Here is a 72,089-nt window from a genome sequence, read left to right as displayed (position 1 = left end):
AAGGAAAGAGAGGGAGGGTGGGAGGGATGAGGTGACCAAACAACCTGAACAGGTAAAGGAGGGGGAGGATGGGCTCATGCAGTCACACACTTATACAGGGTATATTTTAATAGTGGCTCCCTCTTCATCTCCTTTCATTTAGGCACTGATGTGTAAAAAGCTGGATGGGTGAAAGAAAATTCACAGGATCTATCCACAGTAATGCTTTGACCCACTCAAGTCACATTTTATTCGTCACATGCTTTGTAAACAACAGGTGTAGACTAACAGTGAAATGCTTATTTGGCCTTTTGCAACAATGCAGAGAGAAAGAAAATAGAGAAATAATAGAAAAGTAATAACACGTGATAATAAAAGTAATAAAAAAAAAAAAAAGAGTAACGAATAACTTGGCTATATACATGGGGTACCAGTACCGAGTCGATGTGCAGGGGTACGAAGTAATTGAGGTAGATATGTACATGTAACTAGGAATAAAGTGACTAAGCAACAGGATAGATACTGAACAGTAGCAGCGTATGTGATGAGTKAAAAAAAGTTTGTGCAAAAAGGGGAGCTATTGMTGTACTATTTAACTAACTATTTATCAGTCTTACGGCTTGGGGGTACAAACTGTTCAGAGTCCTGTTGGTTCCAGACTTGGTGCATCGGTACCGCTTGCCGTGTGGTAGCAGAGAGAACAGTCTATGACTTGGGTGGCTAGAGTCTTAGAATTTTTTGGGGCCCTTCCTCTGACACCGCTTGGTATAAAGGTCCTGGATGGCAGGGAGCTCGMCCCCAGTGATGTACTGGGCCGTACGCACTACCCTCTGTAGCGCTTTGCCAAGCAGTTGCAATACCAAGCGGTGATGCAGCCAGTCAAGATGATCTCAATGGTGCAGCTGTATAACTTTTTTAGGATCTGAGGACACATGTCAAATCTTTCAGCCTCTTGATGAGGAAGAGGCAATGTCGTGCACTCTTCACAACTGTGTTGGTGTGTATGGACCATGATAGATCCTTAYTGATGTGGACACTGAGGAACTTGAAGCTCTACCCGCTCCACGACAGCCCCGTCGATATGAATGGGAGCGTGCTTGGTCCTCAGTTTCGTGTAGTCGACGATCAGCTGTCTTGTGGGTCCAGGGTGACTCGGATGATGGTGTTGATGTAAGCCATGACTTTCAAAGCATTTCAACACTACAGAGTTCTACGGGGCGATAGACATTTAGACAGGTTACCTTGGCATTCTTGGGCACAGGGACAATGGTGGTCTGCTTGAAAAACGTAGGTATTGCAGACTGGATCAGGGAGAGATTGAAAATATCAGTGAAGACACTTGCCAGCTGGTTAGCGCGTGCTCTGAGTACGTGTCCTGGTAATCTGTCTGGACTTGCAGCCTTGCGAATGTTAACCTGTTTAAAGGTTTTAGTCACATTGGCTAAGAAGAGCATGATCACACAGTTGTCCGGAACAGTTGGTGCTCTCATACATGGTTAAGTGTTGCTTACCTCAAAGTGAGGGTAGAAGGCATTTAGCTCATCTGGTAGGCTCGCATCACTGGGAAGCTCACGGCTGGGTTTCCCTTTGTAATCAATGATAGTTTGCAAGCCCTGCCACATCCGACAAGCATTAGAGTTGGTGTAGTAGAATTCGATCTTAGTCCTGTATTGAGGCTTTGCCTGTTTGATGGCTTTTCGGAGGTTATAGCGGGATTTCTTATAAGCGTCCTAATCTGTCTCCTGCTCCTTGAAAGCTGCAGTGCTAGCCTTTAGCTCAGTGCAGATGCTTTCTGTAATCCATGGCTTCTGGTTGGGATATGTACGTATTTTTGTTAGTTGCATGTGTGACATAACTCTACCAGTCCTATTTAAAATATAATTTACGAAGATTATGCTTTTTATTTTTTTATCAAAATTAAAAAGAAAATGTTTTATCAATTTGTATATTTGAGTTTAACCATAATATTTGTTGTTATTGTAATGGCAGATTTCCTCCTCTTCGTCTGAAGAGGAGGTGTAGGGATCGGACCAAGACGCAGAGTGGAAAGTGTCCATAATTTATTATAAAATAAACCGAACACTACAATGAAACAAATTAACAAATAGAATCCAACCGAAAACAGTCCCGTGTGGCACGAATACGAACACGAAAGACAAACACCCACAAACACACACGTGAACCCCGGCTGCCTAAGTATGATTCTCAATCAGGGACAACGATTGACAGCTGCCTCTGATTGAGAATCATACCAGGCCGAACGCACAAAACCCCAACATAGAAAACAACACATAGACAACCCACCCAACTCACGCCCTGACCATACTAAATAAATACAAAACAAGAGAAAACAGGTCAGGAACGTGACAGTTATATTTGTTTAGTCTTTTCTGGTGCATTAAACTGATATTGCAACCAACTTTCTATGGCTTGTTTTAAAAATAGCAATATTTTGGAGATTATTTCATTTTCAAATAACCGAAAGTGAGAGTAAAAGGGAAAAAGGCCCTTCTTGAACATGGGGTGAMACATTCTTACTAATCTGCTAGTGAACCAGTTTGGATTTAAGTATAACTTTTGTATAACTGAAGCCTTTAGTGAGAGGTCTACTGCTTTAATATTTAATCATTTCTGCCCTCCGAATTCATATTCATTATATGAATAGGCCAGTTTCATTTTGTCTGGTTTACCTTTCCAAATAAAATTGAATATTTTTTGCCCATATAATATTTTCCCTTTACCATCATGCAAGGTCTTATTATTTCACAGGAATTTGCATTTTTTCACCAAATCCACGTAGAACTGGAATAATAACGAACGCCAATAAATACAATAGGGTTTCACCCAGCTTGCTGGCCATGGTTCAGCAGTGATGCTGAGGTGAGGGTTGGGGATCAGTCATTTAATTGCAGGGTTCTAGGGGTTTCTCTCACCCCTGCCTTCCCACCTATGTGCGTGGTGGCCATGAGTCCCCCACCTCATTCCTGCATACTTCACTCTCCATGAGCCCTTCCCGCTCTCCAACTGTTAGTGTGTGTGCATCTCAAAGTGGGATCCTCTCTTTGTTTCCTCTCAATCTTTTGTATAGATAGCCATGTATTGATACCCGCTGGGCAAAAACTGGTCATTTCAACCCAAAAAATCTATGCGATGATGTTGAATCAGCATGGAAAACTGATTGGATTTGCTAAAAGTCATCAACATGAGGGCACCTGYTATTTTTCTCACCCGACCTTTAACCTAAATCCAATGATGAAATGGTGAAATCTTTTTTTTCCAATGGTGAAATCTTTTTGTTGATTTCACGTTGAATTCACATTAGTTGAAAACTCAACCAAATGTAAATCAAAACTAGATGTTGAACTGACATCTGTGCCCAATCCCTAATATTAACGACATCTCGAGGTTCTGCTCGCCTGAGCTAGAACACCTCATTGATAAGCTGTGGACTTTTCATCTTTATTTTTCGTAGCTGTATAATTACCACCACAAACCAGCGCTAGGACCGCACTTAACGAGCTGTATAATGCCATAAGCAAACGAGAAAAAGCTCATCCAGAGGTGGCGCTCCTAGTGGCCAGTGATTTTAATGCAGGGAAACTGAAATCCACCTTACCTAATTTCTACCAGCATGACACCTGTGCAACTAGAGGCGAAAAAACTGTTGAGCACTTTTACTCCACACACAGAAATGCACACAAAGCTCTCCCACACCCTCCATATGGCAAATCTGACCATAACTCTATCCTCCTGATTCCTGCTAATAAGCAAAAACTCTTACAGGAAGTACCAGTGACGCGCTGGTTTTAGAATAAGAATTTTAGAATAAGACTTTAACGTAACAAAATGTGCGAAAAGTCAAGGGGTCTGAATACTTTCCGAAGGCACTTTGGTGAAACAGTARAGTTGGAAAATATATGGCAAGTAGAAATCAAAACTGAATAGCCTTCAGAGATAGATGGGAGGGGTTGAGGGTAGCTGAAGGATAAAAAAAAGAAAAAAGATAACTATTGTAAAATATACTGTGTCCGTAAAATMTATATTGTACGCCTGTGCTGGAAGTAGAAGCCTAAGTGTTGTTCTCCATTAGTTTACTCCAATTAGGGGAGGAGTGGTAGGGTTAGGGGAAAATGATAAAAGAAAATAGATATATATAAAAAAATATATATATTTATATATATTTACAAAAATATATATATGGGGGATTGGAAGTGARGCAGAAAATTACATTGATGGAAACCAAAATCTATCTGCAATATCAAAGCTGATCTACCCCTAATAAATACAAATACAATTTTTAAAAAGGCCAAGGCCCACACCCTCTAATGCAATGCCTTGCCAGTTGGCCACATGGTGACGCTATAACAAGCGATAAAAAAATGCTAAATTTGAAAGTGGAAAATGCATAAAAGACATGGAATTAATATTTTTAATTCGCTGCAATTCTGGATTATCCGCTAAGGGGCGCACTCTTCCATCAGAGTAGAAGACAAGCTGCATCACTGAGACAGACTGAAAACAGCAAGACGGTATCAAGCGCCATCTGCTGCTTGTTACGACGTGTTGTTAATACCTTGGTCTCTACCTCTCCGCTACACCTCATTAGCCAAAATTGTCGTTATCCAAACGGAGAAAAGTAGATAAGGAGTGTAAGATTTTCAAAGAAAAAATGGACCACGTCCTATTTATTTACAGAGATGCACGGAAAACCTTCGTGCTTGGTGTGTTTTGCAACAAGTTTCGTATTGAAGGAATATATATATATTGACGCCACTACGAGACTCATCACAGCGAAAAATATGACGCTTGCAAGGACAACTGAGAAGAGATAAGATTAACGAATTGCTGGCGGGTCTGAGGAAACAGCAGTCAACTTTCATCCAGAGCCGAGAAGTCAGTGAAGCAGCGGTAAAGCCAGCTACCTAATTGCTAGCGAATAGCATTAGCATCGAAGCCGTATTCCGACGGTGACTTTGTTAAACGATGCATGATGAAGGCGGCTGAACTTGTATGTGCCGAGAACGACAAGCTTTTGCCAATATTAGCCTGACGAGGAATACTATAGCAGAGAGGATTTCGGAACTATCGGCAGATTTAGACAGTCAATTGAAACAGAGAGTCAAGTCATTTATTGCATTTTCCGTGCAATTGACGAGAGCACTGACATCACAGACGTGGCCCAACTGGCCATATTTATTCGAGGAGTTGATAAAGTAAATTGCACATTTGTCTAAGGAAATATGAGGTGTTTCATGAAATGTTTTGTAAAAGGATAGTTCATTAAATTTCTTGTGCTTCTTTACACCAAAACAAAGGAAAGACATGATATTTTGGTTATTTATAGCAGAGTATGGTATAATTTTAATGGTCCGGCCCACTTGACATCTCCCTAGGCCGTATGTGGCCCACGATGCGAAATGAGTTTGACACCCTGCTCTAATGCAATGCCTTGCCAGTTGCCACATGGTGACGCTATAACAAGCGATAAAAAAATGCTACATATTGAAAGCTCACGCCCCTCACCCTGTGTAGACGGTCTCCTCACAAAATTCAGTTCATAGTTACCTCTCCTCACAAGGAACAAATGCGCCTCAAGGACCTATATGGTCCGCCATGACGGAATTTGTGAAAAATACTTAAAATACACAGAATGACCGATTGTCATGAAACTTGATATTTAGCATCTATGGGCCAAGGTCTCTCAACGCAATATTTTCCAGGCTAGTATCTCAAACAATATGGCCGCTATGGTCCAATAAGCATTCAAGTGGGCTTGAGCTTAGACATAAATGTATGTACAGTAAGTCAGACAGTTATTTGCATCATAACAAAACTTGATGTGCATGTTCAAAACATTGTCAAGAACAGTCATATCTACCACATGGAGGCGCTATAATGGGCACATATTTATATKTTTTGATCTGTTTGACCCAGATCAATGGTTCTGTGGCTGCATGGGGCTCTGTTGGACAGGAAAAAACATTAATGCGGCCAGCAGCTAGCCTAGCGGTTAAGAGCGTTGGGCCAGTAACTGAAAGGTCGCTAGTTCGAATCTCTGAGCCGACTAGGTGAGAAATCTGTCGATGTGCCCTTAAGCAAGGCATTAACCCTAATTGCTCCTGTATGTCGCTTTGGATGAGAGCGTCTGCTAAATTACTCAAATGTAAATGTAATATTGTTTCAGTTTGAAAACGTGCGTCTATACATGCTACATACCAAATTTGGTGCAGATTGGTCCAGCAGTTCTGGAGAAGAAGAAGGTTAAAGTAGACAACATCATTAACCCTAAAAGCGGCAACAGGTATCATTTTTTTGCCCAAATTGGAAATGATGGCAACAAAAAAAAAACTTTCTGTCAAACAATAATTGGTTTAGCATATTTGAAAAATTGATTTAGCAAGCAGTAGGCATTTAAATGATAATACCCGAGAAGCTGATGTTTGGGGGATATATTGGCATCGGTGTTGTTAGGTCAGAGACAAAGTTGAGGGCCGGCAAACCGTGCCAATATATCCTCCAAACACTAGCTTCGAGGGCAATATCACTTTTATACGAAGGGTTACCAACATATTCAAATAATTAAATTCATATTTTCATTAAAAACGATCTTTTGATGAATTTATTCATACTATTTCCTCKTTCCACAAGATATAGTCCCGACACAAATCTAGGGTTGCCACCCAAGCCGGCTGGTCGTTCATTCTATCGGTTCGGTTGCCAGAGATGAGACCCAGTCATTAAGTATTTTTGTTCTGTATCTATGGACGCGACCCAGTCGTTCGTTCTAAATGTTCTATTGCCAAACTGGCTGGCAATGTTCTTATCCCTTGCTTGCTAGCTAGCCAACTACGGCAAATGTACAGTCACGTCAAACAGTGCAGCCAGAATAACAACAAAATATCATCATATGCATTTGTTTAGGCTGTTTTCTAGTGARAATTATTTGGATACATCCATAACGATGAGCTAATGATGAGCGTTTTCACCTGGTACAGAAAATGTGCTCCCTTGTCAGGACACTGTTGTTCAGAACAGCTAGCCAACAACACAGCTAAAACAATAACTTCAAACTGAAGCTGGAAAGACTGCAAACTAGCTGCACTTCGATTTGTTTGACCTGTTTTCTATTGATATTTCTTTGTATATATCCATAAAAATGTATGCTGATTCATGATTTCGACTGGCTGAGAAAAGCTGCCTGCCTGTCTGTCTCATTCCGACTCCCTACACGTTCATCACTATGTGACAGCTGGAGATCGAATTTGAATATTGCAACAATGTTGCAAATGTCGGAAAAACAATGAGCAAGGTTTATACAAATATCCGCTGTTGAAAACTAAATGTTAGTCTAATAGAAATGTGAGATAATGTCTAGATGCTTTTTATAGTGGAGATCAAGTTTATAAATTGCTTGGCTGGGCTGATGAGACAGTGGATTGCGCAGTGGATTCCGCCTTTCCTTCCAGTTCTCTGCTGCCAATGACTGGAACGAACTGCAAAAATCGCCGAAGCTGGAGACTCATATCTTCCTCACTAGCTTTAAGCACCAGCTGTCAGAGCAGCTCACAGATCACTGCACCTATACATAGCCCATCTATAATTTAGCCCAAACAACTACCTCTCCCCCTACTGTATTTATTTATTTATTTTGCTCCTTTGCACCCCATTATTTCTATCTCTACTTTGCACATTCTTCCACTGCAAATTTACCATTCCAGTGCTTTACTTGCTATATTGTATTTACTTCGCCACCATGGCCTTTTTTTGCCTTTACCTCCCTTATCTCACCCCATTTGCTCACATTGTATATACTTATTTTTCTACTGTATTATTGACTGTATGTCTGTTTTACTCCATGTGTAACTCTGTGTTGTTGTATGTGTCGAACTGCTTTGCTTTATCTTGGCCAGGTTGCAATTGTAAATGAGAACTTGTTCTCAACTTGCCTACCTGGTTAAATAAAGGTGAAATAAATAAATAAAATTTGCACACACTGTATATAGACTTTTTACTGGATCTATCGGAGCTGTATGTTAGTATCTACTTCCGATGGTTAAATACTCTGTGTTGTGTTCTGCTGTCGCACTTCCAGCATTTCCTTATCGTCGCCAGTTGGCAGTTGTAATGAGAACTTGTTCTACAAACTCGCCTAAACTGGAGTTAAATAAGGTGAAATTAAAAATTAAAAAATAGCCTTCCACATACTTCCCACCAAGACATTGGAGTGGATTATGCCCATTCCTTCCTTGACAGAGCTGGTGAAGCTGGTCAGGTTTGTATGCCTCCCTGCTCGCACACGCCTTTTCAGTTTGCTCACCAAATGTTTCGATAGGATTGAGGTCAGGGCTTTGTGACACTGGTCAACTCCAATACCTTTGACTTTGTTTCCTTAAGCCATATTTCCAACTTTGGGCAGATGTTATGCTTGGGCTCATTGTCCATTTGGAAAACCCATTGCGCACCCAAGCTTTACTCCTGCACTGGCATCGTGTTGAGATGTGCCTCGCAATATCTCCACATAATTTCCTTCCTCAATGACGCCACTCTATTTTGTGATTTGCACAGGGCCCTCCTGCAGGCAATACAACCCCCACAACCATATAGGTTAAAACGAAAAAATAGGTAAAACTCCCGGTGCTTTAGGTTCGGGATGGTGCTTCTTCGGGCTTGCAAGCCTCCCCCTTTTTCCTGCAAAACATAACGATGGTCATTTATGGCCAACAACAGTCTATATTTGCTTTCATCAGACCAGAGGATATGTTTCCAAAACGTACAATCTTTGATCCCCAAGTGCAGTTGCAAAAACCATAGTCTGGCTTTTTGTATTGGCGGTTTTGGCAGCAGTGGCTTCTTCCCTTGCTGAGCGGCCTATTCAGTATAGTCGATATAGGACTCGTTTTGCCTTGATATAGACTACTCTTTTTTGCCCTTTTTTTCTCCCCAATTGGTTAATTAATTACCAGTTCTGTCTCACGCTGCAACTCCCGTACTGACTCGGGAGAGGCGAAGGTCGAGAGAGCCATGCGTCCTCCGAAACACACCCAACCAAGACGCACGTTGTTGACACAATGCACACGAACCCGGAAGCCAGCCGCACCAATGTGTCGGAGGAAACACCGACACCTGGCAACGCTGGTCAGCGTGTGCACTGCGCCCTGCCCGCCACAGGAGTCGCTAGGCGCGATGAGACAAGGATTCCCTGCCGGCCTAACACCGACGACAGGGGCCAATTGTGCTCCGCTACGCGGCCAGCCTGCAACAGAGCCTGGGCTCGAACCCAGAATCTCTGTGGCACAGCTAGCACTGCGATGCTGTGCCTTAGACCACTGCGCCACCCGGGAGACAGATATAGATACTTTTGTACCGTTTCCTCCAGTATCTTCACAAGTCCTTTGCTTTGTTCTGGGCATTGATTGCACCTTATCGCACAAAATACGTTAACTCAAGTAGACAGAACGCTCCCTTCCTGAGCGATATGACGGCTGCGTAGGCCCATTATGTTTATACTTGCGTACTATTGTTTGTACAAATGAACGTGAGTACCTTCAGGCGTTTGTGGAAATTGCTCCAAGGATGAACCAGACTTGTGGAGGTCTACAAACTTACTTTTCTGAGGTCTTTGGCTGATTTATTATATTTTTTTCCTATGATGTCAAGCAAAAAGAGCACTGAGTTTGAAGGTAGGCCTTGAAATACATCCACAGGTACACCTCCAATTGACTCAAATGATGTAAATTAGCCTATCAAGTTTCTAAACCTGAACATTTTCTTGGAATTTTCTAAGCTGTTTAAAGGCACTGTCAATTAGTGTATGTAAACTTCGACCACTGGAATTGTGATACAGTAAATTATAAGTGAAATAATCTGTCTATAAACAATTGTTGGAAAAATTATTGTGTCATGCACAAATAGATGTCTTAACCGACTTGCCAAAACTATAGTTTGTGGAGTGGTTGAAAAACGAGCTTTTAATGACTCCAACCTAGTGTATGTAAACTTCTGACTTCAACTGTATATACTGATTTTCATGATACATACAGTTTGTGGCCATTGCACTTTTCTTAAATAATTCCCTATTTCTTAAATATGTTCACAATTTTACTTTAGAAAATGAAGACAAGGCACCCGCAGCTAAACTTGTTGCACAGCATTTGGCCAGATAACTGCAGACAAACCCTTCTTGTATCCATCAATGAGCTCAGTGAACCTTTCTACTGGCAATTCGGCCCACTCTTTCAGCAAGCAACTGCTTATTCTTCATGTTTGAGGGGTGCATTCAAAGAAAATAACACCCTCTGTACAATCAAACATGGGGGAGGTTTGATAATGTTGTGGGTTGCTTTGCTGCCCTGGTACCAAGGGCCGACCATGTGCAGACATGAATCAGTGCAATGTTTTGGAGTGCAATGTTCAAATCAGTGTCCAAAACTGTCTCTGTTGAAGGTTGGGTCTTCAGAAGGACAACAACCCCAAACACACAGAAAGCACACTGGATAATTAAGAAACCCTGGGCGGTTTCCGGAGTGAAGAAATTAGTGCAGTTTGCTGCTGAAGAGAGCGCCAAATTGCCAGTAGAAAGGTGTTGGGGTAGTATCATGGCGAAAGGCTGTGCAACCAAGCAACTAGCTCTGGGAATAGAATCATTTTGTCCATGTCATGTCTTTATTTTATACATTTAAATTGTAAACAAGTTTATAAAAATACATTTGGTTCTGCAATGTTGTGAATTCTTTTTGTAAACGAATGAAAATAACCCCACTTTTTTTATAGCATTTATTAAATAAAGGTGAAATAAATAAATAAAATTTGCACACACTGTATATAGACTTTTTCTACTGTATTATCGACTGTAGTTTGTTTATTCCATGTGTAACTCTGTGTTGTGTTTGTGTCGCACTGCTTTCCTTTATCTTTCCAGGTTGCAGTTGTAAATGAGAACTTGTTCTCAACTGGCCTAACTGGTTAAATAAAGGTGAAATTAAAAATTAAAAAATAGCCTCCACATACTTCCCACTAAGTTGGGTGAATTTTGGCCCATTCCTCCTGACAGAGCTGGTGTAACTGAGTCAGGTTTGTAGGCCTCCTTGCTCGCACACGCTTTTCAGTTCTGCTCACAAATGTTCATAGGATTGAGGTCAGGGCTTTGTGATGGTCACTCCAATACCTTGACTTTGTTGTCCTTAAGCCATTTTCCCACAACTTTGGCGATGTATGCTTGGGCTCATTGTCCATTTGGAAGACCCATTTGCGACCAAGCTTTAACTCCTGACTGATGTCTTGAGATGTTGCTTCATATATCCACATAATTTTCCTTCCTCATGACGCCATCTATTTTGTGATTTGCACCAGTCCCTCCTGCAGCAAATCACCCCCACAACATATAGGTAAACGAAATAGGTAAAACTCCCGTGCTTTAAGGTTGGGATGGTGTTCTTCGGCTTGCAAGCCTCCCCCTTTTTCCTGCAAACATAACGATGGTCTTATGGCCAAACAGTTATATTTTGTTTCATCAGACCAGAGGATATTTTTCCAAAAAGTACAATCTTTGTCCCCAAGTGCAGTTGCAAACCATAGTCTGGCTTTTTTTATGGCGGTTTTGGAGCAGTGGCTTCTTCCTTGCTGAGCGGCCTTTCAAGTGTATGTCGATATAGGACTCGTTTTGCCTTGGATATAGATACTCTTTTTTGCCCTTTTTTCCCCAATTGGTATATTAGTTACAGTCCTGTCTCATCGCTGCAACTCCGTACTGACTCGCGGAGAGGCGAAGGTCGAGAGCCATGCGTCCTCCGAAACACAACCCAACCAAGACGCACTGCTTCTTGACACAATGCACACGAACCCGGAAGCCAGCGCACCAATGTGTCGGAGGAAAACACCGTACACCTGGCAACCTGGTCAGCGTGCACTGCGCCCTGCCCGCCACAGGAGTCGCTAGGGCGCGATGAGACAAGGATTTCCCGCCGGCCTAACCCGGACGACGCTGGGCCAATTGTGCTCCGCTACGCGGCCAGCTGCAACAGAGCCTGGGCTCGAACCCAGAATCTCTGGTGGCACACTAGCACTGCGATGCTGTGCCTTAGACCACTGCGCCACCCGGGAGACAGTATAGATACTTTTGTACCTGTTTCCTCCAGTATCTCACAAGGTCCTTTGCTTGTTCTGGGATTGATTTGCACTTTTCGCACCAAAATACGTAATCTCAAGTAGACAGAACGCGTCTCCTTCCTGAGCGGTATGACGGCTGCGTGGTCCCATGATGTTTTATACTTGCGTACTATTGTTTGTACAAATGAACGTGGTACCTTCAGGCGTTTGGAAATTGCTCCCAAGGATGAACCAGACTTGTGGAGGTCTACAAATTATTTTCTGAGTCTTGGCTGATTTTATTATATTTTTTTTTCTATGATGTCAAGCAAAAAGGCACTGAGTTTGAAGGTAGGCCTTGAAATACATCCACAGGTACACCTCCAATTGACTCAAATGATGTAAATTAGCCTATCAGAAGTTTCTAAACCATGACATTTTCTGGAATTTTCTAAGCTGTTTAAAGGCACTGTCAACTAGTGTATGTAAACTTCTGACCCACTGGAATTGTGATACAGTAAATTATAATGAATAATCTGTCTATAAACAATTGTTGGAAAAATTACTTGTGTCATGCACAAAGTAGATGTCTTAACCGACTTGCCAAAATATAGTTTGTGGAGTGGTTGAAAAACGAGTTTTAATGACTCCAACCTAAGTGTATGTAAACTTCTGACTTCAACTGTATATACTGTATTTTCATGATAGCATACAGTTGTGGCCATTGCACTTTTCTTAAATAATTCCCTATTTCTTTTAAAATATGTTCACAATTTTACTTTAGAAAATTGAAGACAAAATGCACCCCGCAGCTAATACTTGGTTGCACAGGCATTTGGCCAAGATAACTGCAGACAAACCCTTCTTGATCCATCAATGAGCTCAGTAACCTTTCTACTGGCAATTCGGCCCACTCTTCAGCAGCAAACTGCTTATTCTTCAATGTTTGAGGTGCATTCAAAAAAATAACACCCTCTGTACAACAAACATGGGGAGGTTGATAATGTTGTGGGGTTGCTTTGCTGCCTCTGGTACCAAGGCCTTGACCATGTGCAAGACATGAAATCAGTGCAATGTTTTGGAGTGCAATGTTCAACTCGGTTCCAAAAACTGTCTCTGTTGAAGTTGTGGGTCTTTCAGAAGGACAACAACCCCAAACACACATGAAAAGCACACTGGAATAATTTAAGAAACCCTGGGCTGTTCCGGAGTGAAGAATTAGTGCAGTTTGCTGCTGAAGAGAGCGCCAAATTGCCAGTAGAAAGGTGTTGTGGGTAGTTTTCATGGCGAAAGGCTGTGCAACCAAGCCAACTAGCTCTGGGAATAGAATCATTTTGTCCATGTCATGTCTTTATTTTATACATTTAAATTGTAAACTTAAGTTTATAAAAAATACATTTGGTTCGCAATGTTGAATTCTTTTGTAAACGAATGAAAAATAACCCCCACTTTTTTTATAGCATTTATTAAATAAAGGTGAAATAAATAAATAAATTTGCACACACTGTATATAGACTTTTTCTACTGTATTATCGACTGTATGTTGTTTATTCCATGTGTAACTCCTGTGTTGTGTTTGTGTCGCACTGCTTTCCTTTATCTTTGCCAGGTTGCAGTTGTAAATAGAAACTTGTTCTCAACTGTCCTAACTGGTTAAATAAAGGTGAAATTAAAAATTAAAAAATAGCCTTCCACATACTTCCCACAATAAGTTGGGTGAATTTTGGCCCATTCCTCCTGACAGAGCTGGTGTAACTGAGTCAGGTTTGAGGCCTCCTTGCTCGCACACGCTTTTCTTCTGCTCACAAAGTTCTATAAGATTGAGGTCTCGGCTTTGTGATGTCACTCCAATACCTTACTTTGTTGTCCTTAAGCCATTTTCCCACAAAACTTTGGCGATGTATGCTTGGGCTCATTGTCCATTTGGAAGACCCATTTGCGACCAAGCTTTAACTTCCTGCATGAGTCTTGAGATGTTGCTTCAATATATCCACATAATTTTCCTTCCTCATGACGCCATCTATTTGTGATTTGCACCAGTCCCTCGCAGCAAATCACCCCCACAACATATAGGTAAAACGAAATAGGTAAAACTCCCGTGCTTTAAGGTGGATGGTGTTCTTCGGCTTGCAAGCCTCCCCCTTTTCCTGCAAACATAACGATGGTCATTATGGCCAAACAGTTATATTTTGTTTCATCAGACCAGAGGATATTTTTTCCAAAAAGTACAATCTTTGTCCCCAAGTGCAGTTGCAAACCATAGTCTGGCTTTTTTTATGCGGTTTTGGAGCAGTGGCTTCTTCCTTGCTGAGCGGCCTTTCAGGTTATGTCGATATAGGACTCGTTTTGCCTTGGAATAGATACTCTTTTTTTGCCCTTTTTTCTCCCCAATTGGTATTAGTTACATCCGTCTCATCGCTGCAACTCCCGTACTGACTCGGAGAGGCGAAGTCGAGAGCCATGCGTCCTCCGAAACACAACCCAACCAAGACGCACTGCTTCTTGACACAATGCACATCGACCCGGAAGCCAGCCGCACCAATGTGTCGGAGGAAACACCGTACACCTGGCAACCTGGTCAGCGTGCACTGCGCCCTGCCCGCCACAGGAGTCGCTAGGGCGCGATGAGACAAGGATTTCCCTGCCGGCCTAACCCGGACGACGCTGGGCCAATTGTGCTCCGCTACGCGGCCAGCTGCAACAGAGCCTGGGCTCGAACCCAGAATCTCTGGTGGCACAGCTAGCACTGCGATGCTGTGCCTTAGACCACTGCGCCACCCGGGAGACAGATATAGATACTTTTGTACCTGTTTCCTCCAGTATCTACACAAGGTCCTTTGCTGTTGTTCTGGGATTGATTTGCACTTTCGCACCAAAATACGTTAATCTCAAGTAGACAGAACGCGTCTCCTTCCTGAGCGGTATGACGGCTGCGTGTCCCATGATGTTATACTTGTTATACTTCAACTCAGTGTCCAAAAACTGTCTCTGTTGAAGGTTGTGGTCTTTCAGAAGGACAACAACCCCAAACACACATGAAAAGCACACTGGAATAATTTAAGAAACCCTGTGCTGTCCGGAGTGAAGAATTAGTGCAGTTTGCTGCTGAAGAGAGCGCCAAATTGCCAGTAGAAAGGTGTTTGGGTAGTTATCATGGCGAAAGGCTGTGCAACCAAGCCAACTAGCTCTGGGAATAGAATCATTTTGTCCATGTCATGTCTTTATTTTATACATTTAAATTGTAAACTTAGTTTATAAAAAATACATTTGGTTCTGCAATGTTGAATCTTTTTAAACGAAGAAAATAACTCCCCCACTTTTATAGCATTTATTTCACTGAGCCTCTTTTGAACATTGAAATGCTCTCTGATTGTGTGGGAGTTAGGAAATAAATGTACATACACAACCTTGATTGGCTGATAGGATGGAGCCCACCCCCTTACCAAGATGAACAGTCATTGGTCTATTATAATCAAATCAGATGGTGACGTCATGATCTGGCACAGAAACTCCTGAACAGGCTGAAATTCCAGCTCTTTCACAAAAAGGGCATTATCARTTTCATAATTTCAGTGTTATTTCGATGTCGTAGTGTAGACATGTCATAAAAACAGCAGAAAAATCCCATTAACTACACTGCCCCTTTAAGAAAAGTGTAAGGGTGCCAAATTTAGTGCTTTTATCACAAAGTTTACTATTGTCTACATTTTCAGTTAAATATACAAGAGATCATTTTTTTATTTTTCCATATTAACACAGAAATCATGGTATATAGTTTTTTGTCCAGTAAGTAGTTGCTTGACAAACTCCTAAAATTACAGAAGGATCAAAAGAATATTTGGAAATTTACATTTTTGACCACTTGGGGTAAAAATGTATTCATTGACACTTAGGGTTAAAAGGGTCCATAATACATCAAAGCATATTGCTCAATCTGTTCGATTTTGAGTTTGACCTTTAGCAACATGTGAAGTATTGGTCCTATGTTTTATGAGCTGAAATAAAAGTTCCTGAGAAATTATCCATACACACAAAAAGCTTATTTCTCTCAAATTTTGTGAACAAATTTGTTTACATCCCTGTTAGTGAGCATTTCTCCTTCGCCAAGATAATCCATCCACCTGACAGGMGTAGCATGATCATTACACAGATGCACCTTGTGCTGGAGACAAAAGTCCACTCTAAAATGTGCAGTTTCGTCACACAACACCACAGCCGTTTCAAGTTTTGTGGGAGCGTTTAATTGGCATGCTGTCTGCAGGAATATCCAAGAGCTGTTGCCAGAGAATTTAATGTTAATTGTGTCTACCATAAGCCGCCTACAACGTCCTTTTAGAGAAATTGGCAGTACATCCATCCTGCCTCACAACCGCAGACCACGTGTAACCACGCCAGCCCAGGACCTCCACATTCGGCTTCTTCACCTGGGAGATAATTGGAGACCAGGCACTAAGGCACAGCTGAAGAAACTGCAGGTTTGTTCATCTGTAAAATGTCTGAACCGACAGAAACCGTCTCACCAAAGTTCATCTGTGTGCTCGTCATCCTCACCAGGGTCAACTTCAGTGGACAAATGCTCACCTTCGATGGCCACTAGAGAAGTGCGCTTTTCACAGATGAATCCCGGTTTTAACTGTACCGGGCAGATGGCGTCGTGTGGACATGTCAGCGTTGTGAACAGAGTCCCTCAGGCCCATTGTCGCACCATTCATCCGCCACCATCACGTCATGTTTCAACATAATGCACAGCCCCATGTCGCAAGGATCTGTACTCAAATTCCTGAAAGCTGAAACTGTCCTAGTTCTTCCATGGCCTGCAAACTCAGACATGTCACCCATTGAGCATGTTTAGGATGCTCTGGATTGACACGCACAACAGCATTTCAGTTCCCGCCAATATCCAGCAACTTCACCCAGCAATTGGAGTGGGTCAACATTCCAGGCTACAATCAACAATCTGATCAACTATGTGAAGATGTGTTGCGCTGTATGAGGCAGATGGTAACACCAGATACCGACTGGTTTTCTGATCCACAACCTACTTCTTTAAAGCATATGAATTATCACTCATGTGAAATCCATAGATTAGGTCCTAATGTGCCTCTTTCAATTGACCAGTTTCTTTATATTAACTAACACAGTATGATCTTTTAAATTGTTGCGTTTACTTTTGTTCAGTGTAGCTTGCCTTAGGGCAATGTGTCCAATTTTTCCTGATGGTGGCGCTGTTGGGCATTAGCTTGAACCCTACCATTGCTGCTTGCAGCCCTCTTTCTCCTTGGTCTTCTGCAAGGTGAAAACTGGAAGACGTCCCCCTAATGACCAGCAGCAATAACATACCATATGTCCAACATTACCCAAACCACACCTTCCAGTGCATGACAATGTTCATAGAAAATTGAGTGCCCATATACACAACCTGTGTACCGTATGTAAACAATGACCCGGAATACTGGTTTTAGTGAATGTGAATAGTGTTAAATGGCAATTATCACATGCTTAGCACATACTGTAATGTTAATTGAGATTATGATCATAAGCACTAGCCTGTGTAAATAACAGGCCTAATTMTAACAAAATACTCATCCACCTCTCACTAGTTGACAAGGTACCTACATAAACATTCCATCAAAATACATTTCCCTTTCAAATATTTTACAGCCCCAATAATTCACTAAACATCAACATGGAAAACAATAGTCAAGTCAGCGGTTGGATTTTGTTGTAAATAACATTGTTTTTATTTCAAAGCCAGGATGCCTAGACCTACATATAGGACTTAGCTGCTGCCGGCCTTGGCAGCGATTCTCTTGTCTCGCTCCTCAGCGATGGTGAGACGAATACCCTTTCCACGGGGCAGGGACACCCACGGCTTGTTGCCCTGGAGATGGGGGGAGAGTAAATGGAAGATATTACAAAAGAAAGCCGGTAAAGAGGAAATCTACAAACATGGCACAGGAAGTGGTCAAATGTATGTGGACAAAAGATAATGTAATTTAAAGTGAACGCTGGTTCTTAGGTGTAACAAATACTGATGTTAGTCTAAAAAGAAGGAAAAAAAACAGCCTCCTGAGTGGCCCAGCGGTTTAAGGCCTAGAGGCATTACTACAGACCCAGGTTAATTTCCCGGGCTGTGGGAGTCCCATAGCACCGCACACAATTGGCCCAGCGTCGTCCGGGTTATAGACCGGTAGGGCTATAAATGGCTCATGGCGCTTTAGRGACTCTTGTGGGAAGTGGGTGCCGGTGGGCTGACCCCGAACACCAGTTGAACCGTGTTTCCTCCAACACATTGGTGCGGCTGGCTTKCGGATTAAGGAGTATGGTTAGGCGGGTCATGTTTCGGAGGATGCATGACTTGACCTTCACCCCTCCCGAGCTTGTTGGGGAGTTGCAGCGATGAGACAAGATCGAAAATTGGCAAGGGGGGAATTAAAATGAAAAACAACCAAAACCTGCCTATAACACTTGGGACCAATAAATTTATCAGGCTGTAGTATTTACTTGTGTTAAAGGGATAGTTCACCCAAATTATGTTTTCTTACCCTGTCAGCAGTCTATGGAAAAGGTATGACTGCAATCCATGCTTTGGTTTAGTTGCCATGGCAATTTCCAAATGCTAGCATTTGCGGCACAAATCCCATTTTAGTCATGGGACCGATATTAGCATTTTTKRGCTTATGTCCAAATCTTCTGGCAATATCTAAAAGCAGGGGTCTCCAACAGGTCAATCGCGAGCTCACAGCCCACCTAGGAGTAGCTCACAGTATATTATGAACACAGGGAAGAGAAGAACATGGCTATTTGAAAGCTAGGGAGAAAAATGAGTAACACTCAACATGTTTCATTTTTTAAAGGAGCTCTCATGCCAGGAAAGGTTGGAGACCCTTGATCTAAAATGTATTGTGAAGCCCAGTCACTTACAGATGATTTGAAAAGGTGKAAAAATGCTAACATTGGTCCCATGACTTCAATGGGATTTGTGCCACAAATGCTGAAACATTAGCATGTAGAAACAGTGCCAGGGAAACTAAACCAAAGCATGGATTGCTGTCATAACTTGTCCATAGACTGCTTACATGGTAAGGACCAATTGTGTAATTTGGGTGAACTGTCCCTTGAACGAGTCTCTCTATAGAACATACTTCCTATCAAATCTGAAGTAGTGTTGCGCACCCCCCCCCCCACATTGGTTGTCTGCAGTCTAGTTGTTTTGGGATGGTTGGTAAAGCTACTGTTCATCATTGTCAAGTGTGCCAGCGATTGAGGATAGAACCAGCAGACAATAACGTGCTGGTACCGAAGACATAGCATTGGCTTTGTTCTACCTCCGTACAATCACACATGAGTACTGAGCAACTACATGAGTGTCAAGAAATGGAGGGGATGAGCAGTGTCGTCAGGGTGTTTGTAGTGTAGTTCATGTTTGTATGCGAAGGTGTGTGTGGATGTGCAGGTATGTGTTTGAGTGCGCGTGTACGGGTCTTCTCTACTTACCTTGCCAACGATGAAGATGTTTCCAAGCCTGGTGGCYAAGATGTTTCCAGCGCTATCCTTAACGTGCACAACGTCAAACGAGCCAGGATGCCTCTCCCTGTTGGTGATGATACCAATACGCCCCAAATTGGCACCGCCGGTCACCATGCACAGGTTACCTACAGGGAGAAGAGAGGGGAGACAAGAGGGGAGAGAGCGATGAGGGTAAAGACGGTGCTTCAAAAGTATGATTTGATTGGGTAGTATTGTTGCTTTGCATCAGTCAAGTCTGCAAAAAGTTTCAAGGATGGTYCTTAGTGGATCTAAAGGTCTGTATGAACAGACTACCATTTTCACAATTTATTTTTCCTACAGTGTCAAAATGAGTCAACCATCCTACATTCACAATTGAAGAAAATGTAACCCCTCTACCATGGGATAAGCAAGACAACACAAAATCTTAATTTAGTTACTATGCCCGTGTAACAGTGTCTGAGATCAAGCGTCCCTGCCAGCCATGAGATGCAAGACAGGGATAGTAGGAAACTAGTTGTGTGCAGGGGGAACGACATAACTGCACTGAACAAGCTGCACTGTAACTTATCCTGCTTTTCTAATAATTTTTCAATTCGACTTCAAGACAAGCCAGACATTACTCCCCCCCCCCCCCCCCTCCACACTTAATAGATTTGATAACACTTCAAAAATCTAACAGGCTAACCCGAAAGACCACTTTGCCCACAGGTATACATTTCCCTTTCAATCACTTTAAAAGTATATATTTTTAACCGTGATGTTACCTGTGTCGAACTTGATGTGTTCCGTGATTTTGCCGGTGGCGAGGTCGATGCGGACTGTGTCATTGACTTTGATGAGGGGGTCGGGGTAGCGGATGGTACGTGCGTCGTGGGTCACCAGGTGGGGGACTCCTTTGGTGCCGATGAGGTTCTTCTTCACCTTGCACAGTTTGTACTGGAGGGAAGGAGAGGGAGAGAAAGATGGAGAGGAGAAAGTGAGTGATTGTTATGGCAGGGCTTCCCAAACCTAGACTCGGAAGTGTAAATGCTTAATTAAAAGGGAAAATCCACTAGAATGTTTCATTAGTCAACTGTTGATAGCCCAAAAACATTTTACATGTCAGCAGCAAAATGTAAGATATGACTTAAAAAAATTGATTACCCACTTGGTTTTGAAGTCTAAATCCTAATATGATAAACAAGCATAAGTACTCCAACTGAAACCACGCTAGGCATTTACACAAAAGGATGAATATGTAACCGTTTCACATTAGGATTCATCCAATTATTTTTGTTGGAGCTCAGAACTTCTTAGAGGTATTGGTGAGGGTTTTTCAGCTCGTTAATCAAAACCAAACACTTTCTTCATTGCTCCCTCCATACAGAAGATCATATTGTACTTATACTGCTTGGTTTAAAAAGACAGGCTTGAGCTGTGAATAACTAGACTCGCAACCATGTGTGACAACGTGTCATACCTGGGCCTCCTCGGCGGTGATGCGGTGAACAGTGAAACGTCCCTTCACGTCGTAGATCAGACGGAAATGCTCTCCAGTTTTCTCAATGCTGATCACATCTACAGACAGACATCACACAATCATATCAATGATCAAATCCTGAACAGGCCAACACCAAAATAGGATGCATCAGACCAAATTCAATACAGTCAGTCAGGATCAAATTCTCATAACTGGGAAAACAACAACAATACGCATATCAGATACCAGTAGTCAGAATGACAGTCAAACCAACGAATGATCGTCAACCCAACCATATTTTGTCCCTTCATAATAGTAATAATTAGGTTGGTGCTTATATTCGTCCTATTTCACACATGTACAAGTGTGTATTATTACGGGTGAATTGGACATTTGTTTTTGCATTTCTCACACCTGAGACACCCTCAGAGAGTGGGGTCATGGCCAGGGTCTGCCATTGTCAACGGAGCAATTACGGTCAAGTTCCCTTTTCGGCTCGGGATTTGAACCAGCAACCTTTCGGTTACTGGCCCACCCAGGTCAGATACTATTAAAAAGCACAATACAACCCATTCCATTGTACATCAGCTAGCTAGGCAAAATATCAAGACTGGTAAATCTCAGACTGGTGGAGGGGCACTATACAAATCCTCTAGACTCAATTGTGTATCAGAGGAAACCATCTCACACTGTTTTGCCATCAAAGCATGTGATCTAGCCTTGTGGTGCACCAATGAGGGAGGGCATGGTCCAGTGACAAATCCACTCCATTGTACATTAGATGGCTCGGCTAACATCCCACTGTATTTTCTAACAGCAGTGTGTGAGCTAGCCTTAAAGAAGTGTTACATGGTCTACATTTACATAATGTGAGGTTTCACCTGACCTGGGAAATMAATCATAACACCATCATAGCTCTCTTGGCAGGAATAAAAGTCGTATGGAAGTGTGTGCGCGTTCAAGATGGTGTGTGCATGAAAGTCTAATGGGGTGCATGTGAAGATGTGTGCCTGAGAAAATGTGTGAATATGAGAGTGAATGTCTACTGATGTGTGTACAAGTTTGCGTGAGCCCCTAAGAGGATATGGGTGAAGATCCAAAAAGAGATTAAATTCCTTTAAGTGGGTCCACAGATGTTCCTACATCTGATGTGAGGTGTGTTGTGCACTTATCTAATCAGAAGCTATGAAGACGAAATGAGAAAACAAGTGAGGAATAATTTGACAAGCGTGATCAAGATACCACCAAAGCCCAGACTAACTACAACTAAATGAAACTCACTCCAAACACTAAGCATGCCATCTACCAAATCAGGCTAAGTGCAAAATTCTTTAGACAGTTCAGTGCCTTGCATACAACGTGATATGCTCATCACAACAACCCTTCCTTAGACTGGGACACACAACATGAAACATTTACATATGCAATTTCACAGCAACAAGGGGATACACGTCATATAACCTGCTCAAATACTACAAAATGCATCCATACTTTCAGTTAGAGCTCAGAACTTCTTAGAGGTATTGGTGAGATTTTTTTCAGCTCATTGATCAAAACCAAAATGTGTCTTCATTGCTCTTATTTCCAGCTCTAGTCACTGGCTAGGTGAAAGCATGAATGAGTGGAACAGTACCCTCCCCCTTCTTCCCTCCAGTCCCTCACTTCATTCTCATGAACCTTCACTCACACCTTGCATCCCCCTCTCCCTTAGTCAGACTCACCCATGAAGTCAATTGGGAAGGTCACATCACTGCAAACTATACACCTCTCCCTTCCTCACTCATCCCTCGTCAAACACAACTCACCCATGAAGCCAGCGGGGTAGGTGATGTCAGTGCGGACCTTGCCGTCGATCTTGATGAACCTCTGCATGCAAATCTTTTTGACCTCGTCTCCGGTCAGGGCGTACTTCAGACGGTTCCTGAGGAAGATGATGAGGGGCAGGCACTCCCTCAGCTTGTGGGGACCGGTGGAGGGACGAGGCGCCTACATAGATAAAATTGGGTGTGGTATTTTTACTACTATWTGAGCAGTAAACAATGACAGCTATAGACCATGTTGGTTCAGCAGACAAGTATACACAGAAAGAGATAACTACGCATTAAAACAGCAATGTGTGTCAAGTAATTTTCAACGAACATGTTCTTGCCTATACTTTGTGTGTCTTATAAATGTCTGTTTAATTGCAGGTGGTTCGCCATACACCAGAGAATATTCAGAAAGACTAAAATCAACGTTATGCACCAAGTGAAGAGTTAATAAGTTACCCCACCATTTTAGCTCCTTAACATCTTGCATTTCCCAACATCTTTGCAGGAACTAGTCGTTTCTATGCGACGCGGCCATAGATATGCCACTCAATTTACCTAATAATCTGCAACTAACTAGAAACATTGTGGTTTTATCATTTAGGTATGAAGTAGTATGTACTTACGAACACTCCGGTGAGCTTGTCAAGCATCCAATGCTTGGGCGCTGCAACGCGCTTCAGGTGCTTCTTCGGTCCTCGTGCCTAGTAACCAGAAAAATAACTTGTCAACCCAACTAATGTACTCAAAACTTCCAGCCTAACAACAGACAGCTCAGTTTCATTCGAAAATACCATGCGACCCGTCTGGCTAGCAAGAGWTCGGCGTACAATATATTAATTTCCTACACGGTCCTTGAATGACAATTCCGACTGTGGCCTACTCMATAAAAACACAACAGGGTTTATTTTTACACAATTCTCTCTGTAAAAAGTTTGTGCTCAATTGCCACGGGCAGGTAAACACTTTTGAAATAGACTTTGAACGTAAAAGTAGTGGTAGCAGAAACATTTGGTTCAAATGAGCAGCATTGGCACTAGCTAGCTAGCTGATGGTGAAATACCTCGGSTTTTCGAATTTAATTTCATAGACCAAAACGCAAGTCCTTATTTCAATACAGGGACTAGCCATCGCCAAATGTATGTCTTTTCAAATTATCACAGTTATATGTGGGATATTATATTCAGAAAAAGTGATGTTTGACGATGATTCTGGCGAGAATCGTTCGGAAACACAGCTCACCATGTTGGAGTCTGCGGGGGAAAGGACCTCCCACTTTCAGGCCTTAGAAAATAAGACAGAGTATTGTGCATGACGAGGGACAAACAGAGCGGAGTTTCTATGGTCCGCTCTCTAGTGTCGAGGAGAACAACTGCAACTGGATGTTCCTTGAACTTGTTAGAAATACGGAAGATGGTTATTTTAGCAGGCCAGCTACGCATATGTCAGTATTTGTATTGTATTGAATGGTACAACTACTGATATGGCTCTCACTGATTCTTATATAATTGTAAATATTTTATATATTTCAAATGAATGACAGTGTAGCGATCCTCGCTYTATGAGCCATGTTACAATTCTCACCAAGTGTATTAACACTATTGGCGTGATGTGTAGGATGTTTGCCTATCACGCCAGAGATCTGGGTTTGCTTCCCGCTCCCTACATTCATTACTATATTCTCAAATTGTAATATGCCTAAGCAACGCACATACAGGTTCACTTATTTTCATAAAATGAATATACTGATTCGCAAGTCTAGCCTACATGTCTTCATCCTTATAAACAAAATAAATATTGGTATGTACTGTAGCCTATGTGTTTTTGTCTTCTCCGTGCCTCTCAAATGTAAATTGTCCATATCTCTCAGGAAATGCCAGCGCGCGGGACAGAGCCCTTCAATTTATGCGGCGCGAGATTATAAAGGTGTTCTGAGACGCATGTGTTCCCAATTCCCATGACAAATGTCACTAGTGACGTCCTTCTTTCTGGCAGCTTGCTTTCATATGCTTTAAGTGTATGTATGCTCTATTTATCTTCTCATAGTTACACAAGTTAAGGATTTACACAAAGGCACCGCATTATGCTTGACCCCTGGCCCTCAATAAACATTGTCTGTTGTTACCATTATCAATGGTGTCTTTTTATAAGTTCGACAAATCTTTCTAAAATCATGCCTACGAGTATTCTGMGTTTTGTTGCTGTATAGGCCAACAACCCATTTTCCTTTCATTATAGGACTTGCGTGACCTGTTGATTTGAAAAGTCACCACTAGATGGCGACATATTATAAAATGTTAACAGTTCTCAGCAATCAAGGGTTTATGAATGAATTAACTAAAAAAAATATGTACAAATGTTGCATCTGGTCGGCGTAATGACACAAAGACGATTCAGGTTGGTATTCTTTATTTTCCCCCAAACGCCGAGAAGTAACAAAAATACAAGCATTTAAATATGATCTAGTACATATTTTCATAAAGATACAAATGAGATGCAAACAGAGAAAGTGCTAAAACAAAAATCAACATCAGTTATGATTCCATCTGTCATTTCAAAAACAAAAAGAAAATAGATAAAAATAAAGAAATAGGTCCCTCTCCCTTTCTAAAATAAGGCCTCAATTTAAAAAAGGTGTGATTTAAAGAGAGAAACTTAAGACCATAAAATCAGTGCAGTATCTAGACAAGTGATTCATTTTTTTCCCCCATTTTTTTTTTTCCTTTACAAAATCAATAGCAAGAAGTGTTTCTCGAGCTAAAACAAAAAGAAAGTGATCACAAAAAGATCTGAAKTGTCATAAGGAAAGCAAAACAAACATTTCATGAAAAGTAAATGTTCTTGCTAGTCTGGAAGCTCAAAGGGTTTCTGATTAGGAAATAAGTTGGTGTGTTACCATAGTTATCTTGCATTTCCTTGGAGTCAAAACTTAAAGGGAAACTTACAGGAATACTTTCCCATGCAAGCAGTCACACACACTCGTGCTCTCTTACGATCAAGTGATCCAGCAACTAAAACTACAAAACAATAAGGACCCTGTTTAGATATGTAGCCTACTCCTGCTTTGGTCTACTGTAGGCCTACTGACTGACTAACTCGCATGGTAAAAACACCAACGTATCACATGGTGAAAAAAGCATGATGATGCCATGTGACTCACACTTGGAACATGGGAACTTAGTCAATTGGAACGTTTCCTCTTTATAAAGAGGGAATCTTGTTTCTGTAGTCTTCTGAACATGTACTGTAAAAAAAAATCTATTACGCAATCATTAGTTTATCATTAATTAGCCTTCAGCTCTCACAATTCAACACCCCTCCAAAAAAACAATATTTTTATTTTATTTTTAAAGTCACCCTTCTTTAACCACCTCATTACCTGTAACCCTCATTAACTATTGGAGATGTCCTATATGGCACCCTATTCTCTCTCATATATATATAACAACACACACAGAGCCCTATGGGTCCTGTTCAAAAGTAGTGCCCTATATAGGAAATTGGGTGCCATTTGGGACATACACATTGACGGTACAACAGCAGAGTAGGTAGTAATGGAGCGTCTTGGCTCTAGGACCACAGGGGACAGAGATGGAGGGTGTGGAGAGAGAGAAGGATGAAGAGACGTACAATAGACAGAGAMAATGATGGGGCAGGGGGGGACTATGATTAATTTCACCTACAGAGTTACCAGGTACACGAAGACCACGGACGCTAAGACTCATTCATTTATTTAGATACAGACACTGACAGCACCATACAGGTCAGGTTACACCGGTCCACCGAGACTACACAGGCTTCTGATGCCTCCTGTCATGTCTGTCTTATGTCACAGGGACCTGAACAATCACACACATGCACACACACACCCTGATGTCCCATCAAACCCACTGAACTCTCCTGAATGTTGGGGTAACTGAATAAGTGACAAGTGCCTGTTTCACGGCTGCTACTTCCATTACCGGATCGTAATACCATCCATCCCTCCTTCTGCCGGTGTGTGTGTAGGGGGCCCTTGGGACGTACAGTGAAATTGACAGACAGGCCTGAGGCTCAAGTTCCCTCAGTAACATAGTATTTTCTGTGAGACACACAAAAACATTAGACCCTGTGTCTATCCTTTCTCCTTTAAAATTTAGAAGGGGATACAGAGGAAAAACAAGAGAACAGCATGCTCTTTTTGGGTCAGTTTGTGTCCATAACTTGTCCTTCAGAGAAAAACAGAGGGTGACCCCAAAAGTCTAATTTCGTGTGTTTGGGTGAGCACCCAGCCGGGACATTAGAGTTTATGTCAATCCAACCTAGAGAGTAATGAAAAGGAAAGAATGAGAGAGCACAGATCCCCTCCTTTCATCCCTCCATTTGTGTGGGTCAGCATCCGGCAGGTACATCCGCTATGAAGTCAAACTCGTTCTGTCCTAGCCAGAGTTCAGGCAGCTCGTTAGCCTGGTCCAACCCCAGCTCTACGACCAACGACATCAGAACCTCTTCGTCCACCGGGTCAGAGTCAATAATCCCCCCACAGCCCTGATTCCTCCCTCCAACACCTCCAGGGGTACCCCCCACCAGCTGCCCCGCCGAGCCCAGCATTGAGGCCCCAAACACCCTCTGAGGTCCTGAGGTGGGCACAGAGGCTACGCCGCCACCTATACCTCCAGCCAGACTCTGGTAGTGGGAGTTGAGTTTCTGGAGCTGCATGCTGGCGAGGAGGTGAGGGCCGGTCTGGAGGGTCTGCAGGCAGAATGGCTGGGGTTTGGAGAGGGATGGAGAGGTGGAGGTGTGGAGGGTGGTGGAGGAGGGGGGTAAGGGGCCACCCCCGGGTGTCTTGACAGGTACTGCCGTCCCGGTGTAGTGGAGGAGGGTGAGGGAGGATGACGGCAGCTCGCGGTCCTTCATGACAACGTGGGTGGGGCTGGAGAACAGCAGTGAGGTCATCACCTGGGGATGCCTGGGAATGAGGAAGAGGAAAATATGTTACGATGACATCATCAAACAGGGACACTACACAAGGCGGAAGAGATAACAGAGAGTACTAAAAACATACAAGGTTCTGATAAGAGATATGACATCATAGCGGCTGGATCACAGAGTGATGATAAGACTCATTTTCTTTGCTTTAACAGCCTGAAGTCAATTGTTTAACTAGGCTACCCACTAAGTATCCTAATCCAAATAGTGGATTGAGACTGGAGACTGTCCCGGCTAAATATCATTGTCTAATTTAATTGGTGGGTCACACAAACAATTTTTTGTTGTTTTTGTTTTGCTTTTTACATTGCAGAAAGGMCTGTATCCCAAATGGCACCCCATTCCCTTTAAGAGTGCACTACTTTTGACCAGAACCAACCAAGGTTTGGGAACTTGGGATACAGACTAAGTAAATTAAGTAAATTAACCATGAAAATACCATAGAGGCTCAGAGAGAGGGGACTGACTGACTGTCTGGTTGGATGTCTGGGGTTCATAATAGGGTTAAAAGACAACAGACCCATTGAGGTCTGAGTCACATGATAACATACATACATATCACCCTGAGAAAAGGAGTGTGTATGTGGGTGCGTGCATGTTTGCGTGAAAGGGACACACACACACGTCAAGTCATGAGGCTGTCATTTTAGGCAGTTAATCGCTTAATTATATGTGCTGATCCACTGGAACCCCCTTCCCGAGACACACACTCATCCAACCCCCTTCCTGCCCCAGACCATATTTAGGGAGAGGATAATTGCTACAGGCATGCATGCAGCTGCACTGGGCCTATAGAACACACACACCCGTCATCTTCTGTGGCCTGCCATTGACAGCTGTTTGGTATTCACCACTTTGTGTGTGTTCTCTGGTCCTTTGTGTTCATTATTCATTGGATGATTACTGTCAGAGGCAGACTGACTGCACATGGTTCCTCAACACAACAGCTTTCTATTACACTGATGATGCTGACGGGAAGACAGACAGACCGATAGGAGGAAGGAGAGACACTGGGCCATGTTCAAATATCCGTGGTGGAACAAGTACCCAATTGTCATACTTGAGTAAAAGTAAAAAGATACCGTAATAGAAAATGACTCAAGTAAAAGTGAAAGTTAGTAAAATACTACTGGTGTAAAAGTCAAAGTATTTTGTTTTAAATATCCTTAAGTATCAAAAGTAAATGGTATTGCTAAAATGTACAAGTATAAACCATTTCAAATTCCTTATATTAAGCAAACCAGACGGCACAATGTAGTCTATTTGTTATTGGCGGATAGCCAGGGAAATACTTCAACAAAGCATTTGGGTTTAGTGAGTCCGCCAGATCAGAGGCAGTAGGGATGACCAGGGATGTTCTCTTGATAAGTGTGTGAATTTGACAATTTCTGTCAAAATGTAACAAGTACTTCTGGGTGACAGGGAAATGTATGGAGTAAAAAGTACAATATTTTCTTGAGGAATGTAGTGCAGTAAAAGTTGTAAAAATTTGAAATAGTAAAGACACCCCAAAAAACGACTTAAGTAGTACTTTAAAGTATTTTGACTTAAGTACTTTAAACCACTGTCAAATATCCTTCCATCGATATCAGTGATTAGGCCTTCCTCAAGGAAGGAGAATGCGTTTTGAAACTATTCCAACAGAGCCTATTGAAGTAGTATGTCTCTCACTAAACTGCTTCTTAACCTATTGCCAAGAAGACGAACTGTTGACTGAATAGCCTACCATTGTCAATTAGCAAGGCTAGTATATTTAGCCTATATTAACGAATCACATTATGTCAGACAATCACTATAGAAGTTACTTGGAACAGGTTTTCAGTAATTTGATTAATCATATCGGTCTCCCGGTGGACTTGTGGGTCAGACCTGAAAGAGCATAAAATGCGTCTCATCTCTCCAACAACGGCGGTGTCAATTACCATGCGTGACGAACAAATTGAAACGTCAATCTGCACACACACCTTCACCATATGCTGAGGCTCAGCATGGCCACTTGTTTTAATTGAATCAACACATTTAACTATGGGGTGGAGGAAACAATGCAGAAAGGATATTTAATCACCGTACAAAATGCCATTAACGTATAGTCTACTTTGCATAACACATATAGGCTAACTCATGTTTGTGACATATTTTTTGACCCCATTTGCAAATTTGGTCAAATTGACTAAATAGCTTAGTCAAAACCAGGCTTTTAGTAGATGAATGTTATTAAGTAGTGTCATAAATCGTTCAAATAGCGCGTAAAATGTATTTAATTCAGGGTGTAGGCAAACTTCAGAATGCAGATCAGAAAACTGTAAAAAAAAAAAAAAACTTTAAAAAACAAGTGCTTGGCAAATACATGTGCACACTCTACCTTATTGCTCTGCGAAAGAAAACAAACAGTAAAGCAAACCATGGGCAATGTCAAATAAACATTAGCCTAACGCGTAACTTACAAATAGCATTAACAGAAAATATATACAGGCAAGAACAAACCTTTTAGAAAACCACGTTCAGGGCAGCAGAGAAAGTCCGTGTGTGGAGAGGATTGGTGAGATGTCTAACGTTAATGAACCCAAATCAACTCGCAAAACCACACCAGTAAGTAAATGTTTTGTCGTCAACTAAAACCTTTGTCAAGTTGTCTATATTTAGTAAGTCATCCGTTAGGTCCTGTTAAACTGAAGCCATAAAGTAAACGGTTGTGGATCAGGACATTGTCCCCGTGCAGCGTCTCGCCTTCACTCTCAATTTCTCTCTAGACTGGACGACTCGGGCAGAGTTCCCTCAATGGTGTTGTTACTGAATCGAAAGAATTATTCATTCGCTCGCGTCTCTCTCTCTCTCTCTCTCTCTCTCTCTCTCTCTCTCTCTCTCTCTCTCTCTCTCTCTCTCTCTTCTCTCTCTCTCTCTCTCTCTCTCTCTCTCTCTCTCTCTCTCTCTCTCTCTCTCTCTCTCTCTCTCTCTCTCTCTCCTCTCTCTCTCTCTCTCTCTCTCTCTCTCTCTCTCCTCTCTTCTCCTCTTCTCTCTCTCTCTCTCCTCTCTCTCTCTCTCTCTCTCTCTCTCCTCTCTCTCTCTCTCTCTCTTCTCTCTCTCTCTCTCTCTCTCTCTCTCTCTCTCTCTCTCTCTCTCTCTTCTCTCTCTCTCTCTCTCTCTCTCTCTCTCTCTCTCTCTCCTCTCTCTCTCTCTCTCTCTCTCTCTCTCACCAACACCACTCGACCCTCAAGAAGCGGCGGGCGAAGTGCGTTTGTGGCTGGACAGCATCAAAATCCCGGCCAAGAGTATGAAGAGAATCGGACAGACGCACAAGGGCTATCGCCCAACAAACGGTTCGGTTAATGGTTAATTCCAGTACCTTAGTGATCCAGTTTCCACAGTTTCCGTGTGCCCGTCATGAAAGCGCTCTACTGAGGCAGATGTTCTTTATTCTCAAGAGCGAGCGCCTTTCTCTACAATCACAGATCAAATAGTGTTCTATTCTATTCTCAACAGCCATCTCACTGATTATCATTCATGAGGGAACGCATAGCCCCAACACCCCTCAATGCACTTGAAACAATAACTGATGATTTGCACAACATAAAATGTGACACCAAAATGGAAAAGTGTGGGCCAACACACTCGCACTAGCCTACCTAGACAGACACCGCGGATGCTGTCATCAATTAGGTAGGCCTATTTAATATTTAAAAGTCCTCTGTTACAACTATATGTCAAATAACTCATGTCATCCTGAAATAAAATGACACACCTAAACATTTCCCCAAATTCGAGGTTGTCATATCAACCCAGACCCATTGATAACACAACTTTTTTTCAGATCCTCTGTTCATTCATGCATTGATTTTTAACAATTCATCTCAATATTGTCAGAGAGAGAAAAGAAAACATGCCAAGGCACCTTCTTTTAAAACACCACGCGCCTTAATTCCTTTTCAGTTAACCACATAAAGGCTTGCGAGCATCTGTCTTTATTGTGGTCAAGTCCCGTCAGTGCGCGGGGACAGTTCTCATGTAGATGAGGCTCGAGCATGATGTATGGGAGTACGGGGAGTCCTCTTTCTCCCCGGTGAGAAAACGTTATGCAAATGAGACGAACGGTTTTCAATTTCCCTCTTGAATGTAAAACTAGAAAAAACGGGCAAAAACAGACCGACCCACATAAACGCAAATTAACGTCAGCTTGTAATGTTCAACAACTCTCCTTTGATATAATTTTTTGCAAGCCTAGTTATATTATAGACTGAGCCCTAAAACAAACATTTATCTTATGATAAAACAATTCATAATCTAAAAGGTAAACTGATGTATTCAAATCAAATGATGACATCCTATGTCGGGTAACATGATGCTTTGCATAAAATGTCGTTGGGAAGGCCTGATGCAGTCAGTCTAGTCGCCATACAGGACATGGCAGGCAGGTGTGCTATTCAACAGCATGAATAGAGATGGGAGTTTGATTTCAGGCTGGGGAGGAGAGTAAACGTTCTTATCTATACACTAGGCTCTGAGTTTCTTTAGTGAAGCTGTCAGGCAGATAGGGTGTGTATGGTTAATGTATGGAAGCCATGCCTTTTCTCAATTGGATTTGCGCAACTCCTGCGTCCTCTTTACTCCGCCCTCTCTCGCCTCCTTTTGAAAAAGGTCAAAGGTAATCGAGGTGATGTGGCGAGGAGACTGTACGTGGAGGAAAATGCGCTTGTATGAAAGACTCCCCCACTCGCGTGTCATGGTTTTGACGAGATGGGATGCCCCATTGTCAAAAGTGACTTTTCGTAAGTCAGGAAAACTTAAGCAGCAGGTTAGGATAGGTAAGGTTTGGAAAAGTGTTAGGGTTAGCTAAAATGATTTCCGACTTGACTTGAATATGTAAACTGACATCACTTTCAGATTAGCGGCATCCCTTCTAGACATGACCGCGCTTCATCTGTTTAATTACGTTTACAGTGGTGGAGCCCAAAATAAGTGAAAAGTGATTAAAAACAAATGAAATTAGTTGTGCAGGACATTTTAAAGACACAATAAGTTCCATATTGTTTTCAAACGTGTGTATGCTTTTCTCCAACAAAACAAAAGCTGAATCAAAACTCTTCCACAAATGGCAACTTGATGAAAGGTGGCTATCAAGGAGGGAAGCACACTCATCCGTTCGCCTACTAACGAATTGACATCACCACCTGACCACTTATCGGTTTCTGGGTCATGGAAGAGAGAGGTGTGGAGGACTGAGTTTTCTTAAAATGATTAAAGGCCCATTAAATAAGGTGGATTGAGAAACATATTTTTGGTTGGCAAAGGACTGATAATTTGGCCATATTGCCAATCCAAAAATAAAGTGATATGCCATGCAACAGCTCTATGCCAAATGTTAAAAATTGTCTTAAAGAAATCTGAGGAATTATTTAAATAGAGAAACAGTTAAGACATACTAAAATATTTTTGGGAATCCAGCTCCCTAGGCCCTGAAGTTGTCTTGTTCTGGTCTCCATGCAATGTCATAATAAGGGGGGTTTTGGGGGAGGAGGTGGAAGACAGAACTACCCTACTCTCATGTCTAAATTCACCCGTTTTTACTGAGTCTTTGTGCAATAGGCTGTCACGGAGCTGTTTACAAGATAGGAGTTTCAATCAGTTTCGTCTTTCCTCCTAACCCATAAACAGACTAATGAGTTTCACATGCACTCTGAGGAAAACCACAACTCTGACCACAGAATCCATAAAGTGTGTGTGTGTTTGTCGGTGTGAGTGTGCGTACTCTGTGTGTGTGTTCTGGTTGTGGTCATAATGTTTAAATGAAATCCATAAAGATCACACAGAACTTCTGTTCCACACATGGAACCCACTTTGATTCCCCACCTCTAGGCTGCATCCAAAATGGCACTCTTCCCATAGGGCTCCAGTCAAAAGTAAAAGTAGTGCACTATAGCGAACAGTGTCATTTGGGACACAGACCTACATTTGGTGAGTTTCCTATACTGGATGTAATTGAAACTCATGTTTTAATCAGTTAGTATTTAAAAAAAAAAGTTATTTACACCATATAGAAGGCAAAAGTGAACCATAAAAAAAGTTGTACTTTTGTGAAACCAAAAGCAAAATTATACAAAACTGTTCTACACTCCTAATGTACTTATAGTTTAAAGTAAAACATGCGGTTTGAACAGGACTGAAATCAAATTTGCCCGATGCTTTCGCGTAAAAGATTTCATTAGACAAGAGATCAGATCATTGACATGCCACTTAAAAACACACAGACTGTAGAATATATACTGAACAAAAATAAACATGTGTTGGTCCCATGTTTCATGAGCTGATATAAAAACGTCCCAGAAATTATCCATACGCACAAAAAGCTTTTCTCTCAGATTTTGTGTACAAATTTGTTTACATCCCTGTTAGTGAGCATTTCTACTTAGCCAAAATAATCCATCCACCTGACAGGTGTGGCATATCAAGAAGCTGATTAAACCGCATGAACATTACACAGGTTCACCTTGTGCTGGGGAAAATAAAAGGCCACTAAAATATGCAGTTTTGTCACTCAACACAATGCCACAGATGTCTCAAGTTGAGGGAGCATGCAATTGGCATGCTGACTGCAGGAATGTCCACCAGAGCTGTTGTCAGAGAATTAAATGTTAATTTCTCTACCATAAGCCGCCTCCGTCAATTTAGAGAATTTGGCAGTACAGCCAACCTGCCTTGTAACCATGCCAGCCCAGGACCTCCACATCCGACTTCTTCAGCGTCTGACACCAGCCACCCGGACAGCTGATGAAACTGAGGAGTATTTCTGTCTGTAATAAAGGCCTTTTGTGGGGAAAAACTCATTCTGATTGGCAGGGCCTGGCTCCCCAGTAGGTGGGCCAGGCTCCCAAGAGGGTGGGCCAATGCCCTCCCAGGCCCACCCATGGCTACGCCCCTGCTCAGTCATGTGAAATCCATAGATTAGGGTCTAATTTATTTCAATTGACTGATTTCCTTATATGAACTGTATCTCAGTAAAATCTTTGAAATAGTTGCGCTTATATTTTTGTTCAGTTAAGAAAAATGCCCATATAAAGCTCCCGAAAAGTACTGCACTCATGTAGTGAAGATCATCTGTAGCACTAAGATCATAAAACATCAAAGTTCTTGTCAGGATACTCTTATATGGGGTGTAAGATTATCTTAATGCTGAAGATTATCTTTGTTTTTGGGAAACTCACCCCAGGGAGGCATGAACATACAGCACCAGGGAAGCAGCTAAAGAGGTAACACTAGCCCGCGACATGTCTGCTTTACTTGTTTAGCACAAATCTTAACATAGCCCACCCTAAATGTTTCCCACACCTAAATATGTACACATTTAAGTCTAATATTAAAACCCACCCATAGCCTAGGTTCTAAACTGAACATTTAGAAGCAAAATAGAACAAGGTAGGAATTCTGGGCCATGCAATCTTATTCATTATGATCTAAAAGACAAAAAATAATCTTCAAATTCTGATCCTAGATCAGCATTCATACTCAGACCCTGTGGGAATACGGGCCCTGGAAGCCATTTTTAGAGCAGAAATTCTCAGTCTGGTCCATGGCTAGTCGAACCCGAATCTCCTCCCCACAGTAAAAAAAAAAAGATATATACAAAGACAAAACGGAAACAGACCAACAGCAAACCGGCAACATCAGCACCCTACCCTCCTCCTCGTCCCCTACAATAAAACATCCTCCTGGAAACATTCAAGTCATGTTTTTCCACATTGCTCCTGCTCCACCCCAACATCTCCCTCTCCTCCCCGTTGGCAAAGGATGGAGCTCCAACATACGGTCTTCATCAGCCTGGCGTGTGTGTGTTCATTACCCCAGGAGGCCCTGATTGGAAACATGAGACTCCGCTCTTAAACCACATTCTTCAAATTCCCTGTAAACAACAGAGGGGAGGGATGGAGGGAGGGAAAAACAGGGTTAAATTAATCATAGATACTTAGAAATAAGCATAATGAAAACACTCACGACACAAAGTCAAAACACACAGACAAAAAGCATTAATTCATCTCATATTGTGTCCAAACAGAGCATGTACGCGCACACACGAACACACCTCAGCCCTGTCATCAGTGACAGCGTTAGCATGACGCTAAGTGTGGACAGAAGTGCTGTCAGTGATACATCAGATTTATCTGTAGATGAAAGGAGAGTTAACCTCCTGTTAAGGAGAGTTAACCTCCTGTTAGCCTGGTTTAGATAAGAGGGAGGTGTGTATGTGTGTGTGGGAGGAGTAGCCTAGCGGTGACTAAGAGTTCACTTGTATAAATGTCATGTAAACTCAGCAAAAAAAGAAACATCCTCTCACTGTCAACTGCGTTTATTTTCAGCAAACTTAACATGTGTAAAATATTTGTAGGAACATAAGATTCAACAACTGAGACATAAACTGAACAACTTCCACAGACATGTGACTAACAGAAATGGAATAATGTGTCAAAGTAAATGTGTCAAAGTAACAGTCAGTATCTGGTGTGTTGCATTAAGTACTGCAGTGCATCTCCTCCTCATGGACTGCAGCAGATTTGCCAGTTCTTGCTGTGAGATGTTACCCCACTCTTCCACCAAAGCACCTGCAGGTTCCCGGACATTTCTGGGGGGGGAATGGCCCTAGCCCTCACCCTCCGATCCAACAGGTCCCAGACGTTGAGATCCGGGCTCTTCACTGGCCATGGCAGAACACTGACATTCCTTTCTTGTATGAAATTGCGCACAGAACAAGCAGTATGGCTGGTGTCATTGTCATGCTGGAGGTTCATGTCAGGATGAGCCTGCAAGAAGGGTACCCTGTAAAGCACAGCGTTGAGATTGCCTGCAATGACAAGCTCAGTCCGATGATGCTGTGACACACCGCCCCAGACCATGACGGACCCTCCACCTCCAAATCTATCCCGCTCCAGAGTACAGGCCCTGGTGTAGCGCTCATTCCTTCGACGATAAACGCGAATCTGACCATCACCCCTGGTGAGACAAAACCGCGACTCGTCAGTGAAGAGCACTTTTTGCCAGTCCTGTTTGGTTTGTGCCCATAGGCGATGTTGTTGCCGGTGATGTCTGGTGAGGACCTGCCTAACAACAGGCCTACAAGCCCGCAGTTCAGCCTCTCTCAGCCTATTGTGGACAGTCTGAGCACTGATAGAGGGATTGTGCGTTCCTGGTGTAACTCGGGCAGTTGTTGTTGCCATCCTGTACCTGTCCCGCAGGTGTGATGTTCAGACGTACCGATCCTGTGCAGGTGTTGTTACACGTGGTCTGCGACTGCGAGGACGATCAGCTGTCCGCCCTGTAGCACTGTCTTAGGCGTCTCACAGTACGAACATTGCAATTTATTGCCCTGGCCACATCTGCAGTCCTCATACCTCCTTGCAGCATGCATAAGGCACGTTCACACAGATGAGCAGGGACCCTGGGTATCTTTCTTTTGGTGTTCAGTAGAAAGGCCTCTTTATAGTCCTAACCTTTCATAACTGTGACCGTAATTGCATTAAAAGCATGGGAAACAGTGTTTAAACCCTACACAATGAAGATCTGTGAAGTTATTTGGATTTTTCCAAATTATCTTTGAAAGACAGGGTCCTGAAAAAGGGATGTTTCTTTTTTTGCTGAGTTTGTTCGTTCAGCGATTCACTGTCTGTCGTAACGAGGAAGAAAGAGAATGTGGATACAAAAATAAAACGCAACAATTTCAAAGATTTTACTCAGTTACAGTTCATATAACAAAATAAGTCAATTGAAATAAATGAATTAGGCCCTAATCTATGGATTTTACATGGCTGGGAATACAGATATGCATTTGTTGGTCACAGATAAAAAGGTAGGGGCGTAGATCAGAAAACCAGTCAGTATCTGGTGTGACCATTTCGTCATCCAGCGCGACACATCTCCATCGCATAGAGTTGATCAGGCTGTTGATTGTGGCCTGTGGGAATGTTATCCCACTCCTCTTCAATGGATGTGTGAAGTTGCTGGATACTGCCGGGAACTGGAACACGCTGTCGTACACGTTGATCCAGAGCATCCCAAACATGCTCAATGGGTGACATGTCTGGTGAGTATGCAGGCCATGGAAGAACTGGGACATTTTCAGCTTCCAGGAATTGCGTACAGATCCTAGTGACATGGGGCTGTGCATTAGTCATGCTGAAACATGAGGTGATGGCGGCAGATGAATGGCATTAAGTGCATTCAAATTGCCATTGATAAAATGCTATTGTTTTCATTGTCCGTAGCTTATGCCTGCCCATACCATAACCCCACCACCATGGGGCACTCTGTTCACATCAGCAAACCGCTCATCCACACAACGCTATACATGCTGTCTGCCATCTGCCCGGTACAGCTGAAACCGGGATTAATCCGTGAAGATCACACTTCTCCAATGTGCCAGTGGCCATCAAAGGTGAGTATTGGCCACTGAAGCCAGTTACCACCCTGGTGAGGACGACAAGCACGCAGATGAGTTTCCCTGAGACGGTTTCTGTCAGTTTGTGCAGAAATTCTTCGGTTGCGCAAACCCACAGTTTAATTAGCTGTACGGGTAGCAGGTCTCCGACGATCCCGGATGTGGAGGTCCTGAGCTTGCGTGGTTATACAGTGCATTCGCAAAGTATTAAGACTTCTTCCACATTTTTCCCCTCAATCTACACACAATACCCCATAATGACAAAGGGAAAACAGGAATATCTTATTTGCATAAGTATTCAGAAACTTTGCTATGAGTATAAATTGAGCTCAGGTGCATCGTGTTTCCATTGATCATCCTTGAGATGTTTCTACAACTTTGAGTGCACCTATGTTAAATTCAAACTAATTAGACACGATATGGAAAGGCACACACCTGTCTATATAAAAGGTCCCACAGTTGACAGTGCATGTCAGAGCAAAAACCAAGCCATGAGGTCGAAGGAATTGTCCATAGAGCTCTGAGACAGGATTGTGTTGAGGCACAGATCTGGGGAAGGCTAAGAAAAATGTCTGCAGCATTGAACGTCCTCAAGAATACAGTGGCCTCCATCATTCTTAAATGGAAGTAGTATGGAACCACCAAGACTCTTCCTAGAGCTTGCCGCCAGGCCAAACTGAGCAATTGGGGGAGAAGGGCCTTGATCATGGAGGTGACCAAGAACCCAATGGTCACAGACAGAGCTCCAGAGTTCCTCTGTGGAGATGGGAGAACCTTCCAGAAGGACAACCATCTCTGCAGCACTCCACCAATCAGGCCTTTATGGTAGTGGCCAGACGGAAGCCAGTCCTCAGTAAGAGGCACATGACAGCCTGCTTGGAGTTTTCCAAAAGGCACCTAAAAGGACTGACCACGAGAAACAAGATTCTGGTTTGATGAAACCAAGATTGAACTCTTTAGCCTGAATGCCAAGCATCACGCCTGGAGGAAACCTGGCACCATCCCTACGGTGAAGCATGGTGGTGGAAGACAAATGCTGGGGGATGTTTTTCAGTGGCAGGGTCTGGGAGACTAGTCAGGATCGAGGGAAAGACGAACGGAGCAAAGTATGGAGAGATCCTTGATGAAAACCTGCTCCAGAGCGCTCAGGACCTCAGACTGGGGCGAAGATTCACCTTCCAACAGGACAACGACCCTAAGCACACAGCCAAGACAATGCAGGAGTGGCTTAGGGACAAGTCTCTGAATGTCCTTGAGTGGCCCAGCCAGAGCTCGGACTTGAAACCGATCAAACATCTCTGGAGAGACCTGAAAATAGCTGTGCAGCGACACTCCCCATCCAACCTGACAAAGCTTGAGAGGATCTGCAGAGAAGGGGAGAAACTCCCCAAATACAGGTGTGCCAAGCTTGTAGCATCATACCAAAGACGACTCAAGGCTGTAATTGCTGCCAAAGGTGCTTCAACAAAGTACTGAGTAAAGGGTCTGAATACTTTGGTAAATGTGAGCAGTTCATTTTTAATACATTTGCAAAAATGTATGAAAAAATGTTTTGCCTTGTCATTAAAATGGGGCATGGTGTAGAGAATGAGGATTATTATTATTTTTTAAATCCATTTTAGATTAAGGCTGTAACGTAACAAAATGTGGAAAAAGACCAGGGGTCAGAATACCTTCTGAATGTATTGTACGTGGTCTGCAGTTGAGGCRGGTTGGACGTACTGCCAAATTCTCTAAAACGACATTGGAGGCAGCTTATGGTAGAGAAATCAACATTCAATTCTGGCAACAGCTCTGGTGGACATTCCTGCAGTCAGCATGCCAATTGCATGCGCCCTAAAAACATCAGACATCTGTGGCATTGTGTTGTGTGACAAAACTGCACAATTTCCACTGGCCTTTTGTTCCCAGCACAAGGTGCACCTGTGTCATGATCATGGTGTTTAATCAACTTCTAAATATGCCACACCTGTTAGGTGGGTGGATTATCTTGGCAGAGGATAAATGCTCAATAACAGGTAMGMAAACAAATGTGTGAACAAAATTAGAGAAATARGCTTTTTGGGCGTATGGAAAATATCTGGGATATTTTATTTTAGCTCATTAAACATGGGACCAACACTTTACATGTTGCGTTTATATATTTTTTCAGTATATGTGGAGACTGTGGGCATCCAGTACCAGGGTTGAAAAAAACTACATTCCAGATGCAACAAATGATTTGTGTCGTCTGTCTACACTGCATTCTCTCTCTGTGTGCGTGTGTGTACACTGCAGCAGTTCCCCAGACGGACGGTTTATCAAAATGCAAAAGTGATGTACTTCCTCAGCAAGAGCAGATATGCAAATGAGGAAACAGAATAGGTAAATACACAAAGGTAACACTTCACTTGCATAACATGGTGATAGAGCGCTTATTTCCAACCAATGAATAACCAGCCACACACTTTACAACCTTTGTTTTGGGTCTCCATCTGTAGCTTTCAATATCATGTTTCAGAGAGATGCATGTCTGAATATGGTTAGGTAAACACTGTGATTGCATAGCGATGGCGAATATGTGTTGAATAAAAGGGGCAGGTCAGACATGTCAGTGTCTATACAGACAATGCTGCTTTGATTTCCTATTATTAACAGGCTGTTTCACGTTTAACCAACAAAAGCGGTGAGAATGACAATCATACACTCACAGTGCCTTCAGAAAGTATTCATACCCCTCGTCTTAATCTACATTTTGTTGTGTRAGAGCCTGAATTCAAAATGGAMTAAATAGATTCTCACCCATCTACACAATACRCCAAAGTGAAAACATGGTTCAGAAATGTAAGCACATTTATTGAAAACTAAATACAGAAATCGAATTTACATAAGTATTCACACCCCTGAGGCAATACACGTTAGCACCTTCGGCAGCGATCACAGCTGGGAGTCCCTAAGCGCTTTGCACATCTGGATTGTACTACATGTGCACAATATTCTTACATTTATTCAAAAACTGACAAGTTGGTTATTGATCATTGCTAGACAGCAATTTAAGTCTTGCCATAGATTTAAGTGAAAACAAGTCCACTAGTTAACTCCAGTATATATATATATATATATATATATATATATATATATATATATATATATATATATTTGGCCTTGTGTTTTTAAGTTATTGTCCTGCTGAAAGGTGAATTTGTCCCCCAGTGTCTGTTGGAAAGCAGACAACCAGGTTTTCCTCTAGGATTTTGCTTGTGCTTTGCTCTATTCCGTTTCTTTTCATCCTTAAAAACTCCCTAGTCCTTGCCAATGACAAGCATACTCATAACATGATGCAGCCACCGCCATGTTTGAAAATATGTAGAGCGATACTCAGTGATGTGTTGTATTTGCCCCAAACATAGCGTTTTGTAATCTGGACAGAGTCAATTTCTTTGCCACATTTTTCAGTTTAACTTCAGTGCCTTATTGCAAAACAGGATGTATGTTTTAGAATATCTTTTATTCTGTACAGGCTTCCTTTTTTTTCTGTTATTTAGGTTAGTATTGGAGTAACTAATGTTGTTGATCTATCCTCAGTTGTCCCATCATAGCCATTAAACTGTTTCAAAGTCACCATTGGCTTCATGGTGAAATCCTTGATTGGTTTCTTTCCTCTCCGGGCAATTTAGTTCGGGACGCCTGTGTCTTTGTAGTTACTGGGTGAATTGATACACCATCCAAAGTGTAATTAGTAACTWKACCATGCTCCAAGGGATATTCAAATGTCAGCTTTTTATTTTATTTTTACCGGTCTACCAATAGGTGCCCTTCTTTGTGAGGCACTGGAAAAGCTCCCTGGTTTTGTGGTGAATCTGTGCTTGAAATTCACTGCTCGGCTGGACCTTACTGATAATTGTGTGTATGGTGTAGTTATTCAAAAATCATGTTAAAACACTATTATTGCACACAGACTCCATGTAAGCAAATCTTTACTCATGGACCTATTTAGGCGTGGCATAACAAAAGGGTTGAATACTTACTGACTAAAGACATTAAAGCATTACATTTATTAATTAGTAAATAAATTTTAAAAAACGTAATTCCACTTTGACATTATTGGGTATTGTGTGTAGGTCAGTGACACAAAATCAAAATTTAATCAATGTTAAATGCAGGATGTAACAATATGTGGAAAGTTCAAGGGTGAAGGCACCGTTTAGATTGTTTTTTGACAAACAACCGTTTTATAGAGGCATGGTTTGGTTTCCTGTTTGTTTGCATTGTAGTGTGTGTGTGTGTGTGTGTGTGTGTGTGTGTGTGTGTGTGTGTGTGTAAACCCATCATTATAACCCGTCCTGTTCCATATGCTTAAAAGCCAGCCTGAGCCAACAGACTAAAGGGTTTGCATTGCAGTGTGTGTGTGTGTGTGTGTACACTTGCACTGGCAAGCATCCATTCCAATCAACGTCTGGCAAAAAGCAACCATGTTTTCTATCCCTCTCTATTTTTAAACGGAGCTCAGAGTCTCGTAAATGTCCCCCAGATGTTGTTTGGAAATTCCGGTAAAGTGACGAGCAGTGAGCAGAGGTATTTACTACTTGAGTGTGTTAATCAATCGCAGCTCGTATTCGACAACTCTCTGGGAGCGAAGTGTTTGTCATGTTATCTCACACACACACGTTTATCATCTCCTGCAACATTAATGAGAAAGCTGTCGAAGCCCTCACAACATTAAAATATACCCTACCGTTCAAAAGTTTGGAGTCACTTAGAAATGTTCTTGTCCATTAAAATAACATCAAATTGATCAGAAATATAGTGTAGACATTGTTAATGTTGGAAATGACTATTGTAGCTAGTAACAGCAGATTTTTTTTATGGAATATCTACATAGGCGTACAGAGGCCCATTATCAGCAACCATCACTCCTGTGTTCCAGTGGCACGTTGTGTTAGCTAATCCAAGTTTATAATTTTAAAAAGCTAATTGATCATTAGAAAACCCTTTTGCAATTATGTTAGCACAGCTMAAAACAGTTGTTCTGATTAAAGAAACAATAAAAACTGATCTTCTTTAGYCTAGTTGAGTATCTGGAGCATCAGCATTTGTGGGTTCGATTACAGGCTCAAAATGGCCAGAAACAAAGAACTTTCTTCTGAAACTCATCAGTCTATACTTGTTCTGAGAAATGAAGGCTATTCCATGCGAGAAATTGCCAAGAAACTGAAGATCTCGTACAACGCTGTGTACTACTCCCTTCACAGAACAGCGCAAACTGGCTCTAACCAGAATAGAAAGAGGAGTAGGAGGCCCCGGTGCACAACTGAGCAAGAGGACAACTACATTTAGTGTCTAGTTTGAGAAACAGATGCCTCAAGTCCTCAACTGGCAGCTTCATTAAATAGTACCCGCAAAACACCAGTCTCAGCGTCAACAGTGAAGAGGCGACTCCGGGATGCTAGCCTTCTAGGGCTGGGATATAGATTTCCCGCCCTTGGCCGTGTGCGGCTGCTGCCTGCTAGGGCTGGGAATTGCTACCATTTTGTTAAGTTACAGCCTTATTCTAAAATTGGTACAATTGTCCCCCCACCCCCCTCATTAATCTACACACAATACCCCATAATGACAAAGCAAAAACAGGTAATTTTTTTGTGCAAAAAAAATGAAATGTTACAATTACATAAGTATTTGGAAGCGATTATAGCCTCAAGTCTTCTTGGGTATGGCGCTACAAGCTTGGCACACCTGTATTTAGGGTGTTTCTCCCATTATTTTCTGAAGATGCTCGCAYGCTCTGTCAGGTTGGATAAGGAGTGTAGCACAGCTATTTTCAGGTCTCTCCAGAGATGTTCAAGTCCGGGCTCTGACTGGGCCACTCAAGGACATTCAGAGACTTGTCCCAAAGCCACTCCTGCATTGTCTTGGCTGTGTGCTTAGGGTTGTTGTCCTGTTGGAAGGAGAACCTTCGCCCAGTCTGAGGTCTTGAGTGCTCTGGAGCAGGTTTTCATCAAGGATCTCTGTACTTTGCTCCGTTCACCTTTTCCTCGATCCTGACTAGTCTCCCAGTCCCTGCCGCTGAAAAACATCCAAAGCATGATGCTGGCACCACCATGCTTCACCGTAGGGATGGTGCCAGGTTTCCTCCAGACATGACGCTTGGCTTTCAGGCTAAAGAGTTCAATCTTGGTTTCATCAGACCAGAGAATCTTTGTTTTTATATATTTTTTAAATATTCGAAACATACAATATACTTGCAGTGTTGTCGCTCAACAACTACATCATACCAGTCATCCAACAGATTCCCATTCAGAGCGACACAGAAGCATCCAGGTCAATGCCCTGCTCAAGGGCACATTGACCGATCTACCACCAGGCCAAAAAACATGAACCAAAACCCTCCAAACCCCCCCCAGCTCCCCAATAGCTGTCCCGCAACCACCATAATTGCAGTGTTGACCCTTCTTTTTCAAGACCTCTGCAATCCGCCCTGGCATGCTGTCAATTAACTTCTGGGCCACACCCTGACTGCTGGCAGCCCATTCTTGCATAATCAATGCTTGGAGTTTGTAAGAATGTGGGTTTTTGTTTGTCCACCCGCCTCGAGGATTGACCACAAGTTCTCAATGGGATTAAGGTCTGGGGAGTTTCCTGGCCGGGGACCCTAAATATCAATGTTTTGTTCCCCGAGCCACTAAGTTATCACTTTTGCTTTATGGCAAGGTGCTCCATCATGCTGGAAAAGGCATCGTTCGTCACCAAACTGTTCCTGTATTGTTGGGAGAAGTCGCTCTCGGAGGATGTGTTGGTACCATTCTTTATTCATGGCTGTATTCTTAGGCAAAATTGTGAGTGAGCCCAGTCCCTTGGCTGAGAAGCAACCCCACACATGGTCTCAGGATGCTTTACTGTTGGCATGACACAGGACTGATGGTAGCGCTCACCTTGTCTTCTCCAGACAAGCTTTTTTCCTGATGCCCCAAACAATCGGAAAGGGGATTCAGAGAAAATGACTTTACCCCAGTCCTCAGCAGTCCAATCCCTGTACCTTTTGCAGAATTACAATCTGTTCCTGATGTTTTTCCTGGAGAGAAGTGGCTTCTTTGCTGCCCTTCTTGACACCAGGCCATCCTCCAAAAGTCTTTGCCTCACTGTGCGTGCAGATGCACTCACACCTGCCTGCTGCCATTCCTGAGCAAGCTTTGTACTGGTGGTGCCCCGATCCCGCAGCTGAATCAACTTTAGGAGACGGTCCTGGCGCTTGCTGTACTGTCTTGGGCGCCATGAAGTCTTCTTCACAACAATTGAACCGCTCTCCTTGAAGTTCTTGATGATCTGATAAATGGTTGATTTAGGTGCAATCTTACTGGCAGCAATATCCTTGCCTGTGAAGCCCTTTTTGTGCAAAGCAATGATGACGGCACGTGTTTCCTTGCAGGTAACCATGGTTGACAGAGGAAGAACAATGATTCCAAGCACCACCCTCCTTTTGAAGCTTCCAGTCTGTTATTCAAACTCAATCAGCATGACAGAGTGATCTTCAGCCTTGTCCTCGTCAACAATCACACCTGTGTTAACGAGAGAATCACTGACATGATGTCAGCTGGTCCTTTTGTGGCAGGGCTGAAATGCAGTGGAAATGTTTTTTGGGGATTCAGTTCATTTGTATGGCAAAGAGGAACTTTGAAATTAATTGCAATTCATCTGATCACTCTTKATAACATTCTGGAGTATATTCAAATTGCCATCATACAAACTAAGGCAGCAGACTTTGTGAAAATTWAAATTTGTGTCATCAGCCTCAGGTAAACCTGCATTAGTTGTAAAAACACTGCCCCTCAGTGTCATTCAAATGTACTTTTTATTATTATTATTTTTTTTTATTAACTTTTATCTTTGACCATCATTCTATCTCCCACACAGCAACTCCACTCCCACTTGTCTCCAATTCCACATACCAACCCTCAGCCCATCCCATCGATCTCTGCTGGCCACCCACTTCGGGTTTCTACGCAACACATATCTTTCAACTATGCGGTGATGTTCAACGTACAATTTCATTCTATCTATCTAATCGAATAGAATCCAGATTGCGAGTTGAAGATAAATATTTTTACTATGAGTATTAGTAATTGACTGACCCGGTCTCTCCAGATCTACTAACTGTACTATTTCTAGGGTAAATTTTAGATCAATGCTATGCATTTTCAGCCATTCCTGAACCGGAGACCATAAACAGGCTACCTGAGGGCAATACCAAAATAAATGGTCTATTGATTCTGTATCCTCAATCTGCAGAGCTTCGATGACTTTATGCCCCAAATATTCAACATTTTGTTGGTGGCAAGAATTCTATATAATAATTTTAGCTGAAAAGCACAAAGTCTTGAATCTTGCGTAGTTCTTTATATCAACTCAAAAATCTCTTCCCAACTATTTTGCAATCTGTATGGCACAGTTGTCAACATCCTGGTCCTCAAATGAAACTGGTATACTTCCCCATTTATGCTATTTTTATTCCTCCGCCAGTTTTGATCTTTTATATTGGGCCGACAGACCAGTTCCCTACCTCCTCCCGCTGCCACCTGCCTCCATTTTTGGGGTAATGCTGTAATCAATTGGTTGTACTCTTGGATTGAGCAGACCTTCCTGTACAATTCTGATAACTCCATGAAGGACAAAGCTCTACCATTCCAATTTACAATATCATTTACGAACAAAATACCCTTTTCAAACATCTTTCCCATAAATACAGGTATTTTATCAGCCAACACATTTGAGTTCAGCCATAATATTTGTATCTTTTCAGGGGGATGAAATTGTAGCCAGCTCTGCAATGCTTGCTTGAAAAAGAGAGATACTTAGAAAAAAGTATAATTTTCAAATAATCGAAAATGAGACTGCAGATTGCCATAAGGCCATTAATAAATAATGGATGAGCTTTTCTTAGTAATCTACTTGAGAACCATTTAGGGTTCAAATAAAACTTTTGAATGAGTGAGGTTTTTAGAAAGACGTTTAGTGCTTTTATATTTAATAATCTCAACCCACCCAATTCATATTCATTATATAGATAGGCACGTTTTATTTTGTCTGGTTTAGCGTCCCAGATAAAGCGAAATATTTTTTGCTCATATGATTTCAAAAACGAATCATCAGGAGTAGGCAGTGCCATAAATAAGTGAGTAATCTGATATGACTAAGGAGTTAAATCAGGGCAATTTTTCCATAAATAGACAGATATTTACCTCTCCATGGTTGCAGGATCTTGTCTATTTTTACAAGTTTACTGTTGAAACTCATTGTGGAGAGCTTATTTATATATTTGTGATATGAATGCTGAGTATGTCTACTTCACCAACAGCCCATTTTATAGGTAAACTGCAGGGTAATGTAAAAGTTGTATTTTTTTTTTAAAAGATCCAATACGTGATATTGTACACTTATCATAATTAGTTTAAGTCCAGAGAGCACAGAAAAGTTATCTAGATCTTCAACGAGACATTGCAGGGATCTAGCTTGCGGACTTATTATAAAACTTGAGTCATCGGCATACATGGATACCTTTGTTTTAAGCCTTGAATTTCTAATCCTCTAAAATGTTGTTATTGGATCTGATTTTAATAGCTAGCATTTCGATGGCCATAACGAATTGACATGGTGACAGCGGACACCCTTGTTTAACTCCTCTTGACAATTCAAAACTCTGAGAAGTAGCCGTTATTTACTATTTTACACCGGGGGTTGCTATACATTATTTTTACACATTTCATAAGAGAATTACTGAAATTGAAAAAAATCCTGCCATTTATAAATAAAATCCAGTCTTTATGAAATGCCTTTTAAATAACATTCCTGGCTTCTTATACGTTTCATGATGTTCTATTATTTCTAGTAGTTGTCGTACATTATCTCCAATGTATTGTTCATTGTAAAAACCTGACTGATCAGGATGAACAATACCTGGTAAAACCCTTTTAATTCTGAGTGTTATGCATTTCACTAGTATTTTTGCATCACAAGGTTGAAGTGTAAGGGGCCTCCAGTTTTTTTTAGATAGACTGGGTCTTTATATTTGCCATCTGGGTCTTGTTTTAATAATAGAGAAATCAGACCTTCCCGCTGAGTATCTAACAGACTACCATTTCTATAGGAGTAGTTAAAACAATCAAAAAATACTTGATATACCTCCACCGGTATGCCATCAAGCCCTGGGGTTTTGCCAGACTGAAAGGATTTAATAGCCTCAAAAAGTTCCTCTGTAATTTGGACGCCGCACTAATCTTTCTGTACATTTGTTAATTTTTCATATTATTTGGAAAGAATTCCTTACCATAATCTTCATTCAGTGAGAGAGGATGAGACAGAAAAGAGAACATCTGCCTAAAATAATTAGCCAGAGAATCTTGTTTTTCATGGTCTGAGAATCCTTTAGGTGCCCTTTGGCTAACTCCAAGTGGCCTGTCATGTGCCTTTTACTGAGGAGTGGCTTCCGTCTGGCCACTTGGTTCTTGGTCAACTTCCTGACCAAGGCCCTTCTCCCCCGACTGCTGAGTTTTGCCGGGTGACCAGCTCRAGGAAGAGTCTTGGTGGTTCCAAACTTCTTCCATTTAAGAATGATGGAGGCCACTGTGTTCTTGGGGACCTTCAATGCTGCAGAAAGTTCTTGGTACCGTTCCCCAGATCTGTGCCTCGACACAATCATGTCTCGGAGCTCTACGGACAATTCCTTTGATCTCATGGCTTGGTTTTTTCCTCTGACAAGCACTGTCAACTGTGGGACCTTCTATAGACAGGTGTGTGCTTTTCTAAATCAAGTCTAATCAAGTGACTATACCACAGGTGTACTCCAATGAAATTGCAGAAATATCTCAAGGATGATCAATGGAAACAGAATGCAGCAGAGCTCAATTTCGAGTCTCATAGCAAAGGGTCTGAATACGTATGTAAATAAGGTATCCGTTTTTACTTAGAATAAATATGCAAACATTTCTAAAAACCTGTTTTCACTTTGTCATTATGTATATATATTGTGTGTAGATTGAAGAGTGAAAATAATGTCATCCATTTTAGAATAAGGCTGTAAGGTAACAAAATGTGGAAAAAGTCAAGGGGTCTGAATACTTTCCGAATGCAGAGGGATGAGAGCCATGAGAAAATGAGTTTTGATCAGTAATAAATTAAAATACTGAAAACAAAATTGGCTCCTGTTTAAAAAGATGGAGCACAAGCTATGAAGGGAAAACAAGTTCTGGTGCAGGTTCAGCCAACTAGCGACAAAATAATATTGCGATATTGTCAAAAAGATAGTCAAAAATAACATACTACTATGTATCTGTATCGATTATTTCCACCATCACTACTGCCTGCCAGTCTCCCCAATGTAGGCTGCATGTCTGCATCCCAAATACACCCTATCATTTATATAGTGCACTCCTTTTGACCAGAGCTAAGGGCAATAGTCAAAAGTGGTGCACTACATAGGGAAAWGGGTGGTTGGTTTATCCGTGCCTTGGGAAATACACTACATGACCAAAAGTATGTAGACACCCTCTTGTCGAACATGTCATTCCAAAATAATTTGTACAAATATTTTTTTATTTTACCTTTATTTGACTAGGCAAGTCAGTTAAGAACTAAATCTTACGTACAATGATGGCCTAGGAACAGTGGGTTAACTGCCTTGTTCAGGGGCAGAACGACAGATTTCTACCTTGTAAGCTCGGGGATTCGATCCAGCAACCTTTCGGTTACTGGTCCAACGCTCTAACATCCAGTGGAAAGCCTACCTGCCGCCTCTCACGGGTATTAATATGGAGTTGGTCCCCCCTTTGCTACTATAACAGCCTCCACTCTTCTGGGAAGGCTTTCCACTAGATGTTGGAACATTGCTGCGGGGACTTGCTTTCATTCAGCCACAAGAGCATTAGTGAGGTTGGGCACTGATATTGGGCGATTAGGCCTAGCGTGCAGTCGGCGTTCCAATTCAACCCAAAGGTGTTCAATGGGGTTGAGGTCAGMGCTCTTTGCAGGCCAGTCAAGTTCTTCCACACCGATCTTGGCAAACCATTTCTGTATAGCCTGTCCCAAACTGTTGCCGCAAAGTTGGAAAAATAGAATTGTCTAGAAAGTCATTGTATGCTGTAGCGTTAAGATTTCCCTTCACTTTTCACTAAGGGACCTAACCATGAAAAACAGCACCAGAGCATTATTCCTCCCCCACAAAACTTTACAGTTGACACTATGGATTGGGGCAGGTAGTGTTCTCCTGGAACCCACCAAATCCAGATTCATCCGTCAGACTACCAGATGGTGAAGCGCGATTCGTCACTCCAGAGAACGCATTTCCACTGCTCCAGAGTCCAATGGAGGGAGCTTTACACCACTGCAGGCGACGCTTGGCATTGTACATGATGATCTTAGGCTTGTGTGCAGCTGCTCGGCCATGGAAACCCATTTCATGAAGCTGCCAACGAGCAGTTATTGTGCAGACGTTGCTTCCAGAGGCAGTTTGGAACTCCGTAGTGAGTGTCGCAACCGAGGACAGAATTTTTATGCACTTCAGCGGTCCCATTCTGCTCCTAGACGTTTCCACTTCACAATGACAGCACTTACAGTTGACCGGGGCAGCTCTAGCATGACAGAAAATTTACCAACTGACTTGTTGGAAAGGTGACATCCTCTAACACTGCCCCGTTACAAGTCACGGAGCTCTTCAGTAAGGGCCATTCTACTGCCAATGTTTGTCTACGGAGATTGAACACACAGCCGTACGATCTTATACACCTGTCAGCAATGGGTGTGGCTGAAATAGCCGAATCCACTAATTTGAAGGCTCGTAAACATGACTACGTGGTAAATAAACCAATAAACATCGGAGAGAGACGGCTCCTGCCGCTGCTGTCATGCGGTAGAATTCTAATGAAAACTCTGCTTAATTAATTAATCTCAGTCGGTAATTTGGCAGTGCACCCAATAGAGACGGCAAAGGAAACGGTTTTATTCCCTCCTGATTGTTGAAGTCTTTCCAAAATGGCCACCAAGGACATTGACAGACTTAAAAGTGTGATTTAAAGTTTAGTAATCATCTTCAGAAGGAAACTTCTGCGAGGCAATCAGTCTTACCCACACACGCAAACAAGTAATTTTAATTTAGACTCCCCACGGGGCTCATAACTGCCCGTGGTCGCTCCACATAAGGTTTATTTGTTTTAATAGCTTTTAACAGCAAGACATGGTCTCTGTTGATGCTGTGATAACTACAGCTGTGCAGTGGTGGTGATAGACGCTGGAATGCCAGCGCAGTAGACCACATTGCCAGGCCATAGTGTGTGCATTCGTGTGTCAAGACTCAAGCTCCCGGCTCATGGTGTGATAACCTAAGCCTGTGTGGTGCTGTGCGGTGCTGTGCGTCTGTTTCCAGGCCTGACAGACACAGTTCAAATGGTTTCCCTTGTTTGGGACCAATGGTTGTAATCATTGGTTTCCCTAGATTGGAAATTGCGGTAAACATTAGCTTCCAGTCTGCACTTTGGCACAGCTGTCTAGCAACCACATCCTGCTCTCAACTAGTACCACAGTTGTCTGTATGTGGTATGTTTCTCACACAACATGGTTGAAGGGGTGTGTGTTTTGTCGTCACATACACTGGGTAAAACCAAGACCACCTGAACCCCCAGTCACAGAAAAAACTAGGAAGAGCGGAGAGAAAAGAAAGGAACACAGGGAAGGAAGGACATCACCTTCATTTAAATGCATGGATTGAAATCCCATCAGAAAGAAAAAAAGATAGGAGGAAAGGAAACAAGGGATCTCTGAACTGAAGGAGCAGATGTGACACTAGACCGACCGCACATTGTCTGCCTTTCATTTTACCCCTCCATCCCTCACTCCATCCACTGATGGAACCATGTTGTTTTCAACAGGTCAGTGGTCTGGTTCCATTTTGGTCCCTAGACCCCATACGCTAGCTCCTACTCCCTAGCCAGCCCTGAAGGCAGGGTTAAGACAGACACCCCCACTAATCACCCTGCTTCTACTCCCTACACCCCAAGTCTATCCCAACCAAACTACTGCTGGTCCCCCTGGAGTAGTGGTGTGGCTGTCAGCAGCATATACACCAAGAGACCACCACACACACTCACCCCCTATCCAGAGTGAACGACAGGGTAGGGGGTGAGACAGGGGTCGACACTCCAGTACCCATATACACAGACAAATCCCTAACACGTGTGCAAATGTGTGTACATCGAAACTTGTTCACCCACATACAGATGTACTATCAAAATTGGACAATCTGAGTATTGAGTGCGTTTGACTGTATGACGAATTTGGCTCTAACATTTCACCACCTACCACCCCCCATTTCTCCAGTCGTATCAAAGAGAGTAGTGTTTGACATTCTGATTAACCGGAAACATTAAAACACACATCCGTGTTTTCACCACAGCCAGAACAGAACACACCAGGCCAGCAGGCTGACGACTGTTGGGCCTGTGCCCTCCCAAAGAAGAGGGGGTCAGGGAGTGTGTATATGTGAAGGTCGGGTGACGAGTTTTAGGTGAGGGGTAGATTTTTCTCCTTGGGGTGCTGACAACACCCCCTGCTGTGTTAACTGTGGGGGCCATATGGGGGCACACAAACATTTGTCACGAAACCCACATTTTTACTTCGATACCAGGTTGAGTATCATGATACTCTATACCATCACGATTTCATGGGGGGGGAAAAAGCCAATGTCACAGAATGGTCATCAAAAAGGAGGACCAAGGCAACCTTCATATAATTAATTTAAGTGCCTTTATTTGATCCAGACAGATCTGTTGAGTTCAATATAATTTCATTTGAAATGTTTGATGTCAATTTGTCAAAGAGCCATGTATGCATTAATGAATCACTAATACAATCAATTTGAATTTTTACCAATCTAACTACACAATTGTAAATCTCTATTGATAAACTGGGTAAATCAAGACATAGCCTAAACCAATTCACAATAAAGGTGAATTTAATAAGAGTGTGTGCATGCATTGTTTTGGCTGTTTTCATGGGGCTACAGATGAAAAACAATCTGTTTCCTTTCCATTTGGGATTCATTGTATTGTGCTGATCAACAACACTTGCATAGAAGCAATCTCTTCTTTTGTTAAAGTGTGCACTGTCTCTAAGACCTAATGACATCATTCACATACACACAGTGAGAGAGGCAGGAGAAGAGAAGTGAATTAATAATGTTTTTCGGCAACACATTTGGTTTTTGGTGACAATCAGCTTTCAAATCGGCTTATTTTGCAAGTTAATTACATAGTACTAGGGTAGTGAATTGAAGCAAGCTTCAGCTGTAAGCTAGCAAGGAAATGTAGCCTACAAAGCTGGAAGCTACCAGTATCTTCTTGCATTGTAAAGTGTTCTAGCCTGTAATAGACATTGTTTTGCAAACAGTAATTAAATAGTTGCAAAGTTTATACATGCCGTGTTGCATTATTCAAGGGCGTTTACTTCTGAGCAGCATGAGTGGGGAGCCAACATGATGCAGCCCAGACTCCCGGTGAGTGCAGTGGTTCCTCAGGACAGGCTAGAACTAGCAATAAGTGGAGCAGGCACAGCGCAATCACGCAATAAGAGGACAGCTGCGCTATAAGAAAGACTTAATCATCTCCATCAGTAGATATGAGACATTTGACAGAAGTACTGAAGGTAACAAATTCTAGTACTGTACCGTTTTTCATGTTCTAGTATAAAAAAAGTTGAAGTTTTGGTATACTGTGCAACACTAACACACACACACAGCTCTGGTCTTTAATGTCTGTCTAAATAAACGGACGGTCTGGACGTTTAAATAAAAAGAACACTGTCCTTAAACTAAAGCAGTCCCATCTGGACTCAACAGTCAACAAAAGACACCCTTTGGTATGTGTGTGTGTGTGTGTGTGTGTGTGTGTGTGTGTGTGTGAGAGACAGTGGTCAAAGTTTGACCATTTGTTGCTTGCGAGTGGTTTCTCTAAGTGTCTGACCGTTATGTTTCTTGTTGGTGGTCGTGACGTAATTGCTAACGCTAGAGTGTGTGAGTTTAGGCTGTGGTTACGCCGTCTGATACCTTTGATGGTGGAGATGACCTTGTCCAGCTGTTTGGTCTCATTGCGGTCCGGTCGACAGCTGGGACTGATCTCTAGAGAGTAATCAGGACCGTACTCTGTGAAGAACTGAAGTAAACAACAACATAAACAAAAACAGTGAGAGTTAACCACAGTGTAGAACAGATTTAAACCAAATACAACAAGACTTGGYTTCAAATGGAAAAACTGGTGCGGGAAACAAAGAGATAATAGTGCTAAATCAATGATTAGAACTGGTCTAGGAACCAAACGTCCAACTGCAGAGAGAGGAGAGTTAACATGGAAGAACTGGTCCAGGAAATGAACAAACAAGAGATGCATTAGCCACAGTGCAGAACTGGTCTAGGAATCAAACATCCACAAACAGGCATTGAGTTGTGAAGAACTGGTCTAGGAACAGAAGCCAAACACTACAAACACCACTTCAAAACAACAGAAGGGCGTAAAAGTTTACAAGTTAAGAACTGATTCAGGAAAGACAAACGGAAGCAAACACAGAGCCAGAATTAACCACAACACCGTCACTTTGAGGGAACTTCGCAAGTGAAAGACGTGATGAAGCAGCAAGACATGATTTCATTTCAAAACAGATGCTATCTTATTGAGACAAACAAAGACACGCATCAGTGTAAAGTCTTGATAAGACCCTTGCTAGCCACCTAGCCAACCCCCCTCCCCCTTGTGAATTATCGTGTAAATCCGACATAGCACTGGTGGAAAGAAATTAACAATACATAATGTCTCTATATAGGAACAACATTAGGAACGCCAGGAGACATGGAGTGTACACACACACCTTAACACAAGCCCACGCACACACACTCCCACAGCTGTGTGTGTATGTATGTTCCTGCTCATTTGAAATACACTGGGTGCTTTGTCCTTGTCAAATAGCTGTTTCATAGTGGTTCAGGCAGAGTGTGTGTGTGTGTGTGTGTGTGTGTGTGTGTGTGTGTGTGTGTGTGTGTGTGTGTGTGTGTGTATCAGTGTATTTGTGTCTGTGTTTACATTTTAGTAATTTAGCAGACCCTTGTGTGCGCGCGCGTCTGTTCCCAATTAGCCCCATTGAGTTTCTCCGGTACACCTCCCCCCCAGTCCTGACGCAACTCAACATGCAAGGGATTACTAAAAACAGGAAACACAAAGATGACCAATTTTCCCATGAACCTAACGCTCCCATAGTAGTACAGTCCTGTCTCCTGCTGTGTGTGTCTCCTGCTGTCAGGGTATTTGGGTTGGAATGAAACTACAGTACTGAGATGAGGGGGGACTGGGGAGAGAGATTAAGAGGGAAACTGGAGAGGAAGAACTAGGGGAGACTGGAGCGGGGGGATGGGGTGAGGTCAAGGAAGACAGAAAAGGGTGACTGACTGACAGTTTGGAACAGATCATAACCCACAGATCGGGATAGGGGGAAAGGGATTGAATGAGGGTGACGAGAGACCAAAAGGATGGACGGAAAGATGGGGTGAAGAGATACAAGTATATAAGGGGATAGGGTAATACGACTGGGCTGAGAGCCCAAACCCCATAGGCTTCCATGTCAAAATATCCAACATGCTCAAATGTCATATCATAGCCCAGATAAATGTACCATACTGTAACTAAATCCCCCACACCACACTCTCTCCCTTGTATGTCTCTCCCTCCCTCCCTCCCCATCTTTCTGTGTTTGGTGGTTTGGAGAGAGACTAGCCTCGGCCAGAATAGAAAAGGAATCCAACCCTTGTTTATTGTTCCTGTTCTCCTCTACATCTCAGAAATGACTACAACTCCAGATATAAAGAGTCAATGTTGTGGAAAAAGCTCTGGGAAAACAAATCGAGAGAGTTCCTAAAAAGAAAATGTCAACCCAGAGTCACATAGCGCACGTAGGCTTGTCTATCGTTCTCTGCACCCCTACAACTGAGGTCTCTCCCTCACCGTCTCAATATCCATCTTTCCTTCTCCCACCTCCCCCTCTCCGCAGTCCTGAAACTAATGTTAAGCGCTCTCTGTAGTCATTACGCCTCTCTCCCCATTCTCTCACTGTCCTTCCTAAAATCCCCCCCCCCCCCTGTCCATCCACCCCCCTCTCCAGTGGCCTGGACTTCTACAAAAAGGTAATACAACAGAAAAATAGTCAGTCACCAGGTCAGGGCCCACTGATCCTCATTGTCCTTGCCGGCCCGTCCTAAATGGGACCCCATTTCCTTTATAGTGCACTACATTTGTGATGTACCTCTTCTGTTCTATTTAGAACAGACTGTTTCTCTCTCACACACACATCCTCATCCCAGCTCAGTTTTCCGGTGATTGAGTCCAGTATTCCGGGAGCCTAGTACTTCCCCACGAGCAGACGGAAGGGACACGCGCCAGAGAGGACAGGAAGTACCAAGGCAGAAAACAGGAAGTACAGGGGCGGGACAGGGTAAGCCTATAGTACTTATCCTATGTTCAAATGTACATACTAGCATACTACTCAGAATGCATGCTCAATACATGGTTTCATACTAAGTAGTATGTTGTTAGTGTGGATAATGGAACACGGCCTATTCACTACAGCAGGGCTTTCCAACCCCAGTTGTTACTAACCTGATTCATCTTATCAGTTAATTATTAGAATCAGTTGTGCTGGATTAGGGTTAGAGTGGAAACCTACAAGACGGTCGCTCTCCAGAAACAGCAGGGTTGGAGAACGCTGTACTAGAAATACCAAAAACACTGGGAATGTTTTTGGCCTAATAGCCATACCTTCTACTTCATACCCATCATTTATTTTCTACTGAACTCTCTGTTTTGGGTATCACGGAGGGGCCTTGGTCATACACAGTCTTGCTGCGGTGAGAGAGGGAAGGGTGGAGGAGGAGGATGGGAGGGACAGAGGGTGAGAGGGAGGGGTGTAAGAGGGGAGTCTGAGTTCTGTGTTTGTTTTTGCATGGGGCTGTGCTGGGAATCACTCAGTGCGAATCTGAGAAAACAGACTAAAGAGAAAAAGAGAGGAAATAAAGATGTTGAATGGCTGGAGACAGACTGGTTCCACACACACACCGAGCTGGCCAAAAACAAGGCAAGTTCAGGCCTATAGAACCCCTCGAGTGGGTTGGGTCCAAAATAAACCGTTTCCTCAATCTAAGATAAGAACTGAATGTGAACAAACCCACAGGCTATGTCCCAAATGGCACCCTATGGGACCTGGTCAAAAGTAGCACATTACATAGGGAATAGGGTGCCATTTAGGGAGAAACCCACAACCTTCAAAAACAACCGACTCAGCTAATCTAGACTAGCTGAACTTTGATTAGTATTTTTAGGTGTTAAAGATTGTCAGAGATTAGGACATCAGGGTTAACAAACAATACAGGTCACCTAGCCTAGTCCCTGTAGCCAGGTCCCAGATAGGTTTGTGCTTTTGCCTACTCCATTGTCATTGTCAAGCCAAACATTGCATGACAATCCCATAAGGAGTTGGCAAAAGAGCAGAAACAGACGAGCACCTAAGCTACGGACATATATTAATAAAAGCCATTTAGCAGCCGCTTTTATCCAAAACGACTTACAGTCATGCATGTATACATTTCACGAACGACCCTGGCGGGAATCGAACCCACGGTCCTTAGCATTGCAAGCGCCATCCTCTACCGACAGCCACACAGAACTTGGAGTTCTACCCTTCCTTCCTCTGCTTTTTAAAAATATATATTTTAACTCTCCCTCCATTGATGAAAAGAGAATAGACTAGGGAGATGCCAGTAACATTTGATATCGGACTCACCATGTATTCACAGTTAAGTCTAATCGGGTCCGCTATCTCTTCTACGCTCTTCAACAACCACCCTTCCCACAGTTTCAGATATGGGGGTGACTCGAGGTTCTGCAATGTCACTGTTTGTATGTGTGTGTGTGTGTGTATATGTCTCTCTCTGCCTGAGTGTGTGTGTGATGGTCTGAATGGAGGCCCTTTTATGTCTGGCCAATAACCCCTAGCCCTGGCAAACTTCATTGTTCCAGGGGGGTTAGAGGTCAACCGATTAATCGGAATGTTTTCATAACAATCGGTAATCGGCATTTTTGGACACCGATCATGGCCGATTACATTGGACTCCACGAGGAGACTGCGTGGCAGGCTGACTACCTGTTATGCGAGTGCAGCAAGGAGCCACGGTAAGGTGCTAGCTAGCATTAAACGTATCTTCTAAAAAAAACTATCAATCTTAACATAATCACTAGTTAAACTAGTAATATCATCAACCATTTGTAGTTATCTAGCTTGTCCTGCATTGCATATAGTCGATGCGGTGCCTGTTAATTTATCATTGAATCATAGCCTACTTCGCCAAACGGGTGATTTAACAAGCGCATTCACGAAAAAAGCACTGTTGTTGCACCAATGTGTACCTAACCATAAACATGTATCTAACCATAAACAACGCCTTTCTTAAAATCAATAGACAAGTATATATTTTTAAACCTGCATGTTTAGTTAATATTGCCTGCTAACACGAATTTCTTTTAACTAGGGAAATCGTGTCACTTCTCTTGCGTTCTGAGTCAGGCAACAGAGTCAGGCTATATGCAGCAGTTTGGGCCGCCTGGCTCGTTGCACGAATGTACCTAACCATAAACATCAATGCCTTTCTTAAAATCAATACACAGAAGTATATTTTATTAAACCTGCATATTTAGCTAAAAGAAATCCAGGTTAGCAGGCAATATTAAACTAAGGAAATTGTGCCACTTCTCTTACGTTCATTGCACGCAGAGTCAGGGTATATGCAACAGTTTGGGCCGCCTGGCTCATTGCGAACTAATTTGCCAGAATTTTACGTAATTATGACATAAGATTGAAGGTTGTGCAATGTAACAGGAATATTTAAACTTATGGACGCCACCCGTTCTGTATTTCACTGAAAGAATAAATGTTTTGTTTTCGAAATGATAGTTTCTGGATTTGACCATATTAATGACCTAAGGCTCGTATTTCTGTGTGTTATTATGTTATAAGTCTATGATTTGATATTTGATAGAGCAGTCTGAGCAGTGGTAGGCAGCAGCAGGCTCGTAAGCATTCATTCAAACAGCACTTTCGTGCGTTGGCCAGCAGCTCTTCGCTTTGCTTCAAGCATTGAGCTGTTTATGACTTCAAGCCTATCAACTCCCGAGATTAGGCTGATGTAACGATGTGAACTGGCTAGCTAGTTAGCGGGGTGCGCGCTAATAGCGTTTCAATCGGTGACGTACTCGCTCAGACCTTGAAGTAGTTCTCCTTGCTCTGCAAGGGCCGCGGCTTTTGTGGAACGATGGGTAGCGATGCTTCGAGGGTGGCTGTTGTCGTTGTGTTCCTGGTTCGAGCCCAGGAAAGCGCGAGGAGAGGGACGGAAGCTATACTGTTACACTGGCAATACTGAAGTGCCTATAAGAACATCCAATAGTCAAAGGTATATGAAATACAAATCGTATAGAGAAAGTCCTATAATAACTACAACCTAAAACTTCTTACCTGGGAATATTGAAGACTCATGTTAAAAGGAACTACCAGCTTTCATATGTTCAAGTTCTGAGCAAGGAACTTAACGTTAGCTTTTTTACATGGCACATATTGCACTTTTACTTTCTTCTCCAACACTTTGTTTTTGTATTATTTCAACCAAATTGAACATATTTCATTATTTATTTGAGGCATTATATTAAGTTAAAATAAAAGTGATCATTCAGTATTGTTGTAATTGTCATTATTACAAATTTAAAAAATAATAATAATAAAATCAACAAAAATTCTAAATAAAATGAGCCGATTAATTGGTATGGGCTTTTTTTGGTCCTCCAATAATCGGTATAGGTATCGGCTTTGAAAAATCATAATCGGTTGACCTCTAGTTAGGGACTGTCCTGGCAGCCCAGAAAAGCTGCAGCCAGTTGGGGAAGGAGAGGGGAGCTCTGGCCTCTCTCAGTCTCAGGTACAACAAAGTGCTTTTTGTTTTCCCTTCTCCTCAGAAACTCACTTTGCTTGGTCATTGTGGATAAATATTCCTCTCCGGCGCACACACACGACGATACTACTACAAGTCTCTCTGGCCATCTTTTGCTCTCTCTCCTGCTCACCCATCCTTTTCTCTACCTCATCCTCTCCGGACCACAGCAGGCCAGAGTTAAATAGCGTTTTGTTTGGGTAGTAGTGTAGACACACAATAACAGGAGGTAGCTGGCTGTGTAGAGTATGTGTTTGATGGAAAAGAGGTACCACTCTGATGGCCAGAGCAAGAGGGTCAAAATAGGGGAGACTTTTGGGGGTATTTGATTTTGTGTGGCTGTGTGTGTTGTAGCAGCTGGTTAGACTTGTTTGCGGTGAGCCTCTTCTTAATGAGGTTAAAGGTCACATGATGTAACAGCCCGACCTGGTGGAGGAGAAACAAAAGGTGCCTTTATCATGGCCCACGCACGCGCGCACACACTACAGAAAGACCCTCTTTGTCTCAGGAGAGTAAGATAACTACCCCTCACTGTACATGGAACACAAATCTCTCTCTTTGTAGCTCTATCCCTCATTTGCTCTCTTTTTCTACTGATGTAATTATATGGGAATTCGCCAACCTTTCCGCCAAAAGAAACCAGCCCCTCCCCCCCGGAATAAAACACACAAGGTCCTTCTAAGAAGACGAAAAAAAAGATGAGGGCAGAGATTGATAGAGAAGCACAGAGAAAGAGAGGGATGGCAATGGAGAGAAAGAGAAGCACAGAGACCCTCTCTGTCAGGTCTGGAGGGGACAGAGTGGCATTGTCCCCTCTCTCCTCTCCTACTCCCTCCATCCCTCCTGATTCACCTGGAAACAACCCCTTTGAGGGCCGGCGGCCATCTTTTATTAGAGGGAATGACTCAGCAAAGACTGACCGAAGGGTGTGTGTGTCAGCGTATTTGAGTTTGTGCGTGCATGTCTGTGTGAGGAGCTGTGTGTGTTTGGGGCTATGTATGGTGTGTGTGTGTGTTTACTCTCACCTCATGGTCAGGTATCTCAGAGGCCAGTGTTTGTCTCAGTACGGCCCCAGTCAGGTAGGTCCAACAACGGGCCGTGTTGGCTAGGTTATACCCACCTAGAGAGAGAGAAGAGCGAGGAAAGAGAGAGAGAGAAAGAGGAGGGAGGGAGGAAAAAGAGGGATTGTAGTGAGTAAAAAGGCTTCATTGTACTGGTGTAATTAACAGGTATCATCTGGTACAGGGCTGAGGGGTCTGAAGCTTGGGCTGTGGTTTCAGATGTGTGTGTGTAGGTACGTTTGTGTGTGCCGTTGTCTTTGTGTAAGTGTGTGTGTGTCGGTGTGTACGAGCGGATATGAGACCCGCCTCCTCACAACAGCAGTGTGAGTAGGTGCTAGTCTAGTACGTGGCGTAGACACGGCTGTGGTTTCAGGCGGTGTGTGTGGGGCTGTGCGTGTGTCTGGGTTTCCGTTAGGATTGCGATTCTTGTTTATCGGATATTTGAGAAATGTATCGGTCATACATATGCCTTGGGTGTGTAATCCATTAAGGGTGTCCACCCACACAGCGCCATCAATAAATGAGGATATCGGCCAAATGAACCACATTTACGTGTCCTTAAAAACAGCTTATAATAAATGACAAAAACACTATGTGTTTGAAGTGTAGCATATAGAACACTTTATAACCTTTTGTTTTCTTGATTTTACTTTCTTTAAACAATAATTGTCCACCTCACGGTCAGCTGTTGGAGATTTGAGCACTAAATGCATCAGGGCATTGCATGCATAAGCCTACGAGCTTTGGCATCCACTGTATGATATGAATATTTTAAATATAAAAAAGAAGCTTAGGACTAGGAGAGCGAGAGAGATCAAAATATGCCAGCGGCATGCTTCGACATGTATTTATTTATCCTTGTCAGATAGGCTACTGCGTCTGTTATACAGATATAGGAGTACGGACGGAGACATTCATTTTTTCGCTCAGAATATTTTTTTCAATAGAATACAAGCATTATATTGTTAGATAATAGGAGTAATTCTGGTAGACTTCAAAATAAATCCTAACCTCAGTGCGCTGGGCACACTGCCTTCATTTAATAGGCCTGCAGTATAATAGGTTAATAGCCACACCTTTGCAAAAGTTTAAACTTCATTAAGTTAATATCAAAAGTCAAGCAATTGTTTATTGGGGAAATATGAGCAGGATATTATATTGCGGCAACCACAATATTACAGTTGGAACTTAATTTGGCCAAAGAAAATGTCTCAACAGAATAAAACAAAACGCATGCTAACTGGCTTAAACCTTCAAAAATGTTGAACAGGCTATATTGCAGCAATTACCAAGAAAGGCTAGTGCCTACCGTACTCAACAAATGACAGCAATATGGTAATAATATTTWTTTTTACAACAGGCCTAATTCTAACCTAGGGAGGACAATTAAAAAGACAGATCAAACTTAATTAAGCCAAAGAAGAAGTCTAAACAGAATGAAACAAAACACGTTTGGTACATTTAAAGACCTGGTTTAAATAGGCCTACAATAACAACAATGGTATAAAATAATAATAACGGGGGGAAAAAGGCATCCTACCCGAATAGCGAGTTGTACAGTAGCCTGCTGTTGGCAGCGCCAACATTCTATTCATCTTTGTCCACTACAATATTAAAACTTGTCCCCTTGTAGGCTTTTCACTATGGGACTACTCTAACGTTTGTTTTACTTTAATGAAAAAGGCTTCCATCACCACAATCAACAGTAGCCCAAGGCTCCTCTCTCGATCTCTCCCTCTCCTCACTAGCAGGTGCATGGACGTTAGGCAGCGGGCAAGGAGTGAGAGAAAGGTGCTTAAGCATGATTTTGGCATGTATGATATGCAGCCCCAGACAATTTGGCCGGCTACCATTTTATTTATCAGCTTCAAAATGTATTTTTTCAGCCCAAAGCCGGCCATTACCAGCTAACAGAAACCATGGTGTGTGTGTGTTGTCAGACTCACCTCCTCCCAACAGCAGTGTGGGTAGGTGCCAGTCTAGTACGTGGCAAAGACACTGGGCCACCCCTACAGGAGTCATGTTGAAGGAACACATGGGGTCCCCAGCCATGGTGTCAGCTCCCAGCTGCATCACTACTGCTTCCGGGTTAAACAAAGCCTGCACTTCCTGCATCACACTGATGGGCACAACAATCATAAAAACAGAGGTTAAATATTAACACAACAATTATAATATAAGACGGTTAACAGTTAAGACTATGTACTGAACACAATGTTTTCATTTGATTTTGAAAATGGTTGTTTCCATAGCATACAAGATATACAAAGACGATATCACGGTTCTGCAACAAGAAAAACGGTTGCAGAGTATCAACAAAACTACGAACATGCACTTCTAGCTTATTAGGTCTGTAAATCTCCGTTACTGAGAAAGCAGAGGACATGCAGCATGTCTCTGATGTTACTGATAGTGTTAACCATTAAAAGATGACATGTATCTTATGTCATAACCAGCGTAAATAAAAAGTAACTAGCTTTAACAACCTGGTGAAGACTTGGAAATATCTGTCGTCTTTGATGCCGTCATCCAGAGGGACGTTGACAGCGTACCATCTTCCTTTACCCATCCCTGTGTCACACAGGTCCCCTGTACCTACAACAGGATGGTAGGGTTACTATGACAGCGAGAGAGTGTGAGTATTATGTATCAATGTTTCTCAAACTAGTTTGTTGATCTCTCAGATTGTTAGCGGATTTGACACCGATTTTAGTTCTACAGTTTTAATGCAAGCGGTCCCCCAAGGAGGAAGGACCACGGGTACAGGAAGCTTATGATGAAAAGGAGGGTGATATGCACATCCTAAACTTGAGAATACCAGTGCTAAGCTAAACAATAATACTGAAATAAAGGAATGAGAGGCCCGCACAAGGAAGACTTCCAACTGTAGTAGAACGGTCGTTAGTACTGTATTCGGTGTAGCCACTGACCTGGGAAGAATCCGGGGGAGAACTTGTGTAGAGACACAGTCATCACTTTGGAGGTAAAACTGAAGGCATCTTCCACACCTGAGAAACATTACATTGTTCTCTAAAAACACAATGATTTTGTTCATTGACAGACCAAAACAATTAACCTTAGCAAAACATTTGTATCCACATACTGTACTCATATGGCGATAATATTTACACAATATCAATGCACATTTAGATGCGAGAGTTCGGGTAAAGGGGTGTGTGTACCATCTCCATGATGAAGGTCCACATCRACATAAAGAACTCTCTCGTATTTCTCTCTCAGCTTGAGAATCCCCAGCACAGCATCATTCACATAACAGAAGCCTGATGCCTCATCCCTGAGAGAGAGAGCGGGGGAAGAGAGAACGAAAGTGACAGGTGAGAGAGACGCAGAAAATACTTAACGCATTGCTGTCTTTTCAATGACTTAGAAGGCCTTCTTTGTAGACGATCATATATGTCTAACATAATTCAGTGTGTCCTCCTATTAGGAACGGTTCGGTAACACATTCATCAACATGTCACCCTGGTCCTTGTCCGGTCACCTCACACAGTTTAATCTTACTTCTTGGCGTGGTGCCAGCCTCCTGCCCAGTTGATCGCCACCTCACCCCTCTTGTCCAGCAGGCACTGGGCAGCCGTCAAGGTGGCACCACCGACCGCTGCAGCATAGTCATAGATACCCTCCACCACCGGGCAGTCATAACCTGGCAAAAGGAGGAGAGAGAAGCAAATGACAGAAAAGTAAATAAGCAAAAGAAGTGGAAACATATGAGAGGAGAGAGAAATACACTACGGAAAATGGAACAGCATGTCAGAAATCAGCTCAATGTAATTGAAGAATCCATAGACTAACCACTTCTGGGAAAACAACAAGTGTGTGGTTAAAATTGGCTAAACACACACACATTTCTTTCCACGGGCCCGCAGGGTGAGACAGGGATGCAGATWAAGCCCCACCCTCTTCAACATATATATCAACGAATTGATGAGGGCACTAGAACAGTCCGCAGCACCCGGCCTCACCCTACTAGAATCTGAAGTCAAATGTATACTGTTAGCTGATGATCTGGTGCTCCTGTCACCAACCAAGGAGAGCCTACAGCAGCAAATAGCCCTAGATGTCCCAAAAAAGGTCCACTTCCCAGGACCACAAATACAAATTTCATCTAGACACCGCTGCCCTATAGCAATTATTCCAAAAATGGGGTACGCACCCCCCGTCGAGGGTACGCCAAATTGAAATGTGGGTCACATTTCGTTTTTTTTATAATCTTCACCATTTTCAAACAGTCCATTTGCAGTGGGCTCCAAAAGTACTCCCACCCCTGACCGGCAAAGCACAAACAGTAATTTTAAGAATATAAACAATATAATTACAGAGAAACTCAATACCAACATGAGAAATACTGTACTTTAATGTTTCAATGGAACCAACCAAAATCATACAATTATTTAATACAAAACACATTTCACCAAAATCAAGGTTTCATAATTATTGGCACTCATTTAGTACTTAAAGCAACCACCTCTGGCATGGATAACAGCATGGAGTATTTTCCTGTCATGTTTGACAAGGTTAAGGAACACATTTGGAGGGACTTTGGACCATTCCTCTATGCAGATCCTTCACATTCTTGGGTTTGCGCTTATCAACTGCCCTCTTCAACTCAGCCCACAGGTTATTGATTGGATTGAGATCCGGCGACTGAGATGGCCATGGCAGAATATTGATTTTGTTGTCACAACCATTTCTGTGTGGATTTTGAGTTATGTTTTGGGTCATTGTCTTGTTGGAAAGTCCACTTACGGCCAAGTCCCAGCCTTCTGGCAGAGGCAACCAGATTGTCAGCCAAAGTTTCCTGATACTTGTTGGAATTCAGTATGCCATCAATCTTAACCAGTTCCCCTGGACCTCTGGAATTAAAACAGCCCCAAAACATCACTGACCCACCACCATATTTCAATATTTCACCGTGTGTATGAGGTGCCTCTCCTTGTACGCATCTCTGTTTCGACGCCAAACATGCCGATGCTGTATCTGATCAAAACGTTCAATTTTGGTCTCATCTGACCAGAGCGCCTTACTCCAGTCATAATTTTAAAAACGTTTGGCAAACTCCAAGCACTTGCTCCTGTGTCTTGGGGTCAGAAACAACTTTCTTCTGGCAACCCTTCCAAAGAGCCTGTGGATGTGGACCCACCAAAGCCTGCAATTATTTCAGTGATTCTTGGGGATTTTGTTGCTTCTCACCATCCTCCTCCCTATCCTGGGGGGCAAAATGCATTTGCGTCCTCTACCCGTGAGATTTTCAACTGTTCCATACCTTTTTCATTTTTTTAAATAATTGCCCTGACAGTGCAAGACTTACCGATATCTGAACAAGAGAGCCTCATCGAAATTGCAACAAGCGGTTCCGTGAAAAGTTAATTTAATCAGAAGCCACTGACAGATTTCTGGATTGGGCTGAGCTCAGAGTATCCTGCCTTGTCAAATCGCGCTGTTAAGACACTGACGCCCTTTGCAACCACGTACCTATGTGAGAGTGGATTCTCGGCCCTCACTCGTATGAAAACTAAATATAGGCACAGACTGTGTGGAAAAAGATTTAAGACTCTCACCAATATAACCCAACATTGCAAAGTCATGTGCATCCTTTCAAGCACACCCTTCTCATTAACTTGTGGTGAGTTATTCACAATTTTCAATTAACAAATAAAGTTTATGGATGGCTAAATAAAGAGCAAAACTATTGATTATTATTATAATTTGTGCCCTGGTCCTATAAGAGCTCTATCACTTCCCATGAGTCGGGTTGTGACAAACTCACACTCATTCATTCTTATGAGTAATAAATGTATCGTATAGTGTGTGTGTGTGTGTGGCAGGCTTACAATGACGGCAAAAAACAACATTTGAGAGGGCACTGACCCTGGTGCTAGAGGGGGTACGCAGCTGGAGGTTGAATGTTTGAAGGGGTACGGGACATTAAACGTTTGGGAACCACTGCCCTAGAGCACACAAAAAAAACAATACATACCTCGGCCTAAACATCAGCGCCACAGGTAACTTCCACAAAGCTGTGAACGATCTAAGAGACAAGGTAAGAAGGGCCTTCTATGCCATCAAAAGGAACATCAAATCTGACATACCAATTAGGATCTGGCTAAAAATACTTTAATCAGTTATAGAACCCATTGCCGTTTATGGTTGTAAGGTCTGGGGTCCGCTCAACAACCAAGAATTCACAAAATGGGAGAAACACCAAATTGAGAGTCTGCATGCAGAATTCTGCAAAGATATCCTCCGTGTACAACGTGAAACATCAAATAAAGCATGTAGAGCAGAATTAGGCCGATAACGCTAATTATCAAAATCCAGAAAAGCGACGTTAAATTCTACAACCACCTAAAAGAAAGCGATTCCCAAACTTTCAATAACAAAGCCATCACCTACAGAGAGATGAACCTGGAGAAGAGTCCCCTAAGCAAGCTGGTCCTGGGGCTCTGTTCACAAACAGACCCCACAGAGCCCCAGGACAGCAAGAATTAAAACCAACCAAATCATGAGAAAAAAAAAGATAATTACTTGACACAAAAACAGAGCAAACTAGAATGATATTTGGCCCTAAACAGCGAGTACAGAGTGGCAGAATACCTGACCACTGTGACTGACCCAAACTTAAGGAAAGCTTTCACTATGTACAGACTCCATGAGCATAGCCTTGCTATTGAGAAAGGCCGCCGTAGGCAGACCTGGCTCTCAAGAGAAGACGGGCTACGTGCACACTGCCCACAAAATGAGGTGGAAACTGAGCTGCACTTCCTAACCTCCTGCCAAAATGTTTGACCATATTAGAGAGACATATTTCCCTCAGATTACACAGACCCACAAGGAATTTGAAAACACACCCAATTATGATAAACTCCCATATCTACTGGGTGAAATACCACAGTGTGCCATCACCGCAGCAATATTTGTGAACTGTACACACAAGAAAAGGGCAACCAGTGAAGAACAAACACCATTGTAAATAGAACCCATATATATTTTCGCTTTTGTACTTAACTATTTGCACATCGTTACAACACTGTATATAGACATAATATGGAGAGAGAGAGAGCGAGAGAAAGAACCAGACAGAGCTGTGGAGGAGAAACAAAGGGAGGAAGCAGAAGATAAATAGAGACAATGAAAAGGAAAGGTGGTGAAGGGAGGGATCAATGGAAAGATGGAGATAAGGTGAGATTAAGACGTTTTTAGAATAGAAAGGTTAGCAGAAGAGTGTTAACCCATTAAATAACAACAGAAAGGGGTTGCATCTTTCCTGTCTCCCAACCACAGCCCTGGAGTGTTGATAACATGCTGACCTAGGGAGAATCTAAATTCTAGTTCCTTGATTCCTCATGTCCTCACCTCCCTCTCAAAACACATAAGATCTTCTGCGCCAATGGGCTTTGAGGAGACAAGGAGAGAGGACGCAGGGAACCAATACAATAAAGGAAAAACAATTGAGATTCACCCTTGGTCCAAGTCTTAATTCTGACAGACACATATAGTGTCTTCTGTCAGTAGGAATGCCAATCTGTCATTTGTATATATTTAAGCATCAATGGAGGTTTTCTAATGTAAATTGATTATGTAACCATATTAATGTATTGCCACAGCCGGGTAAACCTTTCGCCCAATGGTGTGTCGTTTTCTTTTCCAGATTTAGAGCACCCTCTACTGCTAGCATAACACCATTGCATGAATGTACTCTCCCACTTCCCTCTCAGTCATTGATTTAAAAGTTTTACTGTTAACCTACAAAGCATTACATGGACATATTCCTACATCTCTCCAATTTGGTCCTGTCATTCATACCTATAGGTACGCTACGGTCACAAGACGCAGGCCTCCTTATAGACCCCCACAGTGGAGGTGTCATATCCCCATAAAACCTAGGGGTCAAACAGGGAAATGGTTCCAATTGCTTTTCTACCATTCATTTTTCCCCATAGGGGATTTTTCAGAAACATTTCAAATAAGAGCCTGGACTCAAAATCCAGAATCTCTAGTGGCACAGCGATGCAGTGCCTTAGACCAACGCACCACTCGGGAGCGGTTTAGGTTTTATACATATATATTCACTCTTAGAGGGAAACATTTTGTCCAGGAAATTGTCTAGAAGGGATTGAATTTGTTGTTGCCTAATCGTTTTTTGGTAAGTTTCTACACTACTTTCCTCCCATCTATAGCATTTCTTAATATTATTCCGTTCCTTTGGCTTTGATGCCTCATGATTGAGTATTGCTCTGTTTAAGTAGACTGTGATTTTGCTGTGATCTGTTAAGGGTGTCAGTGGGCTGACTGAACGCTCAGAGACTCTCGGTTGAGGTCAGCGGTAAAGTAGTCTACAGTACTACTGCCAAGAGATGAGCTATAGGTTTATCTACTGTAGAAGTCCCCTCGAAGCCTACCATTGACTATGTACATACCTCTCTCCCCCTCACACCCCCCCCCCTCTCTCAATCCCCTCCTCTCTTGACCCTGCTGGTCATCTATTAACGTTTGAACATCTTGAAAAACAATATAGCCTTAATGGCCATGTACTCTTTTAATCTCCACCCAGCASAGCCATGAAGAGGACTGGCCACCCCTCAGAGCCTGTTTCCTCTAGGTTTCTGCCTTTCTAGTGAGTTTTTCCTAGCCTCCGTGCTTCTACTTCTGCATTGCTTGCTCTTTGGCATTTTAGGCTGGGTATCTGTATAAGCACTTTGTGTCAACTGCTTATATAAAAAGGGGCTTTATAAATACATTGGATTGATTGACGTGTGTCAAAGTAAGTAAAAGAGAGCCTGCTCTTCCCTCTCCTCTTACCCAGGCCAAAGTCCCCGGACTGGGGGTCATCATTGTCTCCATCCTGGCTGATTTTATGGAGGTGCTCCAGGTAGGCGTCTGTGTGGAACTTGGCCATCTCCTCAATGGTCGCAACACGGGGTTTCACAACACTGAAAGAATGAATGGACCATAGATACTGATGGACTGTTCTAGAGGTTTGTATTTAGRTACTTTACAGGATTCTAATCCATAATGTTCGAGAACTGTAGATAGAGCTCAGAATGTGGTACTGACATTGGAGCAGGATGGTAACGTTAGCTATTTAACTAGTTAGTTTATTCTAACCTAAAATAATAGCTATAACTTCTCAAAKGTCCATATAATGTAGGTAAAACAAGTAACAAGTTCAGTTGGTTAAATAAAGGAAATGGCTTAGTTAATGTTAGCCAACATAGTTAGACAGCGTACTAGCTCTGGTCCATACGCATGCGTTCTGCACTTAGAGCTGCATGCGAATATAATGCGCGTTGGCCAGCGCTAGACTGGGGGTAAAAGTTGTTTGTTTTGTATTTTMGAGAAATGACACCAAGTGCACTGCATACAGCATTCTACAGTCTAGTCAATCATTGAACAAACTTACCCAGTGCGAGAGTGGAGGGCAACAGAACAACGCCCTGCCAGAGCTAGCTAGCTCAATCCCTTATTTTTGACAAACATTAAAAGTTAACTTACCTCATGTGTTGAAGTAAACCATAAGCTTCTATGAGTGAATGCACCATACTTGCCTAGAGACACGGAGTAAAAAAAATCGTTCAGTACTTGTAAATAATGACCAAAGTATTGCCTCTCTGGCGAACATCCATAGCTAGCTAACGTTAGCGTTCCCATTCAACTCACCCGGTTGGGGACTTTTGATAGCGAGTCGCATGTCTCGGTGTATTGAGGACTATAGACATACACCACTTTGCGTTTGGAAGGAGAGTCATTTGAGTCTCCTTTACAACTCATTTATGTTAGTTAGTGTAGTTCTGTGGATAAAACGCTTGAAATAAGTAAACATGTGTATGAGATAGCTAGATTCTGCACAAATGCAGATGGTGTCCCACTATCAACATTCCCCGGACCAAACGGAAACCGTGCTACCCGGAACTCATGTAAAAAAAAAATATAATAATTAAATTAAAAGCGTCATTAAACCAAAGATTATGGATATACTGACAAGATACATGTCTCTCCGCCCTAACAATGAGAGTCGTTGTCCACAAAGCCGCACGACGGGCTGTCGAGCTCCGACCTACCATTTCTTTGGATTGGTGGATGCATCTCATTATTGTAATCTATTTTGTAAGTAGGTTTGTTGACGTCAACCACATGTTTCAATGGAGAGAGACGTTAAACTAGCCTCATACTATGAATAGACAACTCTCTATGTCACATGTCCTACTTATTTCAGTACATTAATTCGTGTAACATATCAGTTTGCAAACAATGTAAAAACAAAAAATATATATATAATTGAGTTAATTAAGCTGCATACAAACTTTTTCTCTTTTTTGTTTTCTTGAGTAACAGGCTGACTACACATACATTTAGAAATCTATATTATTCAATTATTGCACCCACACTGCTCGCGAGAGTCTGCGTTGCCAAGGGCTAAAATATAAGTCAGTTCTATTACGGACATATTCAATCCATCCTTATCCCAGTCTGCTGTTCCCACATGCTTCAAGAGGGCCACCATTGTTCCTGTTCCCAAGAAAGCTAAGGTAACTGAGCTAAAACACTACCGCCCCGTAGCACTCACTTCCGTCATCATGAAGTGCTTTGAGAGACTAGTCAAGGACCATATCACCTCACCCTACCAGACACCCTAGACCCACTCCAATTTGCCTACCGACCCAATAGGTCCACAGACGACGCAATCGCAACCACACTGCACACTGCCCTAACCCATCTGGACAAGAGGAATACCTATGTGAGAATGCTGTTCATC

At 42.5% G+C, this 72,089-nt stretch overlaps 3 protein-coding genes and 3 non-coding genes across 6 annotated transcripts; all 6 read right to left on the bottom strand.

The window, feature by feature from the left end:
• Positions 1 to 17,775: 17,775 nt before the first annotated feature.
• On the bottom strand, positions 17,776 to 24,174 carry rps4x (ribosomal protein S4 X-linked). The gene is made up of 7 exons (XM_023970374.3): positions 24,085 to 24,174; positions 23,469 to 23,546; positions 22,840 to 23,020; positions 21,035 to 21,132; positions 20,340 to 20,511; positions 19,561 to 19,718; positions 17,776 to 17,944 (listed from the first exon to the last, which is right to left on the bottom strand). The coding sequence occupies exons 1-7, from the start codon at positions 24,085 to 24,087 to the stop codon at positions 17,843 to 17,845; spliced, it is 792 nt and encodes a 263-aa protein (XP_023826142.1). The 5' UTR covers positions 24,088 to 24,174; the 3' UTR covers positions 17,776 to 17,842.
• LOC111956416 (small nucleolar RNA SNORA57) lies at positions 19,313 to 19,447 on the bottom strand. The gene has a single exon (XR_002876270.1). It is a non-coding gene; the product is annotated as a small nucleolar RNA SNORA57 (small nucleolar RNA).
• On the bottom strand, positions 20,854 to 20,928 carry LOC111956431 (small nucleolar RNA SNORD61). The gene has a single exon (XR_002876272.1). It is a non-coding gene; the product is annotated as a small nucleolar RNA SNORD61 (small nucleolar RNA).
• LOC111956423 (small nucleolar RNA SNORD61) lies at positions 22,535 to 22,610 on the bottom strand. Its single transcript, XR_002876271.1, has one exon. It is a non-coding gene; the product is annotated as a small nucleolar RNA SNORD61 (small nucleolar RNA).
• Positions 24,175 to 26,790: 2,616 nt separating the features above from the next.
• LOC111951972 (cbp/p300-interacting transactivator 1) lies at positions 26,791 to 30,645 on the bottom strand. Its single transcript, XM_023970363.2, has 2 exons — positions 30,295 to 30,645; positions 26,791 to 27,790 (listed from the first exon to the last, which is right to left on the bottom strand). Exon 2 carries the CDS (start codon positions 27,775 to 27,777, stop codon positions 27,214 to 27,216), a length of 564 nt encoding a protein of 187 aa, XP_023826131.1. The 5' UTR covers positions 27,778 to 27,790; positions 30,295 to 30,645; the 3' UTR covers positions 26,791 to 27,213.
• Positions 30,646 to 35,044: 4,399 nt separating this feature from the next.
• On the bottom strand, positions 35,045 to 71,204 carry hdac8 (histone deacetylase 8). Its single transcript, XM_023970351.2, has 11 exons — positions 70,994 to 71,204; positions 70,829 to 70,881; positions 70,136 to 70,266; positions 64,838 to 64,979; positions 64,498 to 64,610; positions 64,246 to 64,323; positions 63,802 to 63,910; positions 63,262 to 63,434; positions 61,280 to 61,374; positions 54,288 to 54,393; positions 35,045 to 35,701 (listed from the first exon to the last, which is right to left on the bottom strand). Exons 1-11 carry the CDS (start codon positions 71,102 to 71,104, stop codon positions 35,679 to 35,681), a joined length of 1,134 nt encoding a protein of 377 aa, XP_023826119.1. The 5' UTR covers positions 71,105 to 71,204; the 3' UTR covers positions 35,045 to 35,678.
• Between the last annotated feature and the right edge of the window lie 885 nt (positions 71,205 to 72,089).

The sequence above is a fragment of the Salvelinus sp. IW2-2015 genome, linkage group LG3 (assembly GCF_002910315.2).
Source record: "Salvelinus sp. IW2-2015 linkage group LG3, ASM291031v2, whole genome shotgun sequence".
NCBI classification, from domain to species: Eukaryota; Metazoa; Chordata; class Actinopteri; order Salmoniformes; family Salmonidae; genus Salvelinus; species Salvelinus sp. IW2-2015.
This window is presented reverse-complemented; position numbering and strand designations above follow the sequence as displayed.

What these genes read in the sequence shown, in the direction of transcription:
- LOC111951972 (XM_023970363.2), bottom strand. Translation starts at nt 27,777, where the DNA reads ATGACCTCACTGCTGTTCTCCAGCCCCACCCACGTTGTCATGAAGGAC.